We start from the raw sequence: 72,089 nt of genomic DNA on the forward strand, positions 1-72,089 counted from the left end.
TGCATTTACTGATGGTTATTTTTTTTAGAGGGACTGAATTTCACGTGTTTAATGTAACAGCACATGTAAGGTGATGTCATAAGGCAAGTGGGGTATTTTGGCCAGACATTCCTGCTATGGTGTCTGGCCGTATAGACGTAATCCTGTGATTTAATCTGTGATGCCTTTAGGGGCTGTAATTGCAATGCAGTCTAATGATCCACAAATGTGCTGTGTACTGTCATTCTAAAGTGTGCGTAAACATGTATTCTTGCTGCTTCACTTAGATCGAGACCCCAGACTGCTAGCCCTTAAGATCTAGAGGTCTATACTTTATGGTCGATAGAAGATGCTCAGTCAGGGTCATGTGTGACCAAGGCAGGTGTACCGCTTTTTATTGCTTATTGAGGTAGTGGGGTGGGTCGCCACAGGGATGGTGCCAGTGTGCAAGGCCCTCGCTCCATCCAGGTTATGTTCAACTAACTGCATTGGGGGCAAGATGATGCGCATACATGGAGTGGTGGTACTAGACCCCCCTGCAGGAGGGGTGGAGATGTTATACAATGCCACAAAGTAATTCCAACAGCTTATGTATATTTGTGAATTGGTGCATAGTATTGAGTATTGTGTGTGTTTAATAATTGTACTGAAATCCAGATTCTCTAGTCATGGTAGTAGGAGAATCGCAATTGTACTCTTACTTTTATAAAGCAAAGTACAGACTGCACAATCAATTATTGAGTGTTATTTCTGCGCACCTGCAAATGGCGATTACTAGCCCACACCACCTCCCTTGAGTAAGCCTCAGACTGCTCCGCATTGCTACCCTCTGAGAGTCAGGCGCTACAATTGGGTGTTTGGTTCTCAGTGAAGGACAAATGTAGTCATACTATTTGTGCAGGCCTCACAGATGCTGCCTCTTTTTCCAACAGTGTGTAAGTATTTGTATAGATGAATAAGTGACTGTGTTGACAGGCACTATAAACAAGTGAGTGAGTCTGTCAGTGGCTGTATAGGTGTAATAGTGAGTGAACAATTAGCTGTATGGGTGAGTGTATGGCTGTGCAATTGGGTCCATGAGTGAGTGACTGGGTCTATGAGCAGCTGGTTTTGAAATACGTGTGTGAATGATGCTATGGATCAGTGAGTAGCTATATGAGTATATATATGGGTGTGCAATTGGGTGTATATAAGTGGATACATATATGGGTATATAGTGTGTGCATGAGGGAATATACATTGGTGTGAGTGATTGTGTGAGTGATTTTGTGCATGTTGTCATCAGTGATATCATCAATGATGTAATTTAAGAGGGGCGTGGCTAGCAGCATGGCCGAGTGAGTCGTACTCTGCGCCACTCCGGCTAGCCAAACTAATCCGACACGCATTAACACATCCACGGACCTCGAAAAACTACACCACAGCGGCGGAACAGCTACTGACCCCAGCGGCTGCATCGAAGGGCGCCTGACTGCCGACTAAGAGGAAAAATCCTGCCAAATTCCCAGCCTCGGTACGGACCCAAGATGGCGGCGGTCTTAACTGGTCGCTGAGAGCTCCGGGACCCGCACCAGAAACCGAGTGGATGAGCAAGAGCAGAGCAACCCCTACAGTGCCTCCGGTGAGGATAACTAACCCACCGTGCGGGCCATAACTACCAGGTCTGCTGCCGAAGAGTAGGAGCCGTGGATCGCGGCCCTCCCTCCTCCTCCCCGCGTTGTGCTGGGCCCTGAATGAGACGTGCCGTGCCAAGCAGGAGACGATACGGAGCTGAGGTAGCGGTCCCCCGCGATGGCCCGGGAAGGTGAGCGACCACAGGGGGGGACCCCAGGGGGGGTCGCAGCATGACTCCCTTCACTTAACGTACTGCAGAGGGAAAAAATATACTTAATGCCAGAGACCGACTTTGGGAGGTGGCTGACCCCGATCTCACCGCGGGTTCTGCAGTGGACACCCGGCTCGAGGGCAGAACGGCGCGCCCTGTATCACTGACACTCTGCCTGGGAGACCTTGGTGACACGGAGGAGCGAGTGACAGGATCAACTAGAGCGGGACACAGGTCATAGCCCCAGGACTGGAGGTCGCTCGAGTGAGGGTGGCCTAGCCTTACAGACCATTGGGATTGAAGGCATTGCTCCGGAGGGCCGGGTAGCCGCCTGTGAGCCTGCGGTACACGCGCCCAGAGCCGGGATCCACAGACCATAGCCCGGACTGATTGCTCTCCACAGCGCCAACACGGCAATTACTCTCTCCGGCGGAGAGAGGGGCCTGTGAGAACCTTGCCAGTGCACATAGTAGTGGGACCCACGAAGTATTACCGGTGTCGTTGGCCGACACGCCTGGAGACAGACAAAGTGGAGGGCCGGAGTAGCCGTTGGTCAGTGGCACAGAACATAGAGCCTCCCCTCCTGCCCCTGCGGCAAAGAAACCAGACCACCATGGGGAAGATGGATGTGGTCCCGAAGACTCAGAAACAGGGTCTGATTGACAAATTCACGGTAGCGACGCAGCCCGGAGGAGCGAGAGAGTTGGGAGCCAGCTCAGACACTGCCCTCCTGATGGGTGTGATGCAGGCCTCTAGGGTGGATATCCAGGCGGCCAGAGTGGCTCTAGAGGTGAAGATAGGAGAAGTGGGAGTGGAGGTCAACTTACTGCGGCAGGACTTCCGCAACCTCACAGAGAGAGTCAGCACAGCGGAGACAAGGTTGGGTAAGATGGAGGAGGTGGTCCACGACTTACGGAAAGACATCAGGGACCTACAAGATGCACACAAACAGCTACTGTGGAAGGTGGACGACACGGAAAACAGGGCGCGACGGAACAACCTACGTTTTGTGGGATTTAGGGAAGGAATTGAAGAGATTAACATGGCGGAGTTCCTGCACTCCTGGCTCCTTGAGACATTCCCCCGAGAGGCATTCTCCAACTGTTTTATCATCGAGAGGGCGCACAGAGCACTTATGGCCAAACCACTGGTGGGGGGACGGCCGAGACCGATCATAGAGAGGTTCCTTAACTTCGCTGACAGAGACTTGATTCTAAGAGAAGCCAGGAAGTTGGGAGAAATTAGACTTGAAAACTCGCAAATTATGATCTTCCCTGACTATAGCCAGGAGATGCAGAAGGCGAGACGCTCGTTCGATACGGTAAAAGCGAAACTGAAGGACCTGAAGATTCCGTACATGCTACTCTTTCCAGCTAAATTGAAGGTCATTTACAAGGACAAGACGCACTTCTTCTCACACCCGAATGATGCCTGGCAGTGGTTGGAGGAACGTCCGATCCCCCAGAATCGTGAGGGGAAAGAGCAAGCTGAGACAGCGGCGAGCCGAGCCGGCGGCAACCTGTGGGAGAGGGTGCAATCACAACGGAGGCATAGACAAAGGGGGCAGCTGAGGACTCAGGCGACACCATACCCCTCGCAACAAGTGTCCCCAAGGCAACTACAGGATCGTAACTCGCCTCCACCCGGCAGTCCAACTGGATCCAGGTTTTCAGCCCTCGCCATAGCGGAACACGCCGAAAGGGAGAGTGAAACAGGCGGAGAAACGTCGGAGGTCGAAGAAGGGGAAGTACAGTCGCTTCACCCGCTGGTGGTTGCTATTCATGAACTGGAAGGCGGATCCGCCACGGCTGAGACCCCAATCCAGGGGGAGACTGATTCCGGCAACTCTTGAACTATACAGAAGGTGGATGGAACAGATGCTGGCTAGACCACATGGGAGCACGCAAGTGACTCACACGTCTCCTGAGTTTGTTTATTATTGTTATTGTGTTTCTTTTTGACTGCTTTTGTTCTAGGTCTTTTTCCCTATAATGAACTTCCACACAGCCTCATTGGATGTTGTTTGACACGAGAGTTGGGGTAGTGCGGTAGGGGAGGGAGACACCATGGTGGGCGACAGACCTTTTCTCACCAACAAGTCCTATCGAAGGGAGGTAGTTGATGGGTATTCTGGGGGAGGAAGGTGGGGTGGGGGGAGGGGGGCTGAGTTGGGGTAGTTTGTATTTCAGTTGGGAGGGGGAGTTGGGTGGGGGGAGGCAGTCATGTACACGCAGACACACATTTTGGTGCTTCACGATACACTTCCACACCAGATACCGATCGCACCTTACAATTTGAGAGTCTGAATGGCGGGTGACAATGACACACAGCCTCGGGATCAAAGGGGGTTCAGTGTCCTGACATGGAATGTAAACAGGCTTGGCAACAAGATCAAGAGGGGGCTGGTGAACACTTACATCAAACGACAGAATCCAGACATAATCCTACTACAGGAAACTCATCTCAAAGGGTCTAACTGTGCCTTTTTGGCTAGGCGCCGACACAAAGTCCTAGCACATGCGGGGTACACCACTGACTCGAGGGGGGTTGCCATCATTATCAAGAAGACCTCCCTGTTCTGTGTTACCCGCACATGGACCGATCCACTGGGGACCTATGTGGGGGTCAAGGGGACGTGGAATCGATGAACATACACGATTATCTCTGTATACGCCCCCCCCACCCGAAGTAACAGGCAAATACCCTCCAGAGAGTGGCTGACATACTCCTAGACACAGCGGACACCATTCAGATTCTGGGGGGTAACTTCAATGACGTCATGGACTGGGGGCAAGACCGGTCGGGAACGGCCCCCAGGGTGGTAACCCGGACCTCCCGTCCCAACTGATTGACAATATGGGACTTACGGATGTGTGGAGATGGTTGCACCCCACCCAGAGGGCCTATTCCTATTACTCAGGCGCACATAGGGTATTCTTGAGGTTGGACTATGTATTTGTAGCTAGGCAACACTTGACCGTGGCTGACACTGCGGAATATAATGCGAGGGGGATCTCCGACCATTCCCCATTGCTGGCCAGGATGGGCTTGGATCGGAATACAATCAGGGCTTCATGGCGCCTAGCAGCGTGGGACTTGCAAAACGCAGGTGTCCTGAGAGGCCTGAGGGCAGATCTGACGGTATATATCGCAGAAAATGAGGGAACAGTCGAGTCAAGCGTGACCTTCTGGAAAGCACTGAAGCCAGTAATGCGGGATAGGATACAAAACAGGCTGGCGGAGGAATGGAGGAAACTCCACTCTGAGGTAGCGACAGTGGAGGCGGCTATCATGGAGCTGTAGAGGGACTACCAGACATCTAGGAGTGCTGAGACTCTAAGGAGGCTGCTAGACCGACAGAAACACTATAGGGAACTAGTGACTGGCGAGGCTAAGACTCAAGCACTGGCCACCCTCCATCGCCTGTACGATGTGGGGGACAAATCGGGTAAACTACTGGCGTGGCTGAGCAAGAAGGAACGCACAGCCAAATGGGTGGAACAAATTAGGGATAACGATGGGACGGTTGTCAGGTCTGATGCCTGAATTGCTGGGGCATTTGCCACACACTACGAACTCTTCTATACAGCCAGGGAATTGGGGACTAGTGGGGATGCCCTACGGTACCTGGAACAAGTGGACCTACCAGCACGGTCTCCTGAGGCCATCAATGCATTGGAATCTGACATTACCCTGGATGATATCTCAGACGCTATCGCTCGACTGCGCCCAGGCAGAACACCGGGGCCCAATGGCTTCCCGGCTGAGTTTTTCAAACGTACTGCGGATCTCCTGGGCCTCCATCTGACGGGACTCTTTGAAGGGGCCCTGCGGGAAGAGGGACTCCTCCCCGACCTTACCACGCCGACCATTTTCCCAATACATAAAGCAGGGAAGCCGAGGGAAGAGTGTGCGTCCTACCGCCCCATTTCCCTCCTCAATACAGAGGTCAAAGTCCTGGCGACCATCCTGGCGCAAAAACTAGGGTCTGTGATCCCAGATCTAATACACTTGGACCAGACTGGATTTCTCCCAGACAGGGCTACCAGACTGAACCTCCAGCGTTCCCACAACTGGTTACAGGAGGTGAAAGATAGGGAGGAGCCCCATTGTTTTCTCTCCCTCGACGCAGAGAAGGCCTTTGATGCCGTTCGTTGGCCGTTCCTCGAGGGAATCTTGCAGAAGTTTGGCTTTGGACTGAAGTGCCTGAAATGGGTACAGCTCCTGTACACGGGCCCCAGGGCCAGAGTCAAGGTGAATGGGAGGATGTCACGAGAGTTCCAGATCCAAAGGGGAACCCGTCAGGGATGCCCGCTGTCCCCCCTACTCTTTGCACTCACTATTGAAGCGCTGGCCGCTAGGATTCGACAAAATGCAGACATCGGAGGTTTTATGAGGACTGAGTTGGACTCCGCACAGGAGAAAATATCCTCATACGTGGATGATATCCTGCTATATATTACAAACTCTGCGACGACCTTACCCGCTCTGTTCCACGAATTGGAGCGGTACGGTAGACACTCGGGGTATCGAATCAATTGGCACAAGTCGATCCTGTATGACCGTAGGGGGCGGGGCGACTGGGGGCAACTCCCGGGGCAATTACTGACCACAGTGGATGGCTTTCAATATCTCAGAGTTTATATAACCCTCGATAGAACAGTATCATTCCAACGTAACTTGGAGCGCATCATCTTGAACTCCACCGCGGACATGGACCGTTGGAGCCAGCTCCCACTCACACTCCTGGGTCGGGCGGCCATATATAAGATGATTATCCTACCCAAGTATCTATATGCCCTACAAAACGAGTACTATCCACTCCCAGCAGCTGTACTCTCCAGAATACAAGCAGACCTGAGGGCCTTCCTATGGTTGGGTAAGCAACCCAGAGTGGCGCTAACTACTCTCCAGAGACACCAGTACAGCGGGGGGATTTCCCTACCGAACCTTGAGGCATACTATTGGGCGGAGCATATTGCCCCAATTAATGACTAGCTGGACGCCTCAGCTGGGCACCCTACGTACGCCCTTGAACGATACAAAATGTCATCGCGAAACCTACGGTACTATCTCTATGGGGGCACTCGTAGGGAACCGCTCCTCCCAGCGACAGTAATTACCCTCCTCTTGTGGAATAAAGCCATGAAACGCACAGGTTGGGAGAAGACGCCCATGAGGTAGACGCCGCTCTGGCACTGCAGGTGGTTGATGGAACTTAACAAGCTGAGAGGCTTTCACAAATGGGATGACATAGGCATCTCCACCATAGGGGATGTGATCGCCAAAGGGGCACTGAAAACCTTTATGAAATTAAAGACAGAGTTCGGTCTGCATCCATCGCAGTTCTTCAAGTACACGCAGCTGCGACACGCTTGGCAGGCCCAGAACATCCAATTAACTGAACTCCCGGAGTATGTGCCATTAGAGGGAGGACTACTACAGGAGCGAATACAGGGGAAAGCGGTCTCACTCACGTATAAAACTTTAACAAATAACATTCTAGGTGATCTGGTGAAACTTCGACAGATCTGGGAAACTGAGTTGGGAACCATGGACGACCTTGACTGGGACACAGTATTAATGCACCCCAGAGACATCGCAATTAAGTCCAGACTGCGCCTTATCCAATTTAATGTGCTCCACAGAACTTACTATGACAGAGTGCGACTCTATCGAATGGGGAAAACGGACGACAAGAAATACCACCTTGTGTGGACGTGAGCCTCGATTCGCCACTACTGGACTTGCATTTTTGTGGAACTCAGCGAGGTGGCGGGGGATCCATCTCCAGCCGGAACCCAGACTGGCCCTGCTGGGTATGACTAACGACGTCGATCTCACGAGACCTTTACTAACCTTCCTAGTGTTGGCGCTAGTGGTGGCGAAGCGAGACATAGCGAAACACTGTGGGTCCCCGGAATCGCCGGGGATAGAGGAATGGAGGAGAGGGTTGGACATGTACATGGCCGCCGAAAGGGTGACCTACAAGGCTAGAGGGTACCCGAGGAAGTTCCGTAGGGTTTGATCTAAATGGAGACACTACCACGGTTTAGATGGGGGGCTGTGAGGGACCTGTTTCATGTCTAGGATTGTACAATTCCATGAGCACACCCGATATGTCTGTACCTAAGATGCTGCAGGGGTGTATATACTGTTGTTATTGATGTCGAGTCACCCTGGGACGATTCTTAACAAGAATGGACAATGCCAGAGGGGGTGGGGGTGGGTACTGGATATGTGTGCAGTTAATTACATGATTGTCATGTTGTGTTATGTTAAAATGAAAAAAAAACATTAAAAAAAAAAGATGTAATTTAAGATGTCATCAGTGATGTCACTGACCATGTCATGAGTGATGTAATATGTGATGTCTTAAGCAGTGCCTTACGGGGCGTAAGTTATAGTTAGCTCAGGTGATTTCACTGGTTTTGTATGAGTGAAATCTGAGCCTAACTATAATGTCCCCGTAACCTTTGTTTTTTTCTGTGACTATATATAAATATATTACCTACTGGTGGTAGGCAGTTGGTAGTTATAGTTAGAACCTAGTTTCCATAGGAAGAATATTTTTCCATTTGTGAATAATTGTTGTGTCATTTGACGAATCTTCAGGAAATTGTCAAAACTAATGCAGCTCTCCCTTCAGCTACTATCTTGAAAGTTTCTGGGTGATCCGTCAAGCAGGAGATGAGAGCTAGGAAGTGCTTAAAAGCATATTTTCCTCATGTAAATTCCTATAGGCCCTTTAGACACGGCTGCAGCCCAAACTGCTAAATTAAGGTACTCCAAATTTGGCAAGAAGGTAGATGTTGGTTCTAGGAAGTGCCTTTTGTGAAATCCGTTCAGTAGTTGCAGAGTTATTTTAAAGTTTTTCAGCTATACAACTGGGGACGTGGAGGATCTGTGACCACACCCGAGATCTCGTGCTGACATCTGATTGGCTGCCAATGCTTCAAACCAGGTATGCAACTGGTGATATGGAGGATCCACAACCACACTTGTGATCTCATGATGAGATCTGATTGGCTGCCAATGCTTCAAACCAGGTATGCAACTGGTGATATGGAGGATCCACAACCACACTTGTGATCTCATGATGAGATCTGATTGGCTGCCAATGCTTCAATTCAGGAAGTTTGCAGCCATCTTGTGACTCAAATGTACTGAGTCACAGGAAAAAACATTAAAATTAAGGAAAAGAGGGCAGGGTAGAAACCCCTGACCCCCTTGGCCTCTTGGGGAGGGTTCCACAGAGACTCCGCAGGGGCAAAAAAGCATTTTTTAATGAAAAGAATTGGCTGAAGTCATGCTGGGTTTGCAATTTCCACTGAAAAGTTTCTTTTCTAATCGATCCACTTGTGGGCCTGGTCCCAGAGGCATGTGCAGATATAAATGAGGGTGTGTGCAGGGCCCCCTCCTTGTATCCCTAACGCCCCAGGGAACATCACTTTCCCAGGGCATTTTTCATTGTTTATGCGGAGGACCCTCAAGAGCCAAGGGGACATAATGTCACTGATCATGTCATGAGTGATGTAATATGTGAGAGTGGTAGTGGTGGTGCAAATAAACCTCTCTTGAGCTGCATCTCTGGAGTTCGGCAAATCCTTTTAGTCATAAAATTTATTTTTGGTTGGATTCCACCCGTCTTGTCTGCATCGGTTGAATGAGCGCACTGTAATTTGGAATCGCTTTGCTTATTATAGAGAGAGGAGTAATCCCCCCACCCCCCAAGACAGAAGAACTAAAAGAACAAGGCACAGCAGGAAGAGGCAAAGGGAGTGGCAAGAAAATGAAACAATAAAATGCACTCACCCCATTGATCTAAAGGAAGACAAATTGGCAATCAACTTATCCAACAAGATCTTGAATGAGAAACACAAAGGACTAACATTCGGGTCTGTTCAGGTATGGATTTGGCCTCAGCAAGGGTGGACCTCTATAAATTTTTCAGGAAATTGAAATTAAGAACGTTTTTTTTGCCAACAGGACCACCCCAACATCTAGTAGAGAACCTTCACAGTCTCTGTCCAGTTTTACAGGAGATGATATTGACCATCTGAGGGTCTTAGATAAACTGATGAGCGAAGAGGAAACACAGGTAACATTACATGATGTGGCAACTAATTAGGACTACTGTGCTACAATGAGCATAAGAACGGATATGTCTGTCAGCAGTAAATGCGGAGGTAAATCTAAATTTTGCCCACAACTACCTCCTGGCAACAGAGTGGATGTCTTTCAGGAACTTGTGGCAGAAAACCTGAGAGACATCTACATCAAAGAGAAGATTAATAGACACCATAGGCATTGAAACATGAGAAATGAGGATTGGTGGGCACTCACAGATTTGAGTGAAGATAGTAACATCATAATCAAGCAATCAGACAAGGGCAGAAACATTGTGGTGATGGGCTGTATTAAATATTATCAAGAGGTCAGAAGACAGTTCGGTGATTCGACCAACTATGAAAAATTAAAAAAACAATCCGATCCACCAGATCACGTCAACTTTCCATACAAAACTACAATCATGGCTTGATGAATGTCTCATCAATGAGGATGAACTGCAATATCTAAAAGTGAAACATCCCATAACCCCAACCCTGTATGTGTTGCCCAAAGTACAGATGAATTTAGATATTCCTCCTAGTCACCCCATTGTTAGCTCCTGTGGTTCGCTTTTGGAGAACACATCCAGATTTATAGATATTTTCCCTTTTTCCGTACGTAATAGATCTACCATCATATATGCGAGATAACATGGATTTCTTGAAAAGTATCAATAACATCCCTTGGAAATCTGGATACATTATGGCAATGGTGGACGTGGTCTCTCTTTACACCTCAATAAGTCATGAGGATGGCCTGAGGAATTTTGAATATTTTATGAGATCACGGTCCCTAAGTTTATGTCCTTTTGCCTAACAAATAACATCTTTATTTTTTATGGCAAATGTTATAAGCAAAAACAAGGATCTGCCAGGGGTACATCTTTTGCCCCTACATATGCGAACCTCACAATGGGTTTCCGGGAAGCTGACTGTCTGTGGTCAGAAGATAAGAGCATTTATTTCTAGATGGTGGTGCTATGGTTCTGCTATATCAATGATCTTTTTTTGATATGGGAAGGGGTAGAAAGTGATCTTAAAGATGTTTTGACATCATTGAATACTCCCTGAATCTACGATTCACCTATATGTACAGTAAGACCTCCATTGATTATCTCGATATACAGATCTATATCAAAGAGGGAAGAATGTATACCACCCTCTTCCGTGAAACCACAGCATGTAACAGCATTTTATCAGCAAACAGCACACCCCCTAAAGCCCTAAAACGGAGCATTCCATACAGGGAATTCCTGCGAGCTCAAGGGAACTGTTCCGAGGAGGATGAGTACGAAAATCAAATTGATTTAATGTATGACAGATTTTGAAGAAGAGGATACCCTATAATTGTTCTGGATGATGCACGCAGAAGGGTTACTGAAGAAAAAAGAGACATACTTACCTGCCGCCACCGCCGAGAGTCATATCCTGGGACTCGTCTGCACTAACCTGTCAGCCGCCACCGCCGAGAGTCATTCCAGGCTAATTTAACGCGCCAGAGCTGACGCCCAAGCCGCCACCGCCGAGAGTCATATCTGGGCATTGGAAACCGCGCCGCCGCTCCGGGGGGAAGTGACGAGAGACGCGTCAGCAGAGCGCGCAGAGGCGAATAAAGGGAGAAGGAGACCCGCCTCGCGGGACGCCCGGGGCGCAGCCCGGGCAAAGGGCGGGCCGTCTGAGGCTGTCCGAGGTCGGCCAAGGTTGGGTTGGGCCAGGGATTCTGCCCAACTGCCTACAGGCCTACAGACGATCGAAGTGTTCCTGATCCATCGACCTCCAGGTAAAACATTCACCCCTCATTCAGTTCTAAACCAAATCCATCTGCATACATGCCTGGTAGAAGGTTAACTCCAGTCACTAACACCATGGAGAACTACCTTGTCCAAGTAGTGGCGAAAATAAATAGCGATCGAAGGTCTTCCTTGGGCTTAGATTCATCTACACAATCTCCACTAGTAGACAAAGAGACAGAGGATTCCTTTGATCTGTTAAATAGTAGCCTCTCTGGAGTGGCACATGCTTCCGCTCAGGACACTGTTACCATCCAGCCCAGTGGTATAGTAGCCAGCACTGAAGACAACAGTGATAATGAAGTGGTGACTGTGACCCCTACGAACAGTGAGTCCATCATCCCTACTACTGTCCCTATTCCGGCACCGAGGGTTACAGGGGGCAAAAGAAAATCTATACAAAAACGGGTGGGATTAAGGTCAGCTAAAAATAAAATTGCAACACCACCAAGGAAAATTCCTGATGAGGAGGAGGACGATTTGTCTGGGGAAACTTATGTGACCTTCTCTAATGTTCAATTTCAGAAATGTTGCAGTTTGATGGACACAAAAATCAAAGGGTTAGTTAAACCTCTGATAAGTAAAATTGACAAATTATCCGCTGAAGTAACCAAACTGGAAGGCCTTCTTGGAAAAACTTTGGGAGAAGTGGGGAAACTTCCAGAAGTCATTACGTCCAGTGTTCAACCCTTGGTTAGTGAAATTCAATCGATTAAATCCAACGGACTGATTCCTACTGTTGCCCCAATCCTCCCAGTGGCTCCACTGATAAATCCACCGGATAATACCTTTGGTGCTGTACCCTCTGCCCATCTTAATGGTGAACCTAATACCTCGAAAGGGTCATTTGAGCTTGTGGTGGAAGCTTCGCCACTAGTTCTTGTACTAGCAAATGTGCCCCCTCTGGCTCCCGGTGAAGTTGAAACAACATAATCACTTCTAAATAAATCCTTATCTTGGCTAACTAATAACATGGCCATATCTCCGTGGGGCAAACAGCAACTAGCTGAAGAACTGGTAAACGCAAGAAGAGTTGAGTGGATTGGGAACAGGGGAAAAAAAGTTCAAGGGAGATTGCGCTGTGCTCAATCTTTCTGACCCTGAGGTTTTACCAAACATCTTGCCTAATATTTTTCCTCCACAGAGACGATCTACTTCTATTGTTCCATTGACTCTAGACTTCTTCTACCCCCGGAAAGGCAGAGGCCCCAATCCAAGCACCCTAAGAACAAAATGGAACGTTGTAACCAAAAGGGGCAGTAAGAATTTTGGTTCCGTTGAGTGGGGTCTAGGACTGGAAAACAGATTTTCTGCCCTTTCCAATCTAGATGCTTGTGATTGACAAACAACTAATTGCATGCCTCTGCTGCAAATTCCTTCAGCTGCTTGTATAATAGGGGGGCATAGTCGAGCTATAGGTACACCAAATGAGTTATGTAATCCTGATGTTTCAGTAGAACTAATTTCTGCAAATGTAAATGACAATGCTAATGTTGACGCAAATTTGAATGGGATTGATCACAGTTCTGAAATAAGTGCGGAATATGCTTCCGGGAACTTATTATCTTGGAATGTAGCTGGGCTTTGTTCCAAAATGGACTGTGGAGAATGGTTTAGGTTTGTCAGCAAGTATGATGTTTGCATTTTTCAAGAAACATGGGCCTGTGATCCTGTTTTTGCTTTGGGGTATTTGAATTTTTATGTACCGGCCACTAAGGGCCCCAAAGGGAGACCAATGGGGGGACTCACTATATGGGTCCGCCAGTCCCTGAAGATCGTAGTAAAAAATCTGGAGCTTAATCATAAAGATATTCAGCTCATTAGACTTACGAGGGACTCATCCACCTCCATTGACATTTATAATATATATGCTAGAGGAGGAAGTGCTGGTAAATCAGTGGTCCTATCTTCTCTGTATAATTTCCTAGATAACCACTCTTCTGGGAACAACATTATACTGGCAGGAGACCTAAATCGTACTTTTGAACCCCTTGATACTGGTGAGGCTTTTTTAGGTGCGGAGGAAGATAAGATCTGGGAAATCCCTGCACTTGACTTAACCCCAATAACTCGCTGGACCGAGGATATCTTAGGTTTGAATGCTATGTGCCTTGAACATGGGTTAAGGGCTTTGAATGGTCGTACTAAGTCAGACAGAGTATCAGCCATGACTTTTAATAATGGAAGATCTAAGAGCTGTATTGACTATGTTATATGCAGTATGTCCCTATGGTCATCTATTACTGATATGGAGGTTAAGGAAAGGCTCGAGAGTGACCACAACCCTCTATGTGTTCTCCATAAATGGTAGCTGTCTGATGTTATTGCTCCTAGTACTTCTGTTGATTCCTTACCCCCGCTGATTGTGCCAACAAATGACTTACGCAGGCTGAGGTGGACAGATCAGCTGGTTCTGGAAAAAATAAGTATGGCAACCGACAAGGCTATCATGGCCCTTGAGGGTGAAGCTGGGCTCCCTCCTAGCAAAAACATTGTTACCAAGGTCCATGAAGTTCTTTTTAATGAAATCAAATGCCACTTTCTGAAACCGGTAAATAAAAAGAAGATCTGTGCCTATAGACCCGCAAGATGGTACAATCACGAATGTAGGATGGCAAGAACCTCCTTGGGTGATGCTATCAAAAATAAAAATCTAGAGGCTATTAGATTAGCCAGGAAGCAATATAAACAGTGCATAGCAAAAGCGAAAAAAGATTGGGATGAGGCACACTGGAACAACTTAAAAAATGCAAGTGATCGAAAGGACTCTAGGTTATTTTGGCATATAGTCAAATGGGGAAACGACAGGTTAGAAGAGGCTAGTACTAATAATGTCCCTCAGGATGCATGGGTCAAGTTCTTTAGTGAACAGTACGCCTCCAGAGATCAGACAGTAGATAGAAGATGCCTGCCTTTTTTACCAACAGAGGATAACATCTTCACGCAGAACGAAATAGTCACTGCCCTTAATACAGTTCGAAGTGGGCGGGCCCCTGGTATTGATGGGGTTCCGGCAGATGTTTTTTTGAATGATACTGAAAGATGGTGCAAATACATTCATTTGTTAATAAATTTGATTACCAGAGGGGCAGATAGCCCAGTAACCTGGCGGGGTGCCGTAATCATCCCTATATACAAGAAAGGAGATCGAGCTCAGCCCGGTAATTATCGCCCCATTAGTTTAATAGACACCATTCAGAAAATAGTGGGGCGAGTAATTGTTAATAGGTTGCTCGATTGGGCTGATGAATACAACATTCTATCCCCCTTCCAGGCTGGATTTCGCAGGGCAACCAGTACTGTGGATCAAGTCTTCCGTTTTCAACTGATACAGTGGAAGACCGTGGTGCTAGGCGGAGGTAGCCTGTATGCAGCATTTGTTGATCTGCGGGCTGCCTTCGACCTGGTACCTAGGGCTAAACTGTGGGAAGTGCTTGAGACACTAGGGGTCCCTGGGGATCTGTTGATTTTAATTATGCGACTGCATGAGGGCAACTATGCCAAAATACGATGGGGAGGATATGGGAATGACACTGCCGAATTTCCTGTTGAGCGCGGGGTTCGGCAGGGATGTTCAATGGCCCCTACTTTGTTTACCCTTTTTATTAATGGTATTGTTTCCCGCATGCAAACTCGGGCTGTGGATGCCCCTTCTCTTGCTGGTGAGAAAGTCCCTATTTTAATGTTTGCCGATGACACCTTAATTTTATCAAAAACCCCAAGTGGTTTACAAAAAGCATTGGCAATATTTGATGAGTTCTGTGTTGATCGCGGACTTGAGGTGAATGCGTCCAAGACAAAACTCATGGCTTTTAACCCACATAGAAACTTTAAATCAAAAATTTCCATGAGTGGTCGCATCCTGGAAGTTGTAAAATCCTTCACTTATTTGGGGATCTTGATCTCCAATGACAATAAGTGGCAGCAACATCTTAATATTGCTACATTAAGGCACAAGCAGCTAGCCGGCACTATAATCAAGGAACATAGGAAATCACTGACAAAACTTATCAAACCACCCTTGATAATATATGAGGCAAAAGCAATTGGGTCTGCTTTGTATGGTGCGGAGCTATGGGGGCACGAAAATCTCCATGAACTCCAAATATCAGAAAATAAATGTTTAAGGTCATTGACAGGTACCCCACAGAGCAGTCCGCTATTGCCCCTGCGTTACGAGTTAGGTAGGAGAGAAATTTCGGAAAAGGCTAAATTACGTCCGATACTATTCTGGCGTAGACTTTGGACTACGCCAGAGCTCTCCCACTACGCGGACCGGTTCATTGATGTTATTAAAGCTGACCATTATAATAAAATCAGATGGTTTAAAACACTAAAGATTGCATTGTTCAATTTAGGACTAAATGCTTTATGGACCGATCCTGCTGGGGCTTCATTTCCCACTAAGTCTGTTTTAAAAAACATTTTTTGGGAATATGTTGCCAATAGGAGTATGCTCAATACTAATAGTGGAACCATGACCACTAGTTATCTAGAAGTTAAAATGTACCCCATTTATGAAAAGTATTGGGATTACATAACGAACCCCATGGACAGGAAACTGCTATTCCAATTGAGGGCAGGCTCGCTCCCCCTTCGTAATTTAACATCTAAATGGAAATCTGGGGGTGTAGCAATTTGTCCAGCCTGTGGGGTAGGAAAAGAAACTCTAGGTCACTTTTTGTTTTGTTGCCCAGTATATTTCGCCCCAAGGCGAGCCTGGTTGGCTCCTATGTGCAGGAATTTAGGCACAAAAAGTAGCATGGTGGCGCTGCGTATTGTAAAATCCACCACTGAAGAATGGATCAATATTGCCACTGCAAAGTACTTGGGGTGGGCGTGGGTTTTAAGGCAGAGACTGTTGGTAAGCTAATTACTCGCTATCAAGTTGATCAGAGACTGCTAGACAATTGTCTATTCTCTGTAACTGCTTAGTAATAGCCAGAGACTGCTAAACTAATGTTTATTCTCTGTAAATCTTTTAGCTGATCAGAGACTGCTAGACTTTTGTCTACTCTCTGTTAATGCTTATTTAATGTATCATCGGCTTGAACTTTTAATGTAATGAATTTTTGAGATTTCTATATTGTTATTGTGATTATCATCCCTCTGGTATTTTTAATAGTAATGATCTTTGCACCTGTATATATGATGTGTCATTGTTTTTAAATTGTCTAAATTGTGTAATGTGTCATAGTTTTTAAATTGCTTAAATTGTGTAATGTGCTTTGTCTAATTGACTATGTAAATTTAATTGCTTTTTATTATATGTTTGTATGTCTTGCTTTTATGAGTAATACTCGAATAAAGCACTTTTTGAATTTGAATTTGACAATCTATTGCTGCCTAAAAAATGATTACATCAACAGACTCAACAGCAGAATCAAGCAGATTTATTACGGATTTCAAAAGTTCAAATAAAATCATCAAACAAGTAATTACTAAACACTGGAATGTTTTAAAGAAAGACCATGAACTCAAACACCATTCTCCAGACCATGCAAACATTACATACAGAAAAATACCATCCTTGGGGAATTTGATAGCCCAGAGTTATTTTTCCAACAAAAGCTCACAAAAAAGTACCTGGCTTACATTTAAGGGTTTTGTCAAATGCCCTAAATGTAAAGCATTTAACTATGGCTGCATTTGAGATGTCATCAGTGATGTCAGTGACCATGTCATGAATGATGTAATATGTAACATCATCAGCAGTGCATTGCGGTGGCGCAAGTTATAGTTAGCTCAACTAACTATAACAGCCGAATTTCTCAGGTTTTGCATGAGTGAAATGTCCAATTACTATAACTTCCCTGAAACCTATGTTTTCATCAGTGAATTTCTATGTTTTTTTAAATGTTCATTTCAAACTATAACATCCCTGAAACCTATGGTTTTTCAGCAAATTCCAAAGGTTTTCTAAATTCTAATTTCTAACTATAACTTCCCTGAAACCTATGGGTTTTTCAGTGAATTTCAAAGGTTTTTTTAAATGATGATTTCTAACTATAACGTCCCTGAAACCTATGGTTTTTTTAATTGAATTTCTAAGGTTTTTTTTAAACAATAATTTCTAACTATGCCTACAGAGGTAGGACATGTGAAGAAAGAGGAAGAAAAGCACAGAAAGAAGCAAGAGAAATGCACAAAGAGGCAACAGAAGTCTAGAAATACAAAGAAAAGTGCAGGAAGAAGCAAGAGATATGCAGAAAGAACCAACACAGTTGTAGAAAAAGGCCTTGTTTCAAACTCATCCTGTGCCCCCAACTTTTTACTGACTGCTACTGGTGGTAACTGACTCTACCTAACCAGGACCGGAGCCAGTGCTATGCTGAAAGACACTAAGAATACAGTTAAAACAACTACATACACTAGGGCACACTATGGGTTGGGGTATCCCTGCGATTGGCATGACCTCCACTGTAAGGCCCTAGTACATGATAGAGCAGGGGGATTAAAACAACCTCTAACTCAGAGGTGCAGAGAGAGGCAAGAGAAGTGCATAAACAGGCAGGAATGGTGCAGAAACAGGGAACAGGGGGGCAGAACGAGGCAAGTGAGGAGCAGAAAGTAAGAGCAGTGCAGAAAGAAACAACAGAGGTGCAAAGAGGCAAGAGTGGTACAGAAAAAGGTAGGCGGGGTGCAGAAAGAGGCAAGAGAGGTACAGAGAGAGGAAGGAGGGGTGCAGAAAGAAGGAAGAGATGTGCAGAAAGAAGCAAGATAAATGCTGAAAGAAGCAACATAGTTTTAAAAAGAAGCAAGATAGTGCATAAAGAGGCAAGTGAGGAGCAGAAAGAAGCCAGAGTGTCGCGTTCTAATCTAGGACCCTGATCGATACTGTGACCTTATGCCCCTATACGGCTATAATCCATTTATTCCCCTATATTGGCATAACCGATCAAATGCAATATTCAGAAACTCGTTTCTGGCCTCACACGAACAGAGCCACATTTCAGAATCGCTTCCTCTGCAACTTCCTTTGCAGCTCATTAGTGCAAATGACACAGCAGAAGCCATTATCTAAGATTCCAAGATTACACTCCGAGTTTTTCAACAAGATAAAAACTCAGCAACCTGGGAAAGCCCCGCTTGCTATGTTTTGATTAGTAATAGAACTCTAATGAGCACTGAGAGACGATCACTTCCTAGTGACATCTTTATTGACGTCTTATGTCCAAAAACTTACGTCAAACCAGGCACCTTTCAGGTATAAATATTACCAACGTTGCCTTAAGCAGATGCTGATGATACCATCGTTGATGCAGCTGACCCTAACACGGCTGCTACTATCGCTACTGCTATCGCTGATAACGAGCGAACGATGGTGTGGTGCACATAGGAGCAGAACAGCTGTCCCCAGAAGAGCCCAGCAGATGCAAGCTGCCCGCGGACGCTGCCCCTCCTCCTCTTCCTCGACGCGCTGAGAGAGACGCTGTCTTTTCTCCTGCCGAGAAATCCAGCTCCGGCGTTTCCAGCCTACTCTTGCGAGTGACTGGGATATCGAGTCCCTGGAAGGAGATACCAGACCTCCAACATTCTATTTCAGAGGTATGGTGTTGACTAAACCCTTAGAGAGAATTCTTGAAGCAAACCTTGGCAAAACCAACTTAAGTAAAACTGCTACTTACTTACTCCCTCCCAAGTATTAGGCTTAGGTCAGGTACACTGGGGTAGGCGTAGTTAGAAGCACCAGTTGAGTATGTTAGCTAAATGTATATATAACTGTATATATGTTTTATTCATTTTAAACCATTGTATGGCTAAGAAACCATATCAATGCTTTTACAGTATTATTTTGCAATACTCATTTTACTGTACAAACTTTTTTATAATAACTAGTCTTGCAATTGTGGCAATTCATTTCTCTTGTACGAGAAGAAAGACTGTTCAATAAATAATACCTTTTATTGAAAACGCCCGTCTCTCTATTCTCTGCACTTTGGTGAAAATAATCTGTACAAAACTGACTGAGTAAAATAACTGTCTATTGTTTCACACGACTCTAGAGATTGACTCTTATTCTAAGGAGCAAAGTTGTCATGTTTATGGGGTTGTTGGAAAACTGAATCCCTTCTTGTCTGTACCAGGGAAGCTGATCACTTCCTATTCAGTCAAGAAAGTTTCCAGTGACCTCTGAGCTAGTTGGTAACAAAACCAATTAAGTTTAGCATAGTCAGTGGAGACCTGGAAGATCCGCACTTCTACGTCCATACTACTGTTTATGTTATTCCAATGCGCAGGGCCTATTGGGAAAATAGGAACTACACTACAAGAGCAGTGCAGAAAGAACCAACAGAGGTGAAAAAAGAGGCAATAGGTGTAGAGAAAGAAGGAAGAGAAGTGCAGAAAGAGTCATCAGAATTGCTGAAAGAAGCAACAGATGTGTAGAAAGAAGCAAGATAAGTGCAGAAAGAGGCAAGTGAGGTGCAGAAAGAAGCAGGATCAGTGCAGAAAGAAATAAGAGGCAACAGAGGTATAGAAGGAGGCAAGAGGGATGCATAAAGAAGGGAGAGGAGTGCAGAAAGAAGCAACAGAGGTGCTGAAAGGGGGATGAGGGGTGAAGAAAGAAGGAAGAGATGTGGAGAAAGAAGCAACAGAGGTACAGAAAGAGGTAAGAGTGGTACATAAAGAGGGAAGAGAGGCGTAGAAAGAGGCAGGAGAGTTGTACAAATAGGTAAGAGGGGTGCAGAAAGAAGTAGGAGAGGTGCAGAAAGAAGCAACAAAGGTGCAGAAACAAGCAAGAGAAGTGCAGAAAGAGGAAAGAGAATTGCTGAAAGAAGCAACAGAGGTTTAGAAAGAAGCAAGAGAAGCACATAAAGAGGCAAGTGAGGTACACAAAGAAGCAAGAGCAGTGCAGAAAGAACCAACATAGGTGTTGAAAGAGGCAACAGAGGTGCAGAAGGAGTCATGAGGGATGTAGAAAGAAGGAAGAGTAGTGCAGAAAGAAGCAACAGAGGTGCTGAAAGAGGCATGAGGGGTACAGAAAGAAGGAAGAGAAGTGCAGAAAGAAGCAACAGAGGTGCTGAAAAAGGTGCAAAGGGTGGAGAAAGAGCAAGACGAGTGCAGAAGAGAGGCAACAGTGATACAGAAAGAGTCAAGAGAGGTACAGAAAGAGGGAACAGGGGTGCAGACAGAGGTAAGAGATGTGCAGAAAGAGAAAAGAAGGGTGTAGAAAGAGGCAAGGGATCTGAAGAATAAAGCCACAGAGGTGCTGAAACAGGCAAGTGAGGTACGAGAGGCAAGAGATCTGCAGAAAAAACAACAGAAGGGCTGCAAGAGGCAAGTCAGCTGCAGAAAGAAGCAAGGCATGTGCAGAAAGAGCCAATAGAAGTGCAGGAAGAAGCATCAGAGGTGCACAAAGAGGCAAGAGGGGTGCAGAAAAAGGAAAGAGAAGTACAGAAAGAAGAAAAAGTTGTGCTCTAAGAGGTAAGTGGAAAACAGAAAGATGCAACAGCAGTGCATAAAGAACCAATAGAAGTACAAAAAGAAGCAACAGAGGTGCAGAAGGAGGCATGAGGAGTGCAGAACGAGGCAAGAGGAGTACAGAAAGAAGAAACAGAGGTACAAAAAGAGGCAAGAGTGGCACAGAAAGAGGAAAAAGAGGTATAGTAAGAGAATAGAGACTTCTACAAATAGGGAAGATAGGTGCAGAAAGAGGCAGGAAGGGTGCAGAAATGGGTAAGATAACTTCAGAAAGAGGCAAGAGAGTTGCTGAAAGAAGCAACAGAGATGTAGAAAGAAATGAGAACACTGCAGAAAGAGCCAACTGAGATGCAGAAACAGGCAAGAAAGGTACAGAAAAAGAGAAGATGAGTGCAGAAAGAGACAACAGGGAACAAGAAGCAAGACAGGTGCAGAGAGAAGCATGGAAAGTGCAGAATAAAGCAACAGGGGTACAGAAAGAGGCAAGAGAAGTGCATAAAGAAGCAACAGAGGCACACAAAGAGGCAATATAGGTGCAGAAAGAGGCAGGTGAGGTGCAGAACGAAGCAAAATAAGTGCAGAAAGAAGCAAAAGATGTGTAGAAAGAGGTAAGAGGGGTGGACAGAGAGGCAAGAGGGGTGCAGAAAGAAGCAAAACAGGTGCAGAAAGAAACAAAAGAAGTGCAGAACGAAGGAATAGAGGTACAGAAAGAGGCAAAAAAGGTGCAGAAAGACAGAAGAGGGGTACAGAAAGTAGCAAATGAGGTGCAGAAAGAGGCAACAGACGTGCAGAAAGAGGGAAGAGAGAAGCCAAAAGTACAAGAGATTTGCAGAATGAGGTCAAGAGAAGTGTAGAAAAAGAAAGAAACATGCAGAAAGAAGCAACAGAAAAGCAGAAAGAGGCAAGAGAGGTGCAGAGGGAAGCAAGAGTGGCTTCCACACCATTAGTACAAATTGAATACCAACATTTAGCAATAAGTAACAGGTGACCATTCTAGGTTTTCAAACTTGTCGCTACATTTTTGGTAACTTTTGAGCCGTTTGAGCTAGAAACAAGGCTTTTTTCGTTCAAATCTGCAGATTAGGGTGCTGATGATGAATCATGTGGCTAACGCAGAAAATGTATAATTGTGCGAAAGTCGGTGCAGCCAAATAGTCACATAATTCCAGTGGCCCTGCTCATACCTCTGACTAGGTCCACAAGTGCTCCTCAGTGATTCAATTTTTTTTGTCTCACTGAATTCAAAGTTGAGCTTCTATCGAAATGAGGAAGACTAAACCTGATGTTATCACTCAAAAACACAGACTACCATACCACATGAGTACTCTCATTACTGCCCTTATTGGGCCAGAAGGGACAATAAGGGCAGATCAATCCTCTCTAAGCATGGGCGAATTTTGCGAATCTGGCGTTCGTGAATTTGCGTATATGCGAATTCACAATCTGCAAAATTCGCGAACTCTCGCGAATTTGCGGATTTTTTTTTGTGTTCGCAAGGGTTTCTGCCAGTTCGCGAGGGTTTTGTACCAGTTCGCAATTGCGAACTTACTTGTAGGCTCGCAACGGTCGCGACTATGTTGTTTCTACGTCTGGTTCATCATCACAGGTTCACAGCACCCTCTGTTTCACCACTGCCACCCTCTGTTTCACCCATGCCACCCTCTGGTACATCAATGCCACCCTCTGGTTCATCACTGTAGATTATGGGGGGGGGGAAGTAAGCACACCTGCCCTGCTTCAACTGACATGAATTAATTTGGGGTTGATTTATTAATGTGTCACTGTTTTAAAATTCCAGTCTGGCACCTGCTTCCTTATCTGTAATTTGCTTTCTGTTGCAGTGCAATTTTTTTTCCCAGGACCTCTGTGGCCTACTTGTAGCTATTCTATGAGCCTGCTGTGAGGGTCAGAGCAGGGTCATAGTATAGTTGCAAGTAGGCAACTGAACTCTGGAGGGGCCCCTCAGGAAGCACTACAGGGAATGGTTACTAATGATGAGTTTGAACTTTTGCACCTGCTGAGTGCTTTCAGTTTTGCAAAACTCGTTTTTCTGCAATTTCGCGGTATTCGCGGGGCGCGAATTTGCGGGAGATCGAATTCGGAAGCCGCAAATTCGTACGAATATGCAATTTGTTTTTTTTGCGGCGTGTTAGTTCGTGTGGTTTTGTGCGTTTTAGCGAGCCGCTGGTAGCGCAACGAGGCAAAGTTACCCTCGCGGTCGTACATGGTCGTGGCCATCTTGTTTGCGTGACGTATTTCCGTTTTCGGGTCCGATGTGTTATCTCGCAAAGTGTGTGGCTCGCTAATACAATTTCGCGTGTGATCGCGAGGAAAATCTCGCGCGAACTTACCCACGCGGTCGTGAACGGGCACGGCCATCTTGTTTCCCATTCATTGCTATGGTTCTGGGCATGCTTTCTGTGTCCTCTCTGAATCTCTCCCATCCTTTGCTTGTTTGAAGTTTTTTTTTATCTATTTTACTTATTATCTATCCCTCTATTTTTCTAGCTCTATATTTTTGTGTTTTCTGCTACTTTTGGTTAATTTTAAACTACTTTTTTAAACTCTTTTAATTTCTTTTCTTCTTCCTTATTCTATTTCTTCTTTATTATTTAGCTTCCTTTCTGCCCAGACCATGGTAAAGGGAGCCGGGAAGCATCCTGAGAAGGGGAAGGGTCCCGCACCCCGTGCCCGGCTCCCGTGCGGGCGTTTGAGGGGGGAGACAGTCACAGCCCGGGAGATCTTCAGCGCGGAGGAGGTGGCAGCACTAATTTTTTATGTTCAGCGCCACCTCCCCAGGACCATCATGGCAGGCGGCAAGATCGCTAGCGGGTACGGGATCCAGGAGCGCCGGAAGCGGTGTGTGAAGGTGTGCCAGGCCATGTACCAACACTCTCGGGTCCGGCGCACCTACAACCAGGCCACCCACCGTTGGACGGATGTCCTGGACCGGGAACGCGATCTGCTCGACCTGCTCGGCCTTGAGATCCCCGGGCTTGGTGAGTAGTAGTAGCTATTTCTTTACTACTCTGTTTTCTCCTGCTCTGTGTGTTATTATATTGCAAATTTTTGTTTTTTACCAAGAGCAATAATGCTGCTGATTACATTGTAGGTAAATTATATTTCAAAATCTTCTGTGCATTTCAGGTGCACTGCTCTCCTTCTCAGTAGCGTTGCTACTATGCTTATTTGTTTTCGATTTTGTGTTCATTTCATTGGCCTGTGAAATTATGTATGAGTGTAGTTTAAAGAACTGCGTAATGCTAGACACTAAGGGTCAGATTTTTAATTACCGGCGCATCCCTGCAAAGTAGCAGGGATGCGCCAGTAATTGTGCGCCACGCTACCGCCACCCCTTGTGCGCCGTATTCACAATGCGGCGCACCATGCGCCCAAAACGTCACCAAAGCGTTACGCATCTGTGCCGTAAAGGCAGCGCATTGCTGGAGTTGCGTCGCAACGATGGCGCAGCTCCAGCAATACTCTGGGGTGCCCTATCTCCCCAATGCTGCGTCAAGCTGTACGTCTGCTTCAAGCAGGCGCAGGGTTTGAGTCATGCATCATTGTCCTCAAAGTGACTGATTGAAATATTGTAGATTTCCCTCAGCCACTTTTAGGATGCGTTCCTGCGCAGGAACGCCCTCCCTTGCGCCGGAACGCCCCCTGATGGCGCAGGGCTTTACAACGTGATGCATCTCCCATATGCTTCACGTTGTTAATATACGCCGCACTATGGCGCCTCTTTTGTTCTGCCGCTGCGTCACAAAAGTCACGCAACAATGGAGCAAAAGAACCGCAAGGGGCTTCTAAATCAGCCCCTACAGACTCAAATCCAGTCCTTCCTTTGTACACTTGGCGATAAGAAGAAATAGTGGTGGTTGATTGATAGTTTGAGTATTTTAATGACTGGTTAATGTAGTAGGAAACTTTTTAGTGTTGTCGCTTATCTGCAATCACGATGGACTTTGTCTGTCACTTCGAGTGCTGCAGACTGCTGCCTGCGGGCCTAGGCGAACCTGTTTAGTAGTTTGTTTAGTGAGTTACATAAGAACTTTCCAAGTCGACGGTCCGCAAATCAAGCAATACTAATAACGTAGTAGACCACATGAGATCGGTCAATACATCCCGTGGAATAGTTGTCTATTTTCTATTTCGCCAAAATATTTTGTTAATGTTCTTTTGAAATGTTTGATTTGGTTGACAAATATCATCCATGTTTTCTGGTCTTTCTTTCTTTCATGTTGTACATCAGCTCCCCCCAGGGGCAAGAGGGCATTGGAGGAGGCTGCTGCTGCTGCTGAACAGGATCGGTCAGGCGAGGGCTCCTTTGCTGGCCTCGGTAAGTTTTAATTTTATTATAGAGTACCTATTTTTTCCTAGCATTCCTCATTCGATTTTTTCTAAAACGTCTTTGATCTTCTTGTAGACTGTATCTAAATTCTTATCCTGCCTCGACTATGACTCCCTGTGGTATTACTAGATTATTCTTATTAGTCTGTCTGTGTAGCTAACTAAGATTGCACATTTGGCAATTCCAATGGACTCCCATTTTAGTCAGCAATAGCTCTATGCATTGAGTGCAGTCCTCTGGGATTGTCCATAATGTATTTTCAAGTCTTCTAAATGTTTATGCTTTGACAATTGCCAACAATAAAAAGGTGAATGACCACCAAGAAAGAATAAGATACTACTTTACTTTTGGTTTGGATAGGAGGACAATCCATTCTACTACTGTTGCAGGGACAAATCTGCACAAACAGAACTATGGACACTAAATAGTGCATTGTTTATCAATTATAATAGGCGCAGTAAGACTTTCCACATACCTCAGTGATATCAGACTTTGAAGAACCCCCAATCTCCTTACTGACTAGATAGTGTGGCAAAGTCATTTAGCTCCCAAATTCATCGATGATTGATCCCCAATGATGATTATCCAATGCAGGACAAGAGTACGGAGTCAGAGTCCAGAAGTGTCAGAGGCACGGACTCATCGTTGCAAATTGCAAAACCTTTTGCTCATTCACTCATGACCAAAAACCACAGAGTCTATTTAAGTTTTAAAGCTTTATTAAAAGAAAAAATATTTATTAAAATCAAGCTTGTCATAAAACATAAACGGTTGATTAAAAATGGAAAAGTGCTTATACTCATTTTTTATTCCACACATTTATTGTGGGCGAGCCGAGCCCTCACCTGGTTTGAACTTTCATTTTTCTTTTTGGTGCTGAATCATTGGTCCCTTCGTCCTGATGAAGCTTCTGTCTGTTATGAGGAAAATGGTGCGTGTTAAAAAGCAAGCATTCATCAGTTGTGCCAAAAAGTGCAGCAAGACAACACCCTTCCCTGGAAAAAGTAGACAGTCACAAGTTATTAGATTGGTTTCTGTATACACATTTCTTCATTCCTAGACAAAATACTAGTGAGTGGTGTATGCCTATGACATCTAACATTCTTAAATGTACTTTGTAGGTGGAACATCTGGTGCTGGGCCCAGCGCGGAGGTGGAGGGAAGCTCTGGGGACGAGGAGGTGCAAGTGCCGGAGGAAACTGCTGTGGGGTTTGCCACGGTAGTGGCGGGCAGTGGTAAGCTCTTATATTCCTTACTTATTGAGATTGCAGACTGCATAGTGTGCTGCTCCCCGTGAGAAAACGTAAGGTTTGTCCACATGAGAGACATGAAGAAGAATGATTGACATTTAGGGGCCTATTATGATGGCGACGGACCTGAGTCCGTCCGCCACCATAGAGTAGGAGGGACCGTCCGCAGGGGCAGCGGCGGTGCGGCGGGTGCTGCTTGAAGCAGCAGCACCCGCCACAATGATAAAAATGTAAGTTGTGCATTTGGATGCACAAATAGGCAGGCACCGCGCGGTGCCTGCCGCTTTGTGCAGGCAAATGCAGGGGGGTACCATAGGTACCCCCCATGTGCACCCCCCTTCACCTCTGGGGGCCCGCAACGGGCCCCAAACAAAAATCTGTATGCCTTTGCACGTCAGCAATGCCGCTGTGTAAAGGCATGTTCCTCCAGACATCCTAATATGGCTGGCGATGTCTGATAGATACCGCCAGCCATGTTAGTGCTTTTCCGCCGTGGACGGGAGGCGACCGCGGCGGAAAAGCTGCGGACTGAAAACACGATCCCCCAGCCATCCTAATCTGGTGGGGGGTCTTTTTCAGTCTGCTGCGGATTTCCCGCATCCTCTGGGCCGGCGGTGGATTCCGCCGGCCCGGAGGATGCAGGAAATCCGCAATACTAATCTGCGCCATAGTTTGAATGGATGGATACCTGGATCATGGTACTATCTGACTCTTAGATAGCATATGTGTATCTAGAGAGAGTAGACGGTTACTGGATGAACTAAGTGTTACTTTGAAGAGCATGTAACACCGCACCCGCACGTCCGTCCCAGTGTAGGAAAGGCAAGGAAAAGAAGTTGTAATTTTGTCCGAATACTACCATGAACAGTAGCAGTAGTTTGTATTGCAAGCACAGCATATATCCGGCTATTACGATGGCCACTCACTACCTCTGTTAATAAGTTTAGTAGAACTCGGTCATTCATGTGTGGATGTATCACTGTTCACTCAATAAAAAGCAAAGCACCTAAAGTCATCCCATATGTAAGTAAATACATACCATGTGCAGTGATAGATAATCAGATTGTTTATCTTCTTCATTTTCCTTTTCTAGTATTCATTGGCACTGTAGGGTGAAAGTTAAATTAATTAATCAGTAGCCCTTGTAACAGAGTATTCTCAGTGCCACCCGTAATAGAAAAGTAAGAGCATCACCACCTGCATGTACTGGACTGGTACAGTAACTCAAGTCTGTCTCACTCATCATGGCGGGCGTCTGTTTTTCTCGGGTGCAAGTTGACTGCGCTGGCATTATGCAGGCTTGCAGAAGTTAACTTACCAATTTTGCTAAACAAGAGAGAAGAAGAATAAGACTGGTGTACTGTCATAGTCGACTCTAATGGAGTGAGTCCATAGTGCTCGTAGAATTGATTCCTTAAACTCCCACTAATGTTAGAGCAAGGGTGAAGAAGTGGGAGGTTAGATAGATACTGGCCACAATAGTTATGTACTGCACTTGCAAGTTGCTAGTTCTACTGTGACACAACTTTCTGCTGAATCATTTTGTGTTAATCCTAGAGCATTTGTTACAGACTATGTCTTTCTTTCTTCATATAGATGCTCCTTCCAAACCAACCCGGAAGGAGCTGGCTAGAAGGGCCCGGCAACAGAGGCTGGAGGCCACTGTAGCTGAATATCGCCGGCTGGTGGCCCAGGAGGAGGGGGACACGCAGTCTACCACTACCACAACATCTACCGGGACAGCTGCATCCTCCTCCGTGCTCCCTGGGTCACCCTGTCAGTGCAGGTCTCCAGCGGTACGGAGCCGGGGTACCGCAGCCACCCGCCACCGCCGAGCTAAGAAATCAGCTGCCCCCCGCAGCAGTTGCAAGAAACGTATGCACCACCTTTCCCTGAGGGTTTCCTACCTCGAGCAGGAGCTTCTGAACATGAAAATCCCTGCTCGAGACCCTCCGCAAGCAGCATTCCGACCTGGCCCGGAAATTCAACAGCAGCAGCCAGTAGTAGGAGGAGACTGTCTCTTGCCCCGTTTTTAAAGACTTCTGGGGGGTGGGAATTGGGAGTTGGGTTTTTTAACTTTTTTGGACTTTTCACGGACATTCGTTGGGGTTAGGGAGTGGGGGTGGGTTGGGTCTTGTGGGAGATTATTTTTGTCAGGGATATAAATATACTTTAAACTTTATCTTAGCATACGTGTTTTTTTTACTGCTTTTAAGGCTGGTGGGTGGGGGTTTAACAGTAACTTTGTTTTGGTGACACTTAAGTGGCATCTTGATTCAAGTTGTGTAATTAATTGCCCAAATTTTTTCAAAACTAAGTGCCTCTCACAGAGTAAGTGAATTCAATAGTCCTAGGACTTTACTAGTACTAGCGTCAGTCTCTCGTCTCTCCTAATACTCCATTATACTTCCTCCCCCAAACGCTTATCTTACCTGTAATTTGTGTTTGGAAATAGGGCTAGGCACAGGGCTGGCTGCACGTCAAATGGTGATATGGCAATCCTGGGCGGATGAAATGTCATCATTGCTTTGGTACTAGTGGTGTTACACGGTGGCAGTTGCAGCATCTGCAAAAAAAGAAAATGAAACCTTGTTTGTCCTTACCGTAGCATTAGAACGGTACGATAGAGAATATAGCAGGTGACAGTACACTAGAACAGTGTCACAATGTAGCCTAACAAATGGTAAAGTATTGAAAGTATAACTAGTACTTGCGTTGAATTTCTTTGACATTGGCTACTACTACAAGAAATAGTACTGAAGGTGAAGGACACAGCAGCGTAATAATTTGCCACTTCTAGGAGGAGGATGTTCTTGATGACCTTACCTATCAAGTTGATGGCGGCATGGCGCACATGAAAATCTGCTTTCATTTGCCAATAGTGACTGAGTGTGAAGCTGAGTAAGTCTAGAATATATCCTCGGATTCCTTCACCAGCCTGTTGCTATGACCTTATCCTCCCGAGCAAGTGTGTGGAATTATTGCTGTCATTTAGTCACACATCAATCAAAACCACACAGCCCGGGGGAAGAGGGTTAGGGTTTGTAAAATGGATGGGAATGGGGGATTTTGGGAAAGGTTTTTGGAGAGAAGAAAAAAAAAGCACAGCATGGACAAACAATAATTGAAGATAAAGAAATCTTTGGGTACAAAGCTAACCATAATTCTTTTAAGTGACATAAAGGAAGTGCATGCACTACTGCATGCATTGTTACTGAAAAGTAAGTAGTACTTTCGACAACCGTGAATGACAGAATGCGACAGTACAGGGCTGCAGCGTTTTCACTTGCCTATCTCTGCACTCAGAGAAACACTTCTTACATTAAATTAGGTTAAAAAAATAGCCGAAGTAAAACCTATAGAATGGCTGTAGGGATCAATTTAGAAGCAGAGAGAGATCCAAGAAATGCAGAGTCACACTCATAGAAGTTCAGAGCAATAACATTACTTAAAAAATAATTAGAAAAGAATGGCTACTGTATCTGTATGTTGTTGTAGTTGTCCTGTTGAATTTGGTAAGTAAGTTGCACGCATCAAACCATTCCTCTTATTAGCAGCACTCCTCCATTCCAGCTGACGCTTCGTCCATCAATGTTGGTGACCAGAAGACACCCTGTCCACTGCCTGCCTGGCGGATGCTGAATTGCGGCTGGCTAAAGTGAAGCTTGACTTCATCCTTTTTTTCCCATTGCACAGACTGAAACCCGGCCTGTAATTATTGATGGAAAAACAGGAATTGATATTAGAACACCACTGACAAATAAATATAAGGTATGTACGCTGTGTAGTGCAAAAAGTCACACTTTGAGTTTCCTAATAGACAGTACAATATTTTTGAAAGTGCGTACTCTGTCTGAGTCTCCTTTTGAAGGATAAATAAGTATGGGCAAATTAATTTAGCGGATCTTTCCCCTCAAGCTAGGTGTACTGTAAACTGTGTTTTAGAACAAAATTAGACCTTCCCAGCAGTGCTCCCACCCAGATCCTTACTAAATCCAGTCGCAAAAATGTAGAAGACCCCCAATCAGATCTCAAAAAACGAGGCCTAGTAGAAAACTGGTGACAAAACGTACTTTGAAAGTAAAAGTAGGCCCAAATCCCCCCTTACCCACCGTGGATTGCATTCAAACCACTTGCAAGCAAGCAAAAGTATCCATACCCAGCATCGCTCCAAGCCTCGCAAACCCCCCCACAAACAGCCCCCCACCCAAACACATGCAATACAAATACTGCTAACCCTAACGAGCCCTAAGTTAGGAATAGTGGTAAACGCTTTCTTTAACTATACCAAATCCCCCCTTTCCCACCATGGATTTTCTTCAAATCACTTGCAACCAAAATTACACATTGCCACGAGTGCTTTAAGACCCCAGAACTCAGTTGCAAAAAACTAGAACACCCCGAAACACATGCAATCCTGCTGCTAGGGTTACCCTAATGAACCCTAAGTTACAATAGGTGCCAATAGGCTTTTCCGCATGGATTTTCTCCAAACCAGTTTTATCCGGTATTAGACCTTCCCAGCAATGCCCCAAGACCCGCCAACCCACCCGCAAAAGAGCACAACACCCCCAAACAGCCAAAAAGGAAAATCTCATACTTACAATATTTATCGGCCTTCGGTCCAAACGCGCTGTGCAGCTAGGTCATAAGTCCCGTTTTCCACAATGGATTTCCTGAAAAGCAAATGCAATCAAAATTAGACTGTGCCAGCAGTGCTCCCAGACCCCAAAACCCACCCACAAACACCCGGAACCCCCCCAAAGAGCACCGCAAAGACAAGCAAGTCACCAAAAACGCAAAAATAATTTTGCCTCCGATTTGGTCCAAACCACTTTTATCCGGTATTAGAGCTTCCCAGAAATGGCCCCAGAGCCGTCAACCCAGACGAAAACAAGTAGAAGACCCCCAAACAGCCAAAAAGCAAAAGTACAAAAATGGGGACAGTCATTTTCATGGCAATTTCCAAAATCACTCCGCGCGCGCTCTGCAGCTAGGCCCTAACTCCCCTCTGCCACCATGGATTTGCTTCAAATCTCTTGCAATCAAAGGTATCAATAGCCAGCAGTGCTCCCAGACCCCGAAACCCACCCACAAACACCAGGAAGCCCCTCAAACAGGCCCCCGAAAACGCTACATTGAGCAAAATGTCAGAAATAGCAAAAACTTTTTCCTCATGGATTTTGTCCAAACCACTTCTATCCGGTATTAGACCTTCCCAGCAATGCCCCAAGACCCGCCAACCTACCCGCAAAAAAGCACAACACCCCCAAACAGCCAAAAAGGAAAATCTCATACTTACAATATTTATCGGCCTTCGGTCCAAACGTGCTGTGCAGCTAGGTCAGAAGTCCCGTTTTCCACCATGGATTTCCTGAAAAGCAAATGCAATCAAAATTAGACTGTGCCAGCAGTGCTCCCAGACCCCAAAACCCACCCACAAAGACCCGGAACCCCCCAAAGAGCACCTCAAAGACAAGCAAGTCAGCAAAAACGCAAAAATAATTTTGCCTCCGATTTGGTCCAAACCACTTTTATACGGTATTAGAGCTTCCCAGCAATGTCCCCAGAGCCGTCAACCCAGGCGAAAACAAGTAGAAGACCCCCAAACAGCCAAAAAGCAAAAGTACAAAAATGGGGACCTAGTCATTTTCATGGCAATTTCCAAAATCACTCCGTGCGCGCTCTGCAGCAAGGCCCTAACTCCCCTCTGCCACCATGGATTCGCTTCAAACCTCTTGCAATCAAAAGTATCAATAGCCAGCAGTGCTCTCAGACCCCAAAACCCACCCACAAACACCAGGAAGCCCCTCAAACAGGCCCCCGAAAACGCTACATTGAGCAAAATGTCAGAAATAGCAAAAACTTTTTCCTCATGGATTTTGTCCAAACCACTTCTATCCGGTATTAGACCTTCCCAGCAATGCCCCAAGACCCGCCAACCTACCCGCAAAAAAGCACAACACCCCCAAACAGCCAAAAAGGAAAATCTCATACTTACAATATTTATCGGCCTTCGGTCCAAACGCGCTGTGCAGCTAGGTCATAAGTCCCGTTTTCCACCATGTATTTCCTGAAAAGCAAATGCAATCAAAATTAGACTGTGCCAGCAGTGCTCCCAGACCCCAAAAGCCACCCACAAACACCAGTAAGCCTCCCAAACAGGCCCCTGAAAACATGATAGTGAGCAAAAAGTCAAAAACGTTTTGAAGTCTGATTTGGTCAAAACCAGTTTTATCCGGTATTAGACCTTCCCAGCAATGCCCCAAGACCTGCCAACTCACCCGCAAAGAAGTAGAACACCCCCACAAGTGCAGAGTCTTTCTTCATTGGGCGTAATCCAGCCCTCTGCTTTGAGGGAAATAGGAGTCTGGAGGAGGAGGATAGAGGAGCATGTTCTTGTGGACTTGTGAACCTGAGGAATGCAGACTGCGGCACCTTCAAATCAATAAGCAAATAAGTGAAGACAGTTCTGCTGATGGGCTTGTTTTTGTGATTAGGTGATTAAAGTTTTAATTATATTAACTGTGCAAAACAAAGAAAGACAGACACCCAGGAATAAAAGTGAATAAGGACGAAAAAGAAAGTTATTGATTCATTGGCTCATTTTCAGGGCTCGGTGTCAGGGAATAAGAGTTTGTCCTCATACTCAGCGAATTTAGGCAGGAGTAGGTCAGTGTGACCTAACTGAGAAGAAATTCCCTCATCTAAGTTGCTGTCCTCCTCGTCTTCTTCCGGCGTGCATTCTCGTACTTTGTAATCTGGTGGTATGAGGTGCTGATTCATCTTGATCATTGTTAACCTCTCCACATTTTTGGGCGAGAGGCGGGTCCGTTTGCAAGTTACAATGCCACCAGCAGCAAAGAAAACACGTTCAGAAGACACGCTTGCGAATGGGCAAGACAAGTAGTTTATAGCCAGGTTGGAGATCTGTGCCAACAATTCTTTTTTCCCATGCCAATACGCCAATGGGTCAGCATTAAGATAGACCTCTGTTGAGTCATTCAGATAGTCCTGCACCATCGACTGAAGGTTCTCCACGGTTCCTCCACTTTGCTTACTTTTTGCTGGGACCTTTTGAGAACCAAACCCAAGCTGATTCAGCCAATCCTCTTCTTCACCCAATGTTACTGTTGTGTCTGGTGCAGATGATCCGGTTGCCGGTGTCTTTAACGGCTGAGAGGTCCCTTTTGCCACAGGTGCAGAAGTGGATTCTTTTGACTGGGGAAGGCCTGCTGATGCAGATGTACTGCCTTTTCCTTAAATGTTCTGCCGTTCTCTTTCAAACCTCATGGCTGACAAGGCTAGCCAACGTTTGTACTTTGTAACATCTTCATCACCAAAAGGAAAGAATGCTCTGCCTGCCAGCGCCTTTTTGTAGCGTGGATCCAGAATAGTAGTACAAATGTAATGCGGTTCTGAGTGGATCATTTTAAGACGTTCATCGCCAAGTAGGCGCTCTAATATTTTCTCCGCCAAAACAAAAGCGTCTTGCTTTTTTTTTATCATTTTGAAACATAGAAGACACCGCCTTCAGTTGGTGCTCCAGCACGCGCAACAATGGGATAGCTTTTCCCAAATTACAGTCCTCCCTGCTGACTGCACGCGTGAAGACCTCAAAAGGACGAAGCATGTCTGTCAGGCTTTTAACTAGCTTCCATTGCGCTGCATCTAGACTCAGGTCCTTCTGAGCTGTACCCAGTGTTAAGAAATACTGATCGAGTACAGTATACTGCTCATACAGACGCTCAAGCATGTAGAAGGTTGAGTTCCAACGTGTTGGCACCTCCTGGATGAGTGCTTTCACTGGCATTCGACGTTCATGTAGCAGGCCCCGGGCTTTAAAAGAATGGCTGAAATGGTTGCACATTCTTTGGCAGGTAGCCACTAACTCGCACGCTGGACTGTCTTCTTCACTCTAGAATTTTTTAACAACCAGGTTTATACAGTGCGCCAAACACGGCACTCTGAAATAGTTACCCAGCTCCATGGCCTTAACTACATTGGTGCCATTATCCGTGGAAACATAACCAATCTGGCGTTTTTTTGGGGACAGCCAGTGAAAGACCTTTGTGTTAAACTCATTCAAAATGTTTTTTGCTGTATGACGTTTCTCCAAGCCAAACATGGCTAGTGTTGCATGTTTCCGAGCAGCTTTAAAAACTTTGTCCGGGTCAACACCTGCGTTTAGCTTTGCTTTAACCCCTGAAAAGAGACCCAGTGTGCAGTGATGCACATGTAATCAGTGCCTGCGGCACTGGTCCACATGTCTGTTGTCAGATGTATAGTGTGAACAGCACTCTTGTGCAAAGCTGCCCCAATCACCTCCAGCACATCTTCATGTAGTGCTGGAACCGCAACTCTGGCAAAATAGAACCGGCTAGGAACCTTCCATTTAGGGCAGAGCGCTGCCACTAATTCTAGAAAACCAACCCCTTCTACAAAAGAAAAAGGGAGAAGGTCCAGAGCTAGCATTTTAGACAGCTTAGTGTTATACAGACGCGTCAGTGGGTGGTTGCGTTCATATGGCGCGTCTGAAAACAACATGGTTCTAATGTTGCCCTGGACCATTTTACGGGATGATGATGATGACTTATTTATTTTATTTATTTATTTAAGCTTGTATCGCGCACAGCTACCCACAATGGGTTTCCCGGTGCCAGTGAAAGACTGTAGAAGAAGGAGGATGTATCACCTTGGCTTGAGGCCACAGCCGACTATTGGTCACGCTTAGTGAAGAGCAGAGTCTTCAGAGCCTTACGGAAGCGGAGTAAGTTGGTCTCTGATTTTAATGCCAAAGGGAGGGAGTTCCAGTATTTGGGACCCAGAGTGGAAAAGGAGCGGCCTCCCTTCTTCGACCCAGTTACGCTCGCTGATGAACTTTTTCGCATTGGTGTCTCTCTCTCTCCCACACTCTTAGTGTGGCTCACAGGGGGTGTGCTGACACGGGTACTGGGTGTAAGTTTAGTGTTTGACACTTCTTCCTCCTCGTCATCATCAGATGAAACATCAACATTTTCTTAACTTCCAATTCGGGCTTCCTTGATCTCCTTTAGGTGCGCATGCCACTGAACAGTGTGCTGTCTCTCAAGATGACCTCTCTGGCCTCCGGTACCATAGTTGGTACCAAACTTACCACGACTATCTCCAAGCTTACAAATGGCTATGTTTTCCTTTTTTGGGCAAACACTAAAGAAGTCCCAAACCGTGGACTTGAAATGTCTGTGGGGGCCGGAGGAGGCGATACTGGTGGTGGTCATGCTGCTAATGCCAGATGAAGTGGAGGATGTGTATTCCTGAACTTTACTACGTTGTACAGTTTCACCACCGCTAATTGAGGTAGAGGTGGATGGAGGTCCCTTCTGGCGAGGAAGAAATATGGAAGCGGTAGGTGGTGGTGTACTAGTTAACTCCAATGATTGTGGTGTTCCCATTGCCTCCTCGTCGACAACATCATCACGCTCAGCAGCTTTTCGGGCTAGGGTCAAAATGTCTGTTTGCTGCATGCCCGCTGAGCCTGGAGTGACGTGTATGATGACTGCGTCGTCGTCGTGAGAGTCTTCATCAGCAGAAGTATACGCCACTTCATGTTGAGCGTCATCATCACACTCCATAAGTACGAGACTTTCGGGGACCTTCCTTTGTCAGATCATGGTGTGCCTCACTCTCAGACGGCAGTGGTGGTTCCCAAGTATGATCCATATCATCAGAAGGAGGTGGGCTTGAAGAAGATTTAGACACCACACTTGATCTTTTCCTTGCTAGGATGCGGAAGACAATGAATGATCATCAGGAGGAGTGGCTTCCTCAAATGATACCTCGGCTTGATTGTCGATTTCCTGATGTGCCCCTACTTCGGGAGGAACAACTATTGGGGGCACTTGTGACCCTCCATGCACCTCTGCTTGCTCATCTCCTTGCGCTGCCTCTCCTTCCACATGTATTTGGGCTTGTACTTGCACATGTGGTTGTTGTTGCAGCTGTGGTTGTTCAACACTCGTCAGATGAGTTACAACAACCTGTGTTGATTGAGGGACATTGCTGCTACTTTCTTGTGATGAGCCAACATCACTGGTCAATGGTGATTGAACAACTAGACTAAGTGCCTCTGCAGCACTCAAGGGCTTGGACTTAAGTTGGCGTGGTGGTGGTGGCACTGAGCCCAATGGAGCGGGGGTGCTGCTCCCAGCTTGGTCCCCAGCAGATCCAGCTGCTGCTGCAGGAGTACTTTTTTTTTTACTCCCAAAAAATGTGGCGGGCGGCACACCAGTCTCCTTGGTAACTTGCTTCTTCTGCTCCTTACTGGCAACTTTCTTGCTAGAGGAGCTACTGGGAACTTTTTTTGGGGCCATCTTCTTCAGAGGTCAGAACAGCAGGCCGCAGTTGCACGAGTTGTAAATGTAAATGTAAATTGATACTTGTATAGCGCACTACTCACCCGCAAGGGTCTCAAGGCGCTTGTACGAATACCGCTGTGGAACCCATCCTGGCTTTCCCTGTGAGGCGTCCACTCCTGGGCACCCCCAAGGTGGAGGCCAGGCATCCTTAGCGTTGTGGGGGCCGTTGTGGAGATTAAGCAAGCTATTGCCCAGAGTTGCAGAGTGGGACTCCATGATTGGAATAGGCACCGAGGAGAGAATTATCAGGTCTGTGGAATTTTGAGCTCAAGACCCGCCGAGGCGGGGAATTGAACCCTGGTCCCGTGCTAGACCTCTGCATCAGGGTCTGCCGCTCTAACCATTCAGCCACACTTCTCCACGAGTTGCAGAGTTGTCTGTGGCCAGACGTGACGTGACGTCGCGTGACCTTATGCTGCACACACACACACACCGCTGCAGGACTTCTTCCTGGCACTGGTGGTTCTCTTGAGTCTTGTGCATCTAAAAGAAATGGAAGACAGAGGAACATCAGTTCAGTTATACACCCCAAAAACTCGAAAACCACATAAAAATCAGCACAGCCCCATGCCATCCAAGCCCTCAATGATGTCTAAATTCAAGACACCCCACAGAAAGACTAGGCCCATGCACCACTCACTACCCCTGGCCCTAATGTATGAAAGCTAGGCAAAATGGGTGCAGGCCTGAGAACACTGCCTGCATTCAAAATGGCCCCTTGCCTCCCAGCACATGCCCAGGGCCTGCCTGTACCAGCACTCAAAATGCCCCCCACCCACATGGCCTGTCCCCATGAGCACCCCAAAAAATAAAAAAACACAGAAAAATCAGGACAATCCCGTGCCATCCATTCCCTCCATGATGTTTAAATTCAAGACACCCCACAGAAAGACTAGGCCCATGCACCACTCACTACCCCTGGTCAAAAGGCCCCAACAACAGCCCAAAAATCGAAAACCACAGAAAAATCAGCACAATCCCATGCCATCCATGCCCTCCATGATGTTTAAATTAAAGACACCCCACAGAGAGACTAGGCCCATGCACCTCTCACTACCCCTGGTCAAAAGGCCCCAACAACAGCCCAAGAAATCGAAAAACACAGAAAAAGCAGCACAATCCCATGCCATCCATGCCCTCCATGATGTTTAAATTCAAGACACCCCACAGAAAGACTAGGTCCATGCACCACTCACTACATCTGGCCCTAATGAATGAAAGCTCGGCAAAAATGGGTGCAGGCCTGAAAACACTGCCTGCATTCAAAATGGCCCCTTGCCTCCCAGCACATGCCCAGGGCCTGCCTCTACTAGCACTCAAAATGGCCCCCACCCACATGGCCTGTCACCATGAACACCCCAAAAAATCAAAAAACACAGAAAAATCAGCACAATCCCATGCCATCCATGCCCTCCATGATGTTTAAATTCAAGACACCCCACAGAAAGACTAGGCCCATACACCACTCACTACCCCTGGTCAAAAGGCCCCAACAACAGCCCAAAAAATCGAAAATCACAGAAAAATCAGCACAATCCCATGCCATCCATGCCCTCCATGATGTTTAAATTCAAGACACCCCACAGAAAGACTAGGCCCATGCACCACTCACTACCCCTGGGCCTAATGTATGAAAGCTAGGCAAAATGGGTGCAGGCCTGAGAACACTGCCTGCATTCAAAATGGCCCCTTGCCTCCCAGCACATGCCCAGGGCCTGCCTGTACCAGCACTCAAAATGGCCCCCACCCACATGGCCTGTCCCCCTGAACACCCTAAAAAATCAAAAAACACAGAAAAATCAGCACAATCCCATGCCATCCATGCCCTCCATGATGTTTAAATTCAAGACACCCCACAGAGAGATTAGGCCCATGCACCACTCACTACCCCTGGTCAAAAGGCCCCAGCAACAGCCCAAAAAATCAAAAAACACAGAAAAATCAGCACAATCCCATGCCATCCATGCCCTCCATGATGTTTAAATTCAAGACACCCCACAGAAAGACTAGGCCCATGCACCACTCACTACCCCTTGCCCTAATGTATAAAGCTAGGCAAAATGGGTGCAGGCCTGAGAACACAGTCTGCATTCAAAATGGCCCCTTGCCTCCCAGCACATGCCCAAGGCTTGCCTTTACCAGCACTCAAAATGGCCCCCACCCACATGGCCTGTCCCCATGAACACCCCAAAAAATCGAAAAACACAGAAAAATCAGCACAATCCCATGCCATCCATGCCCTCCATGATGTTTAAATTCAAGACACCCCACAGAAAGACTAGGCCCATGCACCACTCACTACCCCTGGGCCTAATGTATGAAAGCTAGGCAAAATGGGTGCAGGCCTGAGAACACTGCCTGCATTCAAAATTGCCCCTTGCCTCCCAGCACATGCCCAGGGCCTGCCTGTACCAGCACTCAAAATGGCCCCCACCCACATGGCCTATCCCCATGAACACCCCAAAAAATCGAAAAACACAGAAAAATCAGCACAATCCCATGCCATCCATGCCCTCCATGATGTTTAAATTCAAGACACCCCACAGAGAGACTATGCCCATGTACCACTCACTACCCCTGGTCAAAAGGCCCCAACAACAGCCCAAAAAATCGAAAAACACAGAAAAATGAGCACAATCCCATGCCATCCATGCCCTCCATGATGTTTAAATTCAAGACACCCCACAGAAAGACTAGGCCCATGCACCACTCACTACCCTGGTCAAAAGGCCCCAACAACAGCCCAAAAATCGAAAACACAGAAAAATCAGCACAATCCCATGCCATCCATGCCCTCCATGATGTTTAAATTCAAGACACCCCACAGAAAGACTAGGCCCATGCACCACTCACTATCCTTGGTCAAAAAGGCCCCAACAACAGCCCAAAAATCGAAAATTCCAAAATTGTAGTTGCAGCATCTGTAATGCCCCAAACAAACTTACTTGTGAAATTTCTAATCCAAAAGTGATCCAAAGAAAGTCAAAAAGGCCTCAAATCCAAATATCCAGCAGCATCCACAAAAAGTAATACTTCCAGGTCAAGATCCGAATGAAAGTGACCAGCACATGAAGAAAACATTGGTTTTGGGTGGCCTCAACAGGTCCTAGTGAAGTGGAATGTAACTATGGTACTAGAATTAATCCTGGGAGACAGTTTTGTAAGGTAGCATACACATAGAATACTTTATTTATGGTTTTACAATTATGTTTTTCAGGTGCTCACACATGTGACAAGGTGCTTATAGTGACTGAGTGAATATTTTAAAAAAAAACTATATACAAGGTGTCACAAACAAGGGTATTCCCCAAAGAAATATATACAGTAGGGTAGGGGAGTTTCCTTGAATGGGTCGAGGGCGTTTCGATCTAAATAATTCTAGATCATCATCAGGACGTGAGCTTTCCTGAAAAAATTATGACTTACATTTTAATACTAAGGCCTTACAAAAACTTTCTAAACAAAGTGATATGGTGCTCCCAGTGGCATATAATTCATGCACATTTCTATAAAATTATTAGAAATAGGCAACCTTGAATTAAAAGCGCTTTTTTGGGGAGGGTAGAGTTCTTTAAGAATTAAGGTTATTTATGCGCTTTTTTTGGCGTGAGTGCGTGCTTACTTCGCAAAGGAGGTTGAATTATTTTCCTCAGATATTGGCGAACAAGGTTCTTTAAGCTGTTGTAACTAATTCCAACTGCCTAAAACAAGGGGAAAGGAATTAGGCATATAATGATCCCCTCAAGGTTAGGATATAATACAATACAGTTGGAAACTTACTCAGCGTATTCTTATCAAGGCTTGAGAATTAATTCTTGGTGAGGTTGGTCTAATTATAAAGTTTCAACATTGTCTAGGAGCAAGATGAAACCAAAGTTAGAAATTAATAAACAAGATTATTTTATAAGGAGACAATAGGAGTAGAGGTATTTACCGATAATATTCCGTTATTGGTTGCAGAGGTTAAAATAATGAATAATGAATATTGAATATAAGCCGGTGTGGATCTGAAATAACGAAAAGGAAGTGATTATTAAAGACCAATTGAGTGTGGTACATGCTTATAATTCCCGATATCAATACAGTGGAGGAACATTACCCGATAATGGTTGCTGTGCAACGTCCCGGCGGGAACTGGGGACAAAGAATGAGGGAAGCGTTAAGGATTGAATAATACCGAACAGCTTTTGAATTGTGCATGGGGTAGGGGCATTCTCAGAAGCGGCGCATGTACTCACTTGATCTCCGCGGTGCGCGGCTCAGCTACCTCTGCCTCTCTGCTTCGGCGTACGGTCGCGCCACAGTGGTTACTTCCTGGTTATGATTTAGCGCATGCGCCGGCAATTTTCAATTACGCACGTCTGCCTGGGGCTGTCACAACGCGCATGCCTGGAGGGGAAGTGTACTGTCTCAACGCGCATGCCTGGAGGGGAAGTGCACTCAGAGCGCGATTTAAGAATGAACATTTGGGTAGAAATTTTAGGTGTCTGCAAATCTTATTACAATACATTTCACAGTAACATTTAGAGGGCACACAAAGTGTTAATAAGAGTCACATTTTTGGTTTGCAAGGACATTTCCAAGCATTATGCTGCATGAGAGTCACTGGTGGCAATAGTTCTTGAAATTAGAATCATGGATTAACCACAGCTGTTCCACTCATCAAGAGTGTTGAGTCCTTTCTCAATACTTTTGCACAAGAAAATCCATTTGCACTCAAGACGATTCAAGATTGTCTGTTGATTGACCCCTCTTGCATTGGGCAAAAGCTGGTCAACAACCTGCCACCGGAAATCATTTTCTGAGTGTCCATTTTCTACATAATGTTCCACTAGGGGTGCAGATAACACCTTACAGCGAATTCTGCTCCTATGTTGCGAGGTCCTGGTCTTTATCTGCTGCGTGGTTTGGCCAATGTACAGTTGTTGCATGGGCATTGGATACAGTATATAACATTTTTCGAATTACAGTTAGTAAAAGATTTCAGCTTATGTTTACAATTTTCATACTCAAACACTTTAGTATTGGTCGTGAAATCACATGCAGTGCAATTGTTACATTTGTTTTGTCCTACAATAGGTGGAAGGTTCAGACATGTCTCTATGGTGGTATTTTTATTGGTTATAGTGGCAGCTCACACTAAATGATCTTTGAGATTACAGCCTCTTTTGAAGGAGAATAAGGGCGTCCCTGTATCAAGTTCCAAGGGGGACGGTACAGACCAATGTTTTTTAATTACTTTACAGAGTTTGTTACTAACTGTACTGAATGTTGTCACACAGGTTATTCTCTTTAGGGGTTCTTTCTTTTTTGGTTGTAGAAGATGTTCTCTATGGGCATACCAAGCCCGTTTCATGGCTCTTCTCACAAGCTTTCTGGGGTAGCCTCTACTCATCAGTTTTGAACATAAGGTTTCAGCCTCTAAAAAGAAATCCTGTTTAAACTTACAGTTGCGCCTAATTCTGAGGAATTGGCCGTAGGGAAGGCCATCCCTAAGTTCCCTTGGGTGTACACTGTGATATTCTAAGAGCGTATTGCGCTCTGCGGGCTTTCTGAAGAGTGTGGTATACAATTGCTCTTCATGACATTTGATTGTGACATCTAGGTAGTCAATCTGATGTCTGTCAAAGTTAAAGGTGAATCTCAGATCTGTTTGACTGTTGTTCAGCCACTCGCAATAGTCTCTTAGTGTGTCCTCATCCCCTTTCCAGATCATGAGCACGTCATCTATGTATCTACGCCAACTAAGGATGTTGTCACGATACGGATTGCCAGCGTTCAGAATGATGTTAGATTCTAGATCGTCTACAAAAAGTATGGCAAAATTGGGGGCAAAAATAGCCCCCATAGAAATCCCTTTGCATTGTCTGTAATAGGTATCTTTAAAGATGAAATAATTTCTGGTAAGGGCGATCCCAAATAGATTCATTATGAAGTCCGTCGGAACTTGGTGAGGCGCAGGTCGTTTATTAAGGTGTTTTCAAATTACATCCATCCCTTTCTGATGGGGAATATTAGTATATAATGACTCTATGTCTAAAGTGACAAGAAGTTCTGAGTCAGGATGATATGGATGTGATTCAATAAGATTTATTAGATGTGTTGTATCTTTGATATAAGTAGCTGTGTCTTTTACCAAATCTTTTATAAAAAAGTCAATATACTTCCCTAAGGGTTCTACAATTGAACCACTTCCTGAAAGGATAGGTCTCCCTGGTGGTGCTCTCAGGTTTTTGTGTAATTTGGGAAGTGTATACAGTACTGGGGTCCGGGGTTCCTTATTGTTAAGGAACAGATATTCATTTTTGCTAATATAACCGTCCTCTAGGGCATTTTTAGTGATCTGCTGGATCATTTCACTAATATCTTTTGTGGGGTTATGTCTTAATTTCTCGTAGTGTGTTGTATTGTTAATTTGATGCTCAATTTCAGCTTCATAGGAGGCGCGATCTTGAATTGCAATTCCTCCCCCCTTTTCGCATGGTTTTATCACGATGTTATCATTCTGTCTAAGTTATTTCTTTCCTCTCTACTGATATTGTATGGTGTATACCTATAGTCTTTTTTCATGTTATCCAGTTCACGAAGGATTAGATGTTCAAAAGTAATCACCTCAGGTGGCATAGTGCCACTTGCTGGGTTGAAAGAGGAGTTAGGGCGTAGTCCTGTAGTGTCATGTTTTTGGACAGCTTCTCTGTCTTTAAAAAAGGCTTGCAGTCCCAGGATGAGGACTTCCGTCTTGTCCAAGTTCAATTTCAGGCGGCTGCTCATCATCCACTTGGCTACGTCTGTCATCACTTCGTGTAGGTTGGTTCTGGCGGTGGCGGGGTCGTTGGTGAGGGAGAGGATCAGCTGGGTGTCGTCGGCGTAGGAGATGATGTTGAGGTTGTGTTGGCGTGCGATGTCTCCGAGGGGGCTCATGTAGACGTTGAAGAGGGTTGGGCTGAGCGAGGAGCCTTGAGGAACGCCGCAGATGACTTCGGTGGCTTCTGATCTGAACGGGGGGAGGCTGACTCTCTGTGTCCTTCCGGCGAGGAACGAGGTGATCCATTCCAGTGCCTTCTCCTGGATTCCAACGTTGCTGAGGCGCTGTACTAGGGTACGGTGGCAGACAGTGTCAAAGGCCGCGGAGAGGTCTAGGAGGATGAGGGCCGCTGTTTCTCCGTTGTCGAGCAGGGCTCGGATGTCATCGGTAGCTGCGATCAGGGCGGTCTCTGTGCTGTGGTTGGCCCGGAAGCCAGACTGCGAGAGGTCGAGGGATCCGTTCGTCTCGAGGAAGGCGGCCAGCTGCTTGTTGACAGTCTTCTCGATGACTTTAGCAGGAAACGGGAGCAGTGAGATGGGGCGGTAGTTCTTGAGGTCGGTGGGGTCGGCTGATGGCTTCTTTAGTAGAGAGCTGAGTTCGGCGTGCTTCCAGCTCTCCGGGAAGGTGGTGGTGTCGAAGGAGGTGTTGATGATGTCCCGCAGGTGGGGTGCGATGACAGCGTCAGCCTTGTTGAAGATGTGGTGAGGGCAGGGGTCGGTCGGAGATCCAGAGTGGATGGAGTTCATCGTGCGGATGGTGTCTTCGGTGCTGATCGGGGTCCAGACGCGGAGGGTGGTGGTGGGGGGCGCTGGTTCAGTCGTGGCGTGCGTTGGTTGAGAGCTGAAGCTGTTGTTGTATGTCCGCGATCTTGTTGTGGAAGTAGGAGGCGAGGGAGTTGCAAAGGTCCTGCGAAGGGATGATGTCGTTGTTTCCGGCGTTGGGGTTGGAGAGCTCTTTAACGATGTTGAAGAGTTCCTTGCTGTTGTGTGCGTTGTTGTCCAGTCGTTCCTTGAATGCAGTTTTCTTGGTGGCGTGGATCAGTTGGTGGTGTTTTCGGGTGGCGAGCTTGAGGGCAGCATTTTGTTCGGTGTTGGGTCTCTGCGCCAGGCTTTCTCGAGGGCTCGGCAGTTCTTCTTGGAGCTCTTGAGTGCGTCGGTGAACCATGGGGCTTTCTTGCTGCTGGGTCTGCTAGGTGGGGTCTTCAGAGGGGCGAGGTCGTCTGCGCAGTTGCTGATCCACTTCACGAGGTTGGTGGCCGCCTGGCTTGGGTTTGTTGCGCTGGTGGGAGGGTTCATGCTCAGGGAGGTCGCGAGCTGGTCGGCTGTGATCTTGTTCCAGCTTCTGCGTGCAACCTGTTGCTGGTGGTGGTGGATCGTGGTCCTTCTGAAGTTGAAGTGGACGCAGCTGTGGTCCGTCCAGTGGAGTCCGGTGGCGTGGCTGAAGGCGATGTCCTTGCTAGATGAGAAGACGGGGTCGAGTGTGTGTCCGGCGTAGTGGGTGGGGGTGGTCACCAGTTGCTTGAGACCGAGGTTGGCGAGGTTGTCCAGCAGGGTGGTGGTGTTGCGGTCGTTGTTGTTCTCCAGGTGGAAGTTGAGGTCCCCGAGGAGGATGTAGTCAGCGGAGGGGAGGGCGTGCGGGCTGATGAAGTTGGCGATGTCTTCGCTGAATTGTGTGCGTGGTCCCGGGGGTCTGTAGATGAGGGTGCCGCTGAGGGTGGTCTTGGGGTTGATGTGGATCTGGAAGTGCAGGTGTTCGGCGGGTGCGAGCGTGTCGTCAGTGTTGGTCGTGATGTGGATGGTGTTCCTGTGGACGATGGCGATGCCTCCTCCTGTCTGGTTGATGCGGTCCCTCCGGATGATCTTGTAGCCGTCCGGGATGGCGATGGCGATGTCAGGCGCTGAGGAGGCGTTCATCCAGGTTTCCGTGAGGAAGGCGATGTCTGGGGCTGTGGTGTCGAGCAGGTTCCAGAGTTCGACGGTGTGTCTGTGGACGGAGCGGGTGTTGAGCAGGATGCACTTGAGGTGGTTGCTGCTGGAGTTCGGCTTGGTCGGTGCTGGTGTGGTGCAGGTCTGAATGCAGGTGAACTTGCTGGAGTGGCAGCAGAAGGGTCCGTGGGTGCGTCTCGGGTGGCTCGATAGCAGCCCGGGGTTCTACCGGCATTGAGTGCGTAGAGTTCGGTGGCGTCGTAGGTCCGGCGGGTGGGCTGGTGAGTGCGGGGGCCAGGGGTCCTGGCACTGGGCGCGGTTCAAGCGCGGACGGGCGCAGACGGGCTTACCTTTGGTGCGCCTTTCAGGATGTGGTTCAATTGTAGAACCCTTAGGGAAGTATATTGACTTTTTTTATAAAAGATTTGGTAAAAGACACGGCTACTTATATCAAAGATACAACACATCTAATAAATCTTATTGAATCACATCCATATCATCCTGACTCAGAACTTCTTGTCACTTTAGACATAAAGTCATTATATACTAATATTCCCCAACAGAAAGGGATGGATGTAATTCGAAAACACCTCAATAAACGACCTGCGCCTCACCAGGTTCCGACGGACTTCATAATGAATCTACTTGAGATCGCCCATACCAGAAATTATTTCATCTTTAAAGATACCTATTACAGACAATACAAAGGGACTTCTATGGGGGCTATTTTTGCCCCCAATTTAGCCATACTTTTTGTAGACGATCTAGAATCTAACATCATTCTGAACGCTGGCAATCCGTATCGTGACAACACCCTTAGTTGGCGTAGATACATAGATGACGTGCTCATGATCTGGAAAGGGGATGAGGACACACTAAGAGACTATTGCGAGTGGCTTAACAACAGTCAAACAGATCTGAGATTCACCTTTAACTTTGACAGACATCAGATTGACTACCTAGATGTCACAATCAAATGTCATGAAGAACAATTGTATACCACACTCTTCAGAAAGCCCACAGAGCGCAATACGCTCTTAGAATATCACAGTGCACACCCAAGGGCACTTAGGGATGGCCTTCCCTACGGCCAATTCCTCAGAATTAGGCGCAACTGTAAGTTTAAACAGGATTTCTTTTTAGAGGCTGAAACCTTATGTTCAAAACTGATGAGTAGTGTCTACCCCAGAAAGCTTGTGAGAAGAGCCATGAAACGGGCTTGGTATGCCCATAGAGAACATCTTCTACAACCAAAAAAGAAAGAACCCCTAAAGAGAATAGCCTGTGTGACAACATTCAGTAAAGTTAGTAACAAACTCTGTAAAGTAATTAAAAAACATTGGTCTGTACAGTCCCTCTTGGAACTTGATACAGGGACGCCCTTATTCTCCTTCAAAAGAGGCCGTAATCTCAAAGATCATTTAGTGCGAGCTGCCACTATAACCAATAAAAATACCACCATAGAGACATGTCTGAACCTTCCACCTATTGTAGGACATTACAAAGGTAACAATTGCACTGCATTTGATTTCACGACCAATACTAAAGTGTTTGAGTATGACAATTGTAAACATAAGCTGAAATCTTTTACTAACTGTAATTCGAAAAATGTTATATACTGTATCCAATGCCCATGCCAACAACTGTACATTGGCCAAACCACGCAGCATATAAAGACCAGGATCTCGCAACATAGGAGCAGAATTCGCTGTAAGGTGTTATCTGCACCCCTAGTGGAACATTATGTGGAAAATGGACACTCAGAAAATGATTTACTGTGGCAGGTTGTTGACCAGCTTTTGCCCAATGGAAGAGGGGGCAATCAACAGACAATCTTGAATCGTCTTGAGTGCAAATGGATTCTCTTGTCCAAAAGTATTGAGAAAGGACTCAACACTCTTGATGAGTGGAACAGCTGTGGTTAATCCATGATTCTACTTTCAGAAACTATTGCCACCAGTGACTCTCATGCAGCATAATGCTTGGAAATGTCCTTGCAAACCAAAAATGTGACTCTTATTAACACTTTGTGTGCCCTCTAAATGTTACTGTGAAATGTATTGTAATAAGATTTGCAGACACCTAAAATTTCTACCCAAATGTTTATTCTTAATTTGTGCTCTGAGTGCACTTCCCCTCCAGGCATGCGCGTTGAGACAGCACACTTCCCCTCCAGGCATGCGCGTTGTGACAGCCCCAGGCAGACGTGCGTAATTGAAAATTGCTGGCGCATGCGCTAAATCATAACCAGGAAGTAACCACTGTGGCGCGACCGAACGCCGAAGCAGAGAGGCAAAGGTAGCTGAGCCGCGCACCGCGGAGATCAAGTGAGTACATGCGCCGCTTCTGAGAATGCCCCTACCCCATGCACAATTCAAAAGCTGTTCGGTATTATTCAATCCTTAACGCTTCCCTCATTCTTTGTCCCCAGTTCCCGCCGGGACGTTGCACAGCAACCATTATCGGGTAATGTTCCTCCACTGTTTGGATATCGGGAATTATAAGCATGTATCACACTCAATTGGTCTTTAATAATCACTTCCTTTTCGTTATTTCAGATCCACACCGGCTTATATTCAGTATTCATTATTCATTATTTTAACCTCTGCAACCAATAACGGAATATTATCGGTAAATACCTCTACTCCTATTGTCTCCTCATCAAATAATCTCGTTTATTAATTTCTAACTTTGGTTTCATCTTGCTCCTAGCCAATGTTGAAACTTTATAATTAGACCAACCTCACCAAGAATTAATTCTCAAGCCTTGATAAGAATACGCCGAGTAAGTTTCCAACTGTAATGTATTATATCCTAACCTTGAGGGGATCATCATATGCCTAATTCCCTTCCCCTTGTTTTAGGCAGTTGGAATTAGTTACAACAGCTTAAAGAACGTTGTTCGCCAATATCTGAGGAAAATAATTCAACTACCTTTGCGAAGTAAGCATGCACTAACGCCAAAAAAAGCGCGTAAATAACCTTAATTCTTAAAGAACTCTACCCTCCCAAAAAAAGCGCGTTTAATTCACAGTTGCCTATTTCTAATAATTTTATAGAAATGTGCATGAATTATATGCCACTGGGAGCACCATATCACTTTGTTTACAAAGTTTTTGTAAGGCCATAATATTAAAATTTAATTCATCATTTTTTCAGGAAAGCTCACGTCCGGATGATGATCTAGAATTATTTAGATCGAAACGCCGTTGACCCATTCAAGGAAACTCCCCTACCCTACTGTATATATTTCTTTGGGGAATACCCTTGTTTGTGACACCTTGTATATAGTTTTTTTTTAAAATATTCACTCAGTCACTATAAGCACCTTGTAACATGTTGAGCACCTGAAAAACATAATTGTAAAAACATAAATAAAGTATTCTATGTGTATGCTACCTTACAAAACTGTCTCCCAGGATTAATTCTAGTACCATAGTTACATTCCACTTCACTAGGACCTGTTGAGGCCACCCAAAACCATTGTTTTCTTTATCAATACTTCAACCCCAGGTTTTACTAATGGGGTACCCTTGTTCTCCATAACTACTCTACGCGCAGTGGCTACACTGCAAGGGTTCCACTCATTGAGTGGTATTTATGTCAAGTCAGTGCATCCTAGACTCCAATTAAATTGGAAATGTCTATACAAGTAGGTACAAACTACACAGAAGAATATATAGCAAGTAAACTTACTGGCCCTTCCTTGCTTCAGGGCCCGCTACTAAGTACTAGAACCACCACAGATCCAGCTAATGATAAACTCTCTGAACTTGAGCACCTGAAGAAAAAACACGTACAGACAGAATTGCATGCCCGTATGTTAACAGACTATTTGAGCAAACAAAACAGGTGATGGACCGAATGTGGATCAATGTCACACATTCACCCCAGTCCGAAGATCTGGGCCAAAATCCATCGTTTTTTTGCACTCCACACCACCCTGGGTTAGACAATGGCGATATGCAAATCAGCTCTGACCCTGTGCCCCATGGGAACAGTCCAGTCCGAACTACATAAGCCATGTCCTTCCCAGAACGGAATCAAGCATCCGAGGACCGGACCGGTTTCGAGGTAACACCTCTCATCAGCCCGGCTAGCTTGACTCCAGTGGTGTGGAGTGCCTGGGACCCACGTCTGAGCATCCCCAGCGCACTTAGGGCGGAATTTGCAAACAAAACAGGTGATGGACCGAATGTGGATCAATGTCACACATTCACCCCAGTCCGAAGATCTGGGCCAAAATCCATCGTTTTTTTGCACTCCACACCACCCTGGGTTAGACAATGGCGATATGCAAATCAGCTCTGACCCTGTGCCCCATGGGAACAGTCCAGTCCGAACTACAAAAGCCATGTCCTTCCCAGAACGGAATCAAGCATCCGAGGACCGGACCGGTTTCGAGGTAACACCTCTCATCAGCCCGGCTAGCTTGACTCCAGTGATGTGGAGTGCCTGGGACCCACGTCTGAGCATCCCCAGCGCACTTAGGGCGGAATTTGCAAACAAAACAGGTGATGGACCGAATGTGGATCAATGTCACACATTCACCCCAGTCTGAAGATCTGGGCCAAAATCCATCGTTTTTTTGCACTCCACACCACCCTGGGTTAGACAATGGCGATATGCAAATCAGCTCTGACCCTGTGCCCCATGGGAACAGTCCAGTCCAAACTACAAAAGCCATGTCCTTCCCAGAACGGAATCAAGCATCCGAGGACCGGACCGGTTTCAAGGTAAGACCTCTCATCAGCCCGGCTAGCTTGACTCCAGTGGTGTGGAGTGCCTGGGACCCACGTCTGAGCATCCCCAGCGCACTTAGGGCGGAATTTGCAAACAAAACAGGTGATGGACCGAATGTGGATCAATGTCACACATTCACCCCAGTCCGAAGATCTGGGCCAAAATCCATCGTTTTTTTGCACTACACACCACCCTGGGTTAGACAATGGCGATATGCAAATCAGCTCTGACCCTGTGCCCCATGGGAACAGTCCAGTCCGAACTACAAAAGCCATGTCCTTCCCAGAACGGAATCAAGCATCCGAGGACCGAACCGGTTTCGAGGTAACACCTCTCATCAGCCAGGCTAGCTTGACTCCAGTGGTGTGGAGTGCCTGGGACCCACGTCTGAGCATCCCCAGCGCACTTAGGGCGGAATTTGCAAACAAAACAGGTGATGGACCGAATGTGGATCAATGTCACACATTCACCCCAGTCCGAAGATCTGGGCCAAAATCCATCGTTTTTTTGGACTCCACACCACCCTGGGTTAGACAATGGCGATATGCAAATCAGCTCTGACCCTGTGCCCCATGAGAACAGTCCAGTCCGAACTACAAAAGCCATGTCCTTCCCAGAACAGAATCAAGCATCCGAGGACCGGACCGGTTTCGAGGTAACACCTCTCATCAGCCCGGCTAGCTTGACTCCAGTGGTGTGGAGTGCCTGGGACCCACGTCTGAGCATCCCCAGCGCACTTAGGGCGGAATTTGCAAACAAAACAGGTGATGGACCGAATGTGGATCAATGTCACACATTCACCCCAGTCCGAAGATCTGGGCCAAAATCCATCGTTTTTTTGCACTCCACACCACCCTGGGTTAGACAATGGCGATATGCAAATCAGCTCTGACCCTGTGCCCCATGGGAACAGTCTAGTCCGAACTACAAAAGCCATGTCCTTCCCAGAACGGAATCAAGCATCCGAGGACCGGACCGGTTTCGAGGTAACACCTCTCATCAGCCCGGCTAGCTTGACTCCAGTGGTGTGGAGTGCCTGGGACCCACGTCTGAGCATCCCCAGCGCACTTAGGGCGGAATTTGCAAACAAAACAGGTGATGGACCGAATGTGGATCAATGTCACACATTCACCCCAGTCCGAAGATCTGGGCCAAAATCCATCGTTTTTTTGCACTCCACACCACCCTGGGTTAGACAATGGCAATATGCAAATCAGCTCTGACCCTGTGCCCCATGGGAACAGTCCAGTCCGAACTACAAAAGCCATGTCCTTCCCAGAACGGAATCAAGCATCCGAGGACCGGACCGGTTTCGAGGTAACACCTCTCATCAGCCCGGCTAGCTTGACTCCAGTGGTGTGGAGTGCCTGGGACCCACGTCTGAGCTCCCCCAGCGCACTTAGGGCGGAATTTGCAAACAAAACAGGTGATGGACCGAATGTGGATCAATGTCACACATTCACCCCAGTCCGAAGATCTGGGCCAAAATCCATCGTTTTTTTGCACTCCACACCACCCTGGGTTAGACAATGGCGATATGCAAATCAGCTCTGACCCTGTGCCCCATGGGAATAGTCCAGTCCGAACTACAAAAGCCATGTCCTTCCCAGAACGGAATCAAGCATCCGAGGACCGGACCGGTTTAGAGGTAACACCTCTCATCAGCCCGGCTAGCTTGACTCCAGTGGTGTGGAGTGCCTGGGACCCACGTCTGAGCATCCCCAGCGCACTTAGGGCGGAATTTGCAAACAAAACAGGTGATGGACCGAATGTGGATCAATGTCACACATTCACCCCAGTCCGAAGATCTGGGCCAAAATCCATCGTTTTTTTGCACTCCACACCACCCTGGGTTAGACAATGGCGATATGCAAATCAGCTCTGACCCTGTGCCCCATGGGAACAGTCCACTCCGAAATACAAAAGCCATATCCTTCCCAGAACGGAATCAAGCATCCGAGGACCGGACCGGTTTCGCGGTAACACCTCTCATCAGCCCGGCTAGCTTGACTCCAGTGGTGTGGAGTGCCTGGGACCCACATCTGAGCATCCTCAGCGCACTTAGGGTGGAATTTGCAAATAAAACAGGTGATGGACCGAATGTGGATCAATGTCACACATTCACCCCAGTCCGAAGATCTGGGCCAAAATCCATCGGTTTTTTGCACTCCACACCACCCTGGGTTAGACAATGGCGATATGCAAATCAGCTCTGACCCTGTGCCCCATGGGAACAGTCCAGTCCGAACTACAAAAGCCATGTCCTTCCCAGAACGGAATCAAGCATCCGAGGACCGGACCGGTTTCGAGGTAACACCTCTCATCAGCCCGGCTAGCTTGACTCCAGTGGTGTGGAGTGCCTGGGACCCACGTCTGAGCATCCCCAGCGCACTTAGGGCGGAATTTGCAAACAAAACAGGTGATGGACCGAATGTGGATCAATGTCACACATTCACCCCAGTCCGAAGATCTGGGCCAAAATCCATCGTTTTTTTGCACTCCACACCACCCTGGGTTAGACAATGGCGATATGCAAATCAGCTCTGACCCTGTGCCCCATGGGAACAGTCTAGTCCGAACTACAAAAGCCATGTCCTTCCCAGATTGGAATCAAGCATCCGAGGACCGAACCGGTTTCGAGGTAACACCTCTCATTAGCCCGGCTAGCTTGACTCCAGTGGTGTGGAGTGCCTGGGACCCACGTCTGAGCATCCCCAGCGCACTTAGGGCGGAATTTGCAAACAAAACAGGTGATGGACCGAATGTGGATCAATGTCACACATTCACCCCAGTCCGAAGATCTGGGCCAAAATCCATCGTTTTTTTGCACTCCACACCACCCTGGGTTAGACAATGGCGATTTGCAAATCAGCTCTGACCCTGTGCCCCATGGGAACAGTCCAGTCCGAACTACAAAAGCCATGTCCTTTCCAGAACGGAATCAAGCATCCGAGGACCGGACCGGTTTCGAGGTAACACCTCTCATCAGCCCGGCTAGCTTGACTCCAGTGGTGTGGAGTGCCTGGGACCCACGTCTGAGCATCCCCAGCGCACTTAGGGCGGAATTTGCAAACAAAACAGGTGATGGACCGAATGTGGATCAATGTCACACATTCACCCCAGTCCGAAGATCTGGGCCAAAATCCATCGTTTTTTTGCACTCCACACCACTGGAGTCAGGGTCAGAGCTGATTTGCATATCGCCATTGTCTTACCCAGGGTGGTGTGGAGTGCAAAAAAACGATGGATTTGGGCCCAGATCTTTGGACTGGGTTGAGTGTGTGACATTGATCCACATTCCGTCCATCACCTGTTGTGTTTGCATATTTCGCCCTAAGTGCGCTGGGGATGCCCAGACATGGGTCCCAGGCACTCCACACCACTGGAGTCAAGCTAGCCGGGCTGATGAGAGGTGTTACCTTGAAACCGGTCCGGTCCTTGGATGCTTGATTCCGTTCTGGGAAGGACATGGCTTTTGTAGTTCGGACTGGACTGTTCCCATGGGGCACAGGGTCAGAGCTGATTTGCATATCGCCATTGTCTAACCCAGGGTGGTGTGGAGTGCAAAAAAACGATGGATTTGGGCCCAGACCTTTGGACTGGGTTGAGTGTGTGACATTGATCCACATTCGGTCCATCACCTGTTGTGTTTGCATATTCCGCCCTAAGTGCGCTGGGGATGCCCAGACGTGGGTCCCAGGCACTCCACACCACTGGAGTCAAGCTAGCCGGGCTGATGAGAGGTGTTACCTCGAAACCGGTCCGGTCCTCGGATGCTTGATTCCGTTCTGGGAAGGACATGGCTTTTGTAGTTCGGACTGGACTGTTCCCATGGGGCACAGGGTCAGAGCTGATTTGCATATCGCCATTGTCTAACCCAGGGTGGTGTGGAGTGCAAAAAAAGGATGGATTTGGGCCCAGATCTTTGGACTGGGTTGAGTGTGTGACATTGATCCACATTCGGTCCATCACCTGTTGTGTTTGCATATTCCGCCCTAAGTGCGCTGGGGATGCCCAGACGTGGGTCCCAGGCACTCCACACCACTGGAGTCAAGCTAGCCGGGCTGATGAGAGGTGTTACCTCGACTCCGGTCCTCGGATGCTTGACTCCGTTCTGGGAAGGACATGGCTTTTGTAGTTCGGACTGGACTGTTCCCATGGGGCACAGGGTCAGAGCTGATTTGCATATCGCCATTGTCTAACCCAGGGTGGTGTGGAGTGCAAAAAAACGATGGATTTGGGCCCAGATCTTTGGACTGGGTTGAGTGTGTAACATTGATCCACATTCGGTCCATCACCTGTTGTGTTTGCATGAACAGACTATTTGAGAGCAGAAATTATACCAGTAGGCCTTCAAGTGCGAAACGTTCCCGCCATCTTTATCCAGGATCCAAAATTCAAAGCAGGCTTTGCCCATAACGGCACTACCTGCTCACGCCATTGGATGGTGCTTGGTATCGATACAGCGATAGAACACAGTAAACAAGAACTGGAGGAGATTAAGGCATTAGAACAGGCCATAAGAGAACTAGATACTTTGGCAGATGCCAAAACCTGTCTTGAAAAAATTGACCGCACTATTCAGGATTTCGAAGCTTTTGAAATTCACAAGAAAACAACTAAAGTAACTAAAGATATTAAGAACTATAGCAGAGAAAAAACCTACCCCTACCTCCAGGAAGATTTCTTCACTGTAGGCCCTCAGGAGCAACAAAGATTTCCAACAGGCACCTGGGGACGTTTCAAAAACAGAGCCCCTGTTACTTTCTCAGTCTCTTCAGCCGAATCTGACGGCTCAGACACAACAGAGGGTCCAAGCACTTCAGCCCATAGTAACCCCCTTTTTTTAGGCAGGGGTTAGCAGAGGAACACAGATCCCCCCCAGAGGCAGAGGGAGAGGGAGAGGCAGAACCAGACCGAGGTACCACTTCACCCCGGGGGAGCGCCAAACCAGGAATCGCTTCTACCAATGGGGCTACCAATACTAAATACGGAGATACCCCCTCATTCCAATATGGAAACTATACCCATATTAAACCTCTCTAGTCACCAACTAAACTCTACAGACATCTCCCTTCTGAGTAGAGGACTATCCTTCGTCCCTTCAGAAAAACCTAATTGGTTCAACATTCAGTCAGAGATTTTTCTCTTCTTTAGAAAAATAAGACTGCAAGCCTTTTTTAAAGACAGAGAAGCCGTCCAAAAACATGACACTACAGGACTACGCCCTAACTCCTCTTTCAACCCAGCAAGTGGCACTATGCCACCTGAGGTGATTACTTTTGAACATCTAATCCTTCGTGAACTGGATAACATGAAAAAAGACTATAGGTATACACCATACAATATCAGTAGAGAGGAAAGAAATAACTTAGACAGAATGATAACATCGTGATAAAACCATGCGACAAGGGGGGAAGGATTGCAATTCAAGATCGCGCCTCCTATGAAGCTGAAATTGAGCGTCAAATTAACAATACAACACACTACTAGAAATTAAGACATAATCCCACAAAAGATATTAGTGAAATGATCCAGCAGATCACTAAAAACGGCCTAGAGGACGGTTATATTAGCAAAAATGGATATCTGTTCCTTAACAATAAGGAACCCCGGACCCCAGTACTGTATACACTTCCCAAATTACACAAAAACCTGAGAGCACCACCAGGGAGACCTATCCTTTCAGGATGTGGTTTAATTGTAGAACCCTTAGGGAAGTATATTGACTTTTTTATAAAAGATTTGGTAAAAGACACAGCTACTTATATCAAAGATACAACACATCTAATAAATCTTATTGAATCACATCCATATCATCCTGACTCAGAACTTCTTGTCACTTTAGACACAGAGTTATTATATACTAATATTCCCCAACAGAAAGGGATAGATGTAATTCGAAAACACCTCAATAAACGACCTGCGCCTCACCAGGTTCCGACGGACTTAATATTGAATTTACTTGAGATCGCCCTTACCAGAAATTATTTCATCTTTAAAGATACCTATTACAGACAATACAAAGGGACTTCTATGGGGGCTATTTTTGCCCCCAATTTTGCCATACTTTTTGTAGACGATCTAGAATCTAACATCATTCTGAACGCTGGCAATCCGTATCGTGGCAACATCCATAGTTGGCGTAGATACATAGATGATGTGCTCATGATCTGGAAAGGGGATAAGGACACACTAAGAGACTATTGCGAGTGGCTTAACAACAGTCAAACAGATCTGAGATTCACCTTTAACTTTGACAGACATCAGATTGACTACCTAGATGTCACAATCAAATGTCATGAAGAACAATTGTATACCACACTCTTCAGAAAGCCCACAGAGCGCAATACGCTCTTAGAATATCACAGTGCACACCCAAGGGCACTTAGGGATGGCCTTAGGCGCAACTGTAAGTTTAAACAGGATTTCTTTTTAGAGGCTGAAACCTTATGTTCAAAACTGATGAGTAGAGGCTACCCCAGAAAGCTTGTGAGAAGAGCCATGAAACGGGCTTGGTATGCCCATAGAGAACATCTTCTACAACCAAAAAAGAAAGAACCCCTAAAGAGAATAACCTGTGTGACAACATTCAGTACAGTTAGTAACAAACTCTGTAAAGTAATTAAAAAGCGTTGGTCTGTACTGTCCCCCTTGGAACTTGATACAGGGACGCCCTTATGCTCCTTCAAAAAGGCGGTAATCTCAAAGATCATTTAGTGCGAGCTGCCACTATAACCAATAAAAATACCACCATAGAGAAATGTCTGAACCTTCCACCTATTGTAGGACATTACAAATGTAACAATTGCACTGCATGTGATTTCACGACCAATACTAAAGTGTTTGAGTATGAAAATTGTAAACATAAGCTGAAATCTTTTAGTAACTGTAATTCGAAAAATGTTATATACTGTATCCAATGCCCATGCCAACAACTGTACATTGGCCAAACCACGCAGCAGATAAAGACCAGGATCTTGCAACATAGGAGCAGAATTCGCTGTAAGGTGTTATCTGCACCCCTAGTGGAACATTATGTGGAAAATGGACACTCAGAAAATGATTTGCGGTGGCAGGTTGTTGACCAGCTTTTGCCCAATGCAAGAGGGGGCAATCAACAGACAATCTTGAATCGTCTTGAGTGCAAATGGATTTTCTTGTGCAAAAGTATTGAGAATGGACTCAACACTCTTGATGAGTGGAACAGCTGTGGTTAATCCATGATTCTAATTTCAAGAACTATTGCCACCAGTGACTCTCATGCAGCATAATGCTTGGAAATGTCCTTGCAAACCAAAAATGTGACTCTTATTAACACTTTGTGTGCCCTCTAAATGTTACTGTGAAATGTATTGTAATAAGATTTGCAGACACCTAAAATTTCTACCCAAATGTTTATTCTTAATTCGCGCTCTGAGTGCACTTCCCCTCCAGGCATGCGCGTTGAGACAGTACACTTCCCCTCCAGGCATGCGCATTGTGACAGCCCCAGGCAGACGTGCGTAATTGAAAATTGCCGGCGCATGCGCTAAATCATAACCAGGAAGTAACCACTGTGGCGCGACCGAACGCCGAAGCTGAGAGGCAGAGGTAGCTGAGCCGTGCACCGCGGAGATCAAGTGAGTACATGCGCCGCTTCTGAGAATGCCCCTACCCCATGCACAATTCAAAAGCTGTGCGGTATTATTCAATCCTTAACGCTTCCCTCATTCTTTGTCCCCAGTTACCGCCGGGACGTTGCACAGCCACCATTATCGGGTAATGTTCCTCCACTGTTTGGATATCGGGAATTACAAGCATGTACCACACTCAATTGGTCTTTAATAATCACTTCCTTTTCGTTATTTCAGATCCACACTGGCTTATATTCAATATTCATTATTCATTATTTTAACCTCTGCAACCAATAACGGAATATTATCGGTAAATACCTCTACTCCTATTGTCTCCTCATCAAATAATTTTGTTTATTAATTTCTAACTTTGGTTTCATCTTGCTCCTAGCCAATGTTGAAACTTTATAATTAGACCAACCTCACCAAGAATTAATTCTCAAGCCTTGATAAGAATACGCCGAGTAAGTTTCCAACTGTAATGTATTATATCCTAACCTTGAGGGGATCATCATATGCCTAATTCCCTTCCCCTTGTTTTAGGCAGTTGGAATTAGTTACAACAGCTTAAAGAACCTTGTTTGCCAATATCTGAGGAAAATAATTCAACTACCTTTACGAAGTAAGCACGCACTCACACCAAAAAAAGCGCGTAAATAACCTTAATTCTTAAAGAACTCTACCCTCCCAAAAAAAGCGCGTTTAATTCACGGTTGCCTATTTCTAATAATTTTATAGAAATGTGCATGAATTATATGCCACTGGGAGCACCATATCACTTTTTTTAGAAAGCTTTTGTAAGGCCATAGTATTAAAATTTAATTCATCATTTTTTCAGGAAAGCTCACGTCCTGATGATGATCTAGAATTATTTAGATCGAAACGCTGTCGACCCATTCAAGGAAACTCCCCTACCCTACTGTATATATTTCTTTGGGGAATACCCTTGTTTGTGACACCTTGTATATAGTTTTTTTTTAAAATATTCACTCAGTCACTATAAGCACCTTGTCACATGTGTGAGCACCTGAAAAACATAATTGTAAAAACATAAATAAAGTATTCTATGTGTATGCTACCTTACAAAACTGTCTCCCAGGATTAATTCTAGTACCATAGTTACATTCCACTTCACTAGGACCTGTTGAGACCACCCAAAACCATTGTTTTCTTTATCAATACTTCAACCCCAGGTTTTACTAATGGGGTACCCTTGTTCTCCATAACTACAGCACACGAAGAAAGCACTGGGAGGGGCCTGCTGGACAGGAACAGGAAGTTGGAGACTGTGGGGCACTTCCTCCCCCCCCCACCCCCCAAAATGGACTCCTTGCAAAAGAAAGTGCAGGCAAATGTCAACCTGAGGAGTTATTCTGATAAAAATCATAATTTTTAGAAGGTTTATGCTGCTTGCTGGTAGATTTCTTGTGCAGAATTGCAAATTTTGCAATTTCCCGAATGCGAGATTGTTACTGCCCGCCGCATCTACGTGTTCGCAATTGCGAACTCTCGCGATGCGTGCTGTGCAAGGTGGCAATCCGCGATTACATAATCGCGGTCGCCAAACTCCCGCGGGATCCCGCAGCAAGATCCAAAATGGCGCAGCACTCGCAAAATATCGAGAAAAACAACTCAGCAAACGCTGAATGATGGTTAGTGAACGCCGCGCGCTGCAATATTGTATCACCAAGCAAAAAAATCCGCCGCGTGCGGATTTGCGGATTTTCGGCAAATTCGCGAGAGTTCGCGGATTGCGAATTTACCTAAAATCTGCGAAATCCGCGAGCGGAACGGATTTTACGCCCATGCTTAATCCTCTCCCAAGGGGTGAACTGACTTTAAGCTACATATCAATGAACTGTCCTCCTTTAGACTCTTAGAGTAATTGAAATCAATACTCTCCATGAGCCCTTTTTGTGAAATGCGCCTGACCCTAAAGTTGAGCAACAAAATGGCACCTGCAGAAGATCATTGCTAGGGCACAAAAACAATCACCCTAAGGAAGGCCCCTGATTGTAGAGACCTAGCTGTTTGGCCGATGCCCGGTGTAGCTTCTAGATAGATGGGCTGTGGACTACCCTTTCGGCCATCACCTACCCAGCCGGACTTTGGACAGTCTTTACTTTGTCTCTCTGTAATATTCCCACTCCTACCCCTTTACTCCACCCACTTTCTCCTTTACGATTTATTTATTCCTCCTCTTTGCTCTTTAATTGTTTCCCATTGAGACCTAGCTGTTTGGCTGATGCCTGGTGGAGCTACCTGATAGCTATAGAGGAGATGGGCTGTGGTCTTCCCCCTCGGCCGTTACCTACCCAGCCGTATTTTGGGCAGACTCTCCTACATCTCTCCATCCTATCTCCCTCCTTCCCCTTTAACCCACCCCCTTACCCTTCTAAGCTCCATTTATTTTGTCTTCTACGCCCTTAAAATATTTTTCTAGTAACTGATGTAACTTGTAACTGAAGTCATTTTGTGGAACCTTATATAAAAGCGCTCTGATACCTCTGGGTCTAGCCAGCGCTATGTAAAACTCAAATAACTAACTAAAATAAACATAATCCCATCCCATTCTACATAATTCCTATACAATAACTACCACTACCTTTCTATCCATATAATTTCACTGCCCGACATAGCACATAATTCCAATACACACAACATACATTCACTCTACTCCAAAACACATTAGTGAAAAACTTTTGCATTTCAATAGCACTAATTCTCACAAATGCGAACCCTATTACATTGCAAACAGTTCTTAAACTAGTAATCACCTTTGCAGAGTGGTGGAGAAATGGTGCTGGGCTTCCGACCGGCGCTCAAGAATTCCGCTATGTGGGGCTTATAAGAGGTACCAGTAGGGCTTCCTGGCCCCCAAAGTTCCTCAGAAGTAAATAGGACTTCATCCCCCATCCCGTAGTCTTCCAGGAGGTGCATTTGCAGAGTGATAGAGATAGGGGAGCATGGCCTCCGAAGACATTTTAGCAATCCCACTGTGTGGGACTTCTTTGAGGTAACAAGAGGGATAGTTGGCCCATAAGGCCAACCACCCCTCTTATTACCTCCAGTAAGTCCCACCCAGCAGGATTGCTAAGTTCTCAGAGCAGGCCACACCCCCTTTGCCCACCACTCTACAAACGTGCTCCGTGAGATGCTCTTGGATGGGGATTGAAATCCCTTTCGCTGCTGGGGGTCCTTTAGGAGCCAACTAGCACACCTCTAACCCCCAGTAAGCCCCACACGGTGGGATTGCTGAGAAGTGGACCAAGGTCACACCCCCTTTCTCCACCACTCTGCAAACGTGCGTTCTAAGTTGGGGGATTACGTCCCCTTGAATACTAATGGTCTCTGGGTGCCAACTAGCCCACCAGGTACCTCCAGTATGAGCCACACAGCTGGATTACAGAGAGGTGGTCCTAGGCCATGCCCCCTTTTTACACCACTCTGCAAACACGCCTCTTGGCGCACTGCTGCTTACGGATGAAGTCCACTTGTGTCTTGAGGTCCTCAGGACCCAGCATTGCACCCAGCAACCCGCAGTTGAACTGTAGCTTGGTGAAGTACATGAAGGAGGTAGAAAAAAAATGCAGACATTTGACAGTTCGTCATGGTTTTAGAGGCTATTATATCAAGAAACACAATTACTGGTTGTCCAAAAAGTATCCAACTTAGGAAGGTGGAGGAAATGACAATACTTGAAAATGTTCCTTTGCTAAACTTTTAAAGGACAATAAAAACAATCGGATTATTATTTTAATGCTCATTAAAATGCACTAAATTTCATGATTTTTAATAGGAAATACAAAATAGAACATATATTTTATGATGTAATTTTAATCAAATGGTGAAAAATGTATAGTGTTTATATTAGTGTTTTATTGGAAATGGTTTTAATTAAGTATGCTAATAAACTATTATTACTTACTGTACCCCAATCTGTTTCATGGCTTATCTGGTTTCGAACTCCCAACACCAGGCCTTGGAAGAAAAACACACCTCCATGTTTCAAATAGCTCTTCACGTACAACACATGTCACCCAGTCTGCGAACAGTAGAAATCTCCCCTTAACATACATTTCACATGCCAGTAACATTGTTTCTGTGTCAGTGAACTAGCCCTAGTAAACATGTATATTTCCGACTGAATATACTATTAATGTTGTCACCTTTCATCTCTCCATTCTACAGTCCATATGCCTGCTCTTTTGCAGACTACAGCTACACCAGCACCACCTCCTTTACTTGGATGGACCAAACCAGGACAAGCATCAAAACACATGTCTGTCACCCAGACAGATAAGCCTCATTTATATGATTTTTCACAACTACATGCATGAGAAATGTGCATCTTCCAAAGTTCTATTTTGCTACTGCCCAAAAAGTTCATAATCTGCATATGCCAAGACAGCATCATCTCCACAAAGGGAAACTGTCAGTATGTTGGTGACATAAATGTACATCTTCATGATGTAATTATCACCTTTGCAGACCCTGTGTTATAAAGGAGCATGGGATAACTCACTAAAAAGTTCCTTAGTCCAGGTAGGCAAAAGAAACTTGGAAGGAGTGAGCAAAGCCAGTTAAACACCAGTATCTAATGTTGAAGTCTATATATGAAGTCCTAAAGGAAAACAACAATCCAACCATCAAAATAAATGACCAAACAATAGTCCAAATGTCTGATATCATAATCATAGAGAAACAAAATTATCAAAAGTTGAAACAAAAATAGAATATCCGGCTGGGAATGATAATGACAGCATGTGGAGAGGAAGTGGGTTATGCTGTAAGACACAAGCAATTTTTTTCCTGTGGTGGTCGAACAAGGAAATTATGCGAAACCTACAAGCCCTGCAGTACACCTTGCAGACCATTGTACATCTTCATCATCTTCTAACCTGGTGATGTGTTCTGGACTTTTGCAAACAAATACATGGAGAGAATGAGGAGGGGTCACAGATGAGGGATCAGGGGTGCCTGAGGTAAAACTGACCCCCAGCAGCCACTTAACTTGTGATGATGCTCTGTTTGTTGGAAGTGGAGGGATGGAGAGACAGCCTCATGCCCTATATTTATAATCCTCTCTATGTTTTATTGTGTGTTTGTGTATGTGAGTGCCTAGTGAATTGCCTTTTTTGTATTATGTTGCTACATCTGTTCTTTTTTCTGCTTCAGATGAATATTCTGTTTGTAGGTGTCTGCATTTTTGAAAGTTATTTTGCCCAATTATTCTATTTTGGAAAGTACTGTTTTTCCTATCTCCGTTGTTTTCTGTGTGCTTCACTGGTGAACCCATGAGTGGCTTTATGTGGTATGTTACTTATTCCAGGGCCCGAAAGGAGTAAACTTGAGCCTGTTTGGGCTGCAGTGCTACTAAAGTACATGTGAGTGTAACTCCAGCAAAATGCAACTGACATACCCTTTTCTAGATGTGTTTTTGTATTTGCATATCCTTCTCCCTATCCCTTTTCCTCCTCCCACTTTTTAGGAGATATTCCCCATGTTCCAGCCACTCCAGGCTGCTCAATCCTCGTTAATACCTAAAACTTATAACTGCATGTGCAGAGTTCTATGAATTTATGGTGGGGAACTCAGCACCTAAGGTTTACAACAGGTGTATGGAGAGATTTCTGCCCATAATTTTATGAACTGCATTGATGAATACATGAAGTAGTACCACAGTAATACTACTGCACACATTTGCACATGTCTTTCCAAATGGTCCTTATTATTTGTTCACCTACATTTAATTTCTTTGTTCTATATTTTTTGTTAGTCATGTGAATGTTTAGTATCATAAACCTTATCCATCACCAAAACATAGAAGTATTCTTTTTTGGGGAAGAAGAGGGTGAATTTTTAGTTTGATAAACATTGGACCCTATTCAAAAAGGTGAATTTAGTTGTGTAGATTTACTCATGTGTAAATTTACTCTTACCTCTAGGACTAACTTTACCACTTTTTGCTAGTCACTATTTCTAAGGGTATACAATTACTCCAAAGTGTAGACTTATATGTCTCCACCCCCTCAGTTCAGGGGTGGAGGCTGCATACAAATAATTTATGATCGAATCATTACTATTAGTAACTTCACAACATACTTTACATTCTGCACCTCAGTAACCAGACCAGAGACCTCCACAACTGGGTCAGGGCTCTCCAAATACAAGAGGCAGTCTTCAGCATGGAAGGGAATAAGAAAATTCGTTTTTTTCTCATCTTCTTTCAGATCATACACCCAACCCATTCATTTGCAATAAGGCTGACCACAATGTTAAAGAGGAAATAAAGGTTCACTAAGGAAGAGACAGCCTGTGCAGCTGCATTTGTATTTAAACACTACAAGCAATTACAATGGCTGCCTCCATTCACCCTCAGTGGAACAAAGAGTCAGCCTTTTGATGACAGACTCTGTCAATGTATTGGGGAGGAGGATTGCTCCACATGGGTTATTAAAAATAAGTAGTTAGATGAAAGGAGGACGCTGAAGGAGAGGTTTTCCAGGATTCAGTTGGCACATGATCTTCCTGGATTGACACCTGAATCCTGTTACCATCTCACCCTACACGAGAAGGCTGACTTTTCCAGGATATGCCCTCATGTGTGTTAGATAGGCAGTCTCTTTTGGATGGTATTGATGTTGTGACAGATAAGATTGTAAACCCCTCTGTCTCTCACTAAAAACAAACCTATAATCACTCGATCATATGTGTCCTTCCCCAAACCTACATTGTGTGTAATACATTATATGTGTGCCTCAAAAACAATATCTAGCCTATAATTACCTCAATATTTCATTTGCATTGCTTTTTTTGTACTCTTCCATAAACCCACTCTTTAGAGTAGATTGGTTGCTTCAGCTAGGGCAACACAGAGGACTGATCACACACAGTCATGTTTTTATGCTATCAATATCACTACTACATTCTAGATGAATTCTATCACTTGGCATGTTAAACCCTAAAACTACTTTTTACAATATGTTTTGTAATGACTTATAATTCTAGTGAAATCTGACCTTACCATTTCTATTGCTAAACCATTATATAGTTGTACACCTTTTTTTTTACTTTCAAGGCCGTATGTTGTCCCATTCACGCCTACCACCACATCTACTTCTGCGCCTAGCACTGTACTAAAACCCAGACTGGCATCATAGAGCACATGCATAATTCCTCTCTCTTTGGCTGCTGGGCCATTAGATATCTTGGCAACACCATCTACAAATACAGCGATTCTGCAAATGACATCATAGGTGTTATCCGGAAATGAAACATTGTGGCTCAGGCTAATAGGCTAAATTAAATTTGTATTGTTAGCTAAAGGTCATGGTAAGACAGCATTTAATGTAAGCTTCACTCTTGATTAATTGAAAGTGCACAAAAGTGCATAATGAAAAATTAAAAAACACTCAAAATTCACCAAATCCATTATGTTACATTTTTGACATGAAAACTCCAAAATACACAATTGTTTATCCTAAAAACATTTGAGCTAGTGAGTTTACAATCCCAAGATATAATATTCAAAAGATAGATCAACCCTTAATAGCATATGTTTCTTCATGTTAACATGGCGGTAACTGTCTTAAATTTTTTTCTTCACAATGAAACTTAAAGTACTGCAAAAGTACTTTAGACATTAAGCTGTATTTGATTTGTTTCAACTCCTTACATATTCTTCATGCAGGACACTGCACCAGAAGTAGATGCTGAACTATTTACAGACAGAAGACAGTGGTCAATCGAAGGAGAGAATCATATGCTCCTCCAAGCATTTATCTCCATGTCCAAGACTAGTCAAAAAGAAGAGGAGGAGAAGGAGCAGGAGCTGGTCAAGGAGGAGGAAGAGCTGGTCGAGGAGAAGGATATTGCTGCTCTTACACAGATAATCTCCAAGGATACCACTTTATGACTAGGGAGTTGTCTTTCTCCAAATCAGTTCTGAGGATTATCAGCCCTCAATCTTTAGCTAAAGCAGCCAATGATGCTTGTTCCACCTATGAAAGACCTCAACTAACTAACCTCCATCAGCCCTCAACTTACAGGTACCTCTTTAAACCTCCGAAGCACTCCTCCCATGAAGGTGAATCTCTGTGTCATTCATCAGAGGGACAGAACAACCATGGGGAGGAACAGGTATCCTCCATCCATAATTCTTACCTCCACAACTGCCAAGATGCCACCCTTCTTCATGATGGTCAACCTACCAGCCATGGCAGATGGCCAAACATGTGTGGATAGTTGGCGTAATGTAATACTGCTCTCTGGGAAGGATAATTTTTCCAACAACAGTCAAATGTGTGGGAGGATATCTTGTAAAGTGGACTACTGTCCATGAGATACCTATAAAAAGACTCCCTCGTGATGACTGAGAGGCAGACCTTGATTATACCAAAGATGCAACAAGAAAATCTTTGAAGGTGTAAAGCAACATGCCATGGCTTGAGGATGATAGGGGTAAGGTAATCTGCTAAACTTAACAATGTCATTCTTCATGGCCAATGCATGCATCTAATTCTACAGAGGACTTTGACAAAAGTACATTATTCTTTTAGCTATTGGTGAAATTCAAATTTATTTTACAGTAAGAAATTCAGGAAAGGACAGTATGTTTTACCTAGCTGGGGACAATTAAAAATTGAGATAACATATTACTATTTAAGTTTAGCAGTAATGTAAGCGTTAGTTAGGTGGTCAAACTTCATAGCAGGCTTTCATATTGGGAGTTGGTGACCTCAAAAAAACACCTAATTTCATTTTCGTTTCATATACTGTTTGAGCTAGGGCTAGTACAATGATGGTCAGTGTTTGAATATCTGAATAAGGGAAATGCTCAAAATACCTATATGAGCAAAAACACATTTATGTGGCTATGATTTGAATGCACTGATTGTATACTCACAGGTATTGTGGCTATTTTGCATCTTTCAACAGGCTGCTAGTTTATGCTTATTCATAATGCAATTTCCTGTTAACATTGTATAAAGTAATTTGTAAGAAAGTGTTGTATGCATATAACATACATGTATTTATAATATCTAATGTGTATCGAAATAAATGCAAGCAAAGTTATATTAAAGAGCAGCAAGAAATGTTACTTGTGAAATTGAAGGTCCCTTTGAAGTTAATTAACTTCCAGCTAGCTTCTTTCCAGAAGAAGAAAATCACCTCTCCACTCCTAAGCCCCTACCTTGTGAGTAGCTACTTGAGTTACATGCACAGAGTTCAAAGTTTATCAAAAATAGGATCCACAAAAAGGCAAAAAATCAGGGTGACCATTCTCAAAAGGTGGTTTTCCTACCCCTGGTCTAAAGTGCTTTGTGCCTCAAAGGCGGTGAAGATTGGTGGTAAATCCCCCAATATGCCCGCCAATTTAGGAAGGAAGACATGTGGGACCTTAGGGGTGGCGTGTAGCATGGTGCCAGCCCATTCTTTATTTAATGAAAAATATCTTTGGTATCATATGTACTTTGTGCCATCCAAGAGAGGGCAGGTTGATTGAAAATCATTTAATCTGCCCCCGGGGTTGCATAAAGACTGTTAAGGTGTCTTGCGAGGGAAGATGCTGCTCAATGCCATGGTGTCTAGTGTACTTTCTGTGCTCCCGGAGATGCAAATTGACATTACTCTCCCAATATACCCAGAGGATAGCAGAAAGACTGTTGGGGCATTAGGGGTTTGGAGTGTGGCCCGATGCCATGATGGGGCAAGCACCACTCCATTCTTTTTTTCTCCAATAAAAATATATTACTGTTGCCTAGTGCGCTAGTTGCCCCCTGGCAGGCCAAACCCCCAAATCTGCTGCACTCGGGTGCAGAAAGACTGTGAGGCATTTAGGGAATGCAGATGCAGCCTTTCAGTGTGGCTGAATAAACAAAATATCCCTGGTCTTTAATGTAATTTCAGACTGAAGGGGAGAACAATTTGGGGGAGGGGGTCAATTCCAAGATCTGCCCCCTGGAGGGCAGACGTACAGCTGGGTATTTAGTGTGCGGGGTATGCCTCAATGCCAAAGGCCACATCCCATTCATTTTTAGAAAGAAAATATCTAATCATGTAATGTACTTGGCTTTCTACCCAACCAAATTGAACAGAAAGACTGTTGATGCTCTGGAGTTGGGTATGATCTGAAGGCAGGATAGGGGACGTTCTCTCCTTCTGCACCTGTCTACAGAGAAATCTAAATCACATCTTAAAAGTGTATAAGTGGAAACTGTCGGCACAGAGAAAGAGGAGTGACTGATTCAAACAGCTGCTCCTTACTGGAGCAGTGCATTACTTGGAATAGGGGGTACTGACCCTGTTTGCTCATGGCTCACTTTTAAACATTGCTCCTGTTACATAAAGTGGGCCATGGTGATTAATGTGCTTTCTTCCTGCGCTGGGGAGGTCAGAGTGTATGTAACTCTCTCAAAGTTCTCTCCAGAGACACAAAAAGACTGTTAGCGCTTTAGGTGTGTGTGGTGTAGCCCAATTCCATGACTAATATACCCCTTCTCCTTCCTTATTTAAATACAAAATATATCCCTGATATCTAATATGCTTTTACTCCTCCTGAGAGCTCATAATGGCCTTGAATCTCCCTGGGCAAGCAGGAAGACTTTTCGGACTTCATGAAATGGGGTGGGTCCAGCCACCTTCTTACTTTATTTTTCAATCTACCTCATGGTGATGGAGGTAAAAAGACTATTGGGGCTTTCAGGGTGGAGGGTGTGACCCAATTCCAGGTTGGGGAGTGTAGCCAAATGCCAGGAGGGCCAGCCCCATCCAATGTTATATATTTTTTTAATATTATACTTCATATTAAATGTCCTTTCTTTTATTGATACCTTAGGTAATTGTTTGGCTGATAGAAGCTTCTTAAGGAGTATAAATTAGGTGAGTTTTGAAAAAGAATCAACAACCACCAGTAAGTGTTTGGCCCATCTGAACTGAGAAATATCATAATAAAGTCCATGGAAATTTAGAACTTTGGTTGTGTGAAAACAGGGGGTGTGGGGTTGAAGAAAACCTGTGGATTTTGTGTGATCTGTCTTAGCTTGTACTTATGTTAACCACTTCTTAATGTGTCCCCAATTTGTTTTTGCATTGAGGTTACCAAACCATGCTAGCATGTAATGACAGTAACAACACGTAAACATTAGATGCTAAAAGAATAGAAAGTGTGTGAGTTCAAACTGTGATATTAGGGAAATGTTTTGCCATTGCTTAGGAAACTGCTCAAAAGGTGTTGCAAAATGCATTTAGCTTTGAATAAATAGGGTTATAGAAGTAAAGTGAGAGAAAACACTCAGTTACACATGCGCATATCAATAATCTTCGGAGTGGCCTGTATCATACAGTTTAAATTGTATTGATTATGAAGAATAGGATGTTCCCATAGGTGAAGGGCACTACTCTCTGGAGTTGCGATCTTGCTTGTAACAAGACATAGCGTGCACCTAAGAAGGTGTTTATAAGGATAGGCTTCTATGACAATATTAAGATACATATTATCAACATACAAAAATATTGTTAAAAAAATAATGAGAACACAAACAAGGCCAAAACGCAAATACCTCAATATTGAAAACAAAAATACAGAAATACTAAATATTGTCAACATAATAAAACATAAGAAATATGACCAAAAACACAAAAACAAAAATACTGTGAACCCAAACATATATATTTAAATGTATGAATGAAATATAGATGAATCCCAAAACACATAATTAGTGTTTACCATGCAAGGCACAAAAACATATTTTAAACCACTCACTTAGCAGCCAATGAAATTAAACTTAAAAGCATTTAACAAACAGAAACACTTTCCCAAATAAAAGAATAACATACGAACGAAACAAAAATGTGCAACCAACTGCTTCAGAGTACCACTCACCCACCTATAACTACAACCTCAAAGGCTGCAATACTCTGGAAAAATAAAGCCCCTAAGTTCAGAAAGTGAACTTAGAATTATAACTTGACTTAACTACAAAATTAACACAAATATTTTGATGCAAAAAAAGAAAACAATAATTAGCTGAAAATGATGTCTCCAAAACCCAGGCACCAAGGCTGACTGAAACCCCATACCACAAAAAGTAAACCTAGACACAAAACTATTACAAAATATATTCATAACAAAGACAAAGTGAGATTTTGAGTATACAAATAACTAAAAGAAGCATGATCCCTACAATTCATTAATAACAAACCCTTTTTTTCTAATTTAGAAGTAACCAAAAAATGTACAAGCTAAAAAATAAATAAATTCCACTAACTAAAACATTTCTATTAAAAATGAGGACTAATGCAAAGAAGAATACAATTAAAAAACATAGAACTAACACCTTAAAAAAGTGGACACACTTAGGAGCCGATTACGATGCAGCCTGTAAAGGCTTCAACCGATCGTCGGAGCCCTCCGGGACGCATCGTAACTGGCCTTTCATTTTACTTGCCGACGCTGCATTATAATGCTGTTGGTCAGAAACCTGACTGGCCGGTTAATTCGTCTGGCTTCTGATGGGCTCAAGGAGTCAGAACCGGCTCATAATGCCAAAGTACGGGCCTTTCTGCCCTTTGAATTACAATGCATAGTTTCAGGCATGGTCTCTATGCCTAACATACAAAAAACCTATGAAACTAAGATGAGATGAACTTCTCCCGCGTTGAAAGGGCAGAGAGGAAATCTCTAGTGGGAGTACATACTCCCGTGGTAAATACTGAGTCACAAAAAGTACCCCACAATTAAACAAATGACATTAACTAACCCTGGTTAGGTATGGGAAGGTGTTCTATGAAGCATCCTAGTTGTTACCCACTCGATTGGGGGGAAGGAAATAGTTCCTTTTGTTTATATCACCCTCACACACCCTAGTGGTGTCATGCTTCATCATCGGGTCACCCTTACTCCTAAAGGTCAGGGTGGGCTCAACCTTTTTTCAGGGAGCTCCTGAAAGATAAGGCCAATGGATCTTAGAGATTAAAAATCCACAGGTATTTTCCAGCATCCCTTTATTCTTGGAACTGTCTGGGATATTAAAATATAAAAATGAAATGCATACATGCACAAAATGAATATAGTTGCTCACAAATGTGCAAAATGTGTAAACATTGCAAATATATGTAAACACTTTTGAAAAGTATGGTATACAAATGTAACTCTGTATCAACAGTATTTTAAAAAGAAATATAATTGAATGTAAAATTATGTATTTAAAATATTTTTAACATATAAGAATAAACAAATACAAATATAAGCACAGAAAAGAAATATTTTTAAAACTTTTTGTTAAAAAATGTGAACAACAACATTAATGTAAGTATGCAATAAAAAATCCACTTTAAATGAATATGCAAATAAACATATATTAGATAAGACTTCAACATTTAAATGTTATTGATAAACAATAACACATATTACTTTCAGTAAAAAGTGGTACAATAAATTCTGTTATTTTTATTTTAAAAACAGATTCAATTTGTGGAACTTATTAAAAAAATATATTTGTATTTCTACTAAGTAAAAAATGAATAATTTTGACTACAAAATAATACACTTAAGCAAATGTATACAAGGTTTTGTAAGTATGATCACACCAAACTTAGACAAATTAGACTAACTGTTCGACTTTGCAGTGAAGTGGCTTATAGTTAACTATACCACTTCAAACTCAATCAAACTGGAGAAAGTATTGGGCTCTGGGGACAGGGGCTAGATTTACGATTGCCACTCCAAACTTGGGGCCCAATTATGATAGTGGGCGGTCAAACTACCCCCCTCTATAAAGACAGTCAAGAGACCACCCGGCAAGAAGTTGGTAGTCCGACTGCCGAACTAGGATGCGACCGCCGTGCTGGAAGTAGAAAAAGTGAGCTTT

The sequence above is a fragment of the Lissotriton vulgaris genome, chromosome 4_1 (assembly GCF_964263255.1).
Source record: "Lissotriton vulgaris chromosome 4_1, aLisVul1.2, whole genome shotgun sequence".
NCBI classification, from domain to species: Eukaryota; Metazoa; Chordata; class Amphibia; order Caudata; family Salamandridae; genus Lissotriton; species Lissotriton vulgaris.